This window comes from Mus caroli, chromosome 5 (genome assembly GCF_900094665.2).
Source record: "Mus caroli chromosome 5, CAROLI_EIJ_v1.1, whole genome shotgun sequence".
Classification (NCBI taxonomy): Eukaryota; Metazoa; Chordata; class Mammalia; order Rodentia; family Muridae; genus Mus; species Mus caroli.
In genome coordinates, this window is record NC_034574.1 from 49910066 (window position 1) to 49982154 (window position 72089).

Below are 72089 nucleotides of genomic sequence, written 5' to 3' on the forward strand. Positions count from 1 at the left end.
AAGTTGTTGTTTTATTTTCATTCAGTAGTTAGCATTTCATAAACTGGATATCAAGAATAATGAGAACAGTTTATGTTCTTGAATAAATCGATTATCCTTTCTAAAAGTAAAGAAATTGCTACATTTTAGATGCTTAACCTGAAATGAAAACAAAATATGTAAAAATGACATTTTTCAGTTGAATTTTACAGTATTTACATTTTATCAATTAAATTGCTAGTGTTCTAAATATGCCTGATATCATATTCTGTTTAGTAAATTATATTGTAATGAGGACTGTTAACAGAAATAATAGAAACACTGGGATTTTAGTTTGTTTTTTCTCTATGTGAAATAAGTCTTTCAAGATATCTTATGTGTCTATTGAAATTTGATTGTAGTTGGGACACTGTACAAGATAATACAGATGCTTTTCTGTTTAGACAGCAGATCCGTATAGTAGCATTAGTGAGAAAAAAAAAAAAAAAACCAACAACCCATTATCCTTAAAGAGTGAGATATGATGGACATACCCCCCTCACACAGCTCTCAGTATGAGAAGGTATGTTTCTCAGATTGTTCCAATTTAAGACAAATGCTTTTTTATAGCTTGGTGTCAAAGTGAGTGATGTATCCAATCAGTCTTCTTGGTTTTTAACACTCTGAAAAATATTTTTGCCCAGTATTTTTTTCTTTTTAACATTAAAAATTTCAGTCTATACGAGAGAATGGGATCTCCTTTCTGACCTTGGAAACACTTTGTAATCCTCCCTATAAGGCTCAGATTTAGTAACAAAGGCTATTAAGTCTCCTTTTAAAAACTTACTTAAAAGGGCAATGTGAAATTACCTCTGATGTTAAATCTCTTCAAATGTTTCCCTTCATAGCCAAGATAAAATCCACTCTAATCCTAGCCTTGAAAATTTTATCTGACCTAGCTGTTACCTAACACTTCCACTTTACCTCATTATACCCCAAGAGCCCCTCCAATGACAAGGAGCTGTCCTTCCTGTTCATGGGGCATCTAAGAGCAAACTTTAATACAACCTGCTTGAGGTGCTCCTCCAATGTGTTTTTCCTATTTGTGATAGACTTCACATATGTCCTCATTCATCATGAGATTATAACCACACACCAATTACTGAGTTGCTGCTTCTGTTAACCCAGGAAAATTGCCATTATCAAAGGGAATCATCTTGCTTCGTTATTTTTCTGGAAGGCAATTATTCCTGCTAACCAGCAGTGTTTGAATCTATACCCACTGACTGAGTGATACAGCCAATAGAGTAAGTTAAAAAAAAATGGTTTGCTAAATTCTCTCAGTCATAACTCTGGTACTATTTATGCTCTCAAATTTCCTGTAGAAACAGTCATTTTCTTCTCCCTTACACTCATGTATTTTTAAAGATATATTTTCTAGAAAACATCATCTGTGTAATCCTACTCATATACAATAGTGCACAAAGCACTGGAACATAACACTGTTGATAGAAAATATTGTCCAAGAATTGAATCTTAAGAAGTCCATAAGACCTTTACCAGGAGTCAATAAAAAAGTAATTGAAGCACCCTGAAGGAACACTTGGGGGTCTAGGAAGTAAAAGATCCTGGAAAGTAAGATGGGCAGGAAAACAGGCTTTGAAGAAATTGATGTAGTTTTCTTTCAAACATTTAGTATGACTGACTTCTTGTTTCTCTCTCACAAACACAGAGATTATCTGGTTTGGAAGTAAGTTTCATGGAAACTTCAGGTCTTCTAATGGGGATGCAGGTGAACCTGTTTGAAAGCAATCAACCACCTTTTTGTCCTGTGTAGTAGTATGTCATCTTGACATAATAATCTAGAAACATTTAGAAAGAAGAAACCTCAACTGAGGATTTGCCCTGATAGTTTGACTTGTGGAAAAGCTTGTGGAGTGTTTTCTTGATTGTTGATTAATGTGGAATGGTCCAGTTCACAGTGGTTAGTGACATCTTGTTCTATGGGTTCAAAGTGTTCTCAGAAAGCAGATGTGCAAGCCATTAATGTAATCCAGTAAGCAGCACCCCTTCTTGGTCTTGCATCAGTTACAAATTGCTTTGGGTAGTATTTTTCCACAATAATAGAAACCCTAACTGAGACACTTTTCTTTATCTCGATTATCTAAGCTCTTGTGATATCTCAAATCAGTCAATTCTAAGGTGAACTCATTCCATATAAACACAGAAATTTTTATTTTCTGGACTACAGCTTTGATTTCTGGACCCTTTCCTTACTTTGGAGGAGTCTGTCTCTTTGGGTGCTGTGTTTTCAATAAACCTTGGCTGAGTAGTAAGACCTTACTTTTCCTGACCTCTCATTCTTTGAACAGGCAGATAAGAGGAATCTTTTCTTGCAACCCTTGATGATCTCACTCTGACGATGTCATATTGGCTATGCCAGCCACTCTCCAATACTGTGATTGCAGAAATTACTCCTTTTTATACACTGGGGAGAAATACAGATAAGAGAGACTCATTTCTTTTCTGTGGTTCTTCAATTGCAAATCTGTGTTTCTGATGTTTGAAAACTCTGACAGAAAGTAACGGTCAGGCTTATGGAGTAAAGATACAATGACAGTGGTAAACTGATAGTTTTATCTTACTCACAAGGTTTGTTTGCTTGTTGAAGTTCAGACAGTCTTTATGGAACATTTAATATGACTAATGCTAAAGCTGCAAGGATGTACTTCTATTTAAAATTTAGTTTCCTTATCCAGATTGATGATGCTCACAAACACTGAGAAAATATAAAAGACACATTATTCACATAGTAATGCCTGGGAGAAAAAGCACATCTCCACAGAGAGTTTTTAGAACATGTCTTGAAATGACAGGAAAAGAAGATGACCTGTGCAGGTACTGTGAAGATGAGGTTGCGAGGACATGGAGTAAGACTTTGTCTGCTCTAGTTATGAATCTCCCACTTCAGAGAAAAGAATCATTCAAACTATCTTACTAGAATTTTCAGAAGCACAATAAAAGCAAAAATTCTGGGGAGATTAGACTTAACAGGTGGATAAAAACTTGAAAATATGTATTCACATTGTCTTACAGTAGGTCAAGATAAAAAAAAATGTCCTACATTATAAATGTGACAAAATCTCAGAAAAAGTTGAAGTCATTAGACTACTCAATTCTTCCACATCGTATTCAGGGTCCTGAAAGGGGAATGGAAGCTTGAGATTGATTTGTCTGAAGAGATTCACCTGAGAGATGTCAAAGTTTTCCCTGAAGCTTCTGGATTTGTAGAAGTGGTCATCTGCCTTGTTAGAATGCCCTCAAATGTGTTATTTGAAAACTGTGGGAAAAGATAAATGAGTATACACTATGATATTTGACTTTTCAAGGATCCAATTCCACCTCTTATACAAGTAATGGCAGGAATGAAATAGTAGCATTCTTTAATTAGAAAAGTGCTAGAACTGGAAAGAGAAGAAAGAGATGAAAAAGAAGGTGACAGGCATAGCTAGTAAGTATTGGCTGGGTGTTTATGAATGGATGAGAAACAGTAATGTTCTGAATTAAAGAACGCACAGCGAAAGGTTAGATAAAAGAGTGAATGTATATGATATACAAGTAACTGCCTCAGGAAGATATCTTGGTGAGAGTCCATGGACCTGGTAAAAATATACTACTAATAAAACATTTCTTGGAAAACTTATGGGCTCTCTTAAATGTGAAAAGAGTTAGCATAATAGTCATGTTAAGACTGGTAATGAAAACTGACAAACATTTTAGGCATGTGAATATTCTTTACTGTGGAAATAGATAATCTCTACATTTCTAGCTATTTTAAATGTTACCAATAGCATCTCCCTAGTTGTAACAACAAAACTTTACATAAATACTGCCAACCATGTGTTGAACAGGGTGAGGGCCATTAAGAATAGCATTATTTTGGAAGACTCCACATAAAACTGGTGCTGTGCATGGTCATGAAAGAAGATCTGACCGTGATAAGAACAGCAATTATTCTCAAGGGAAATCAGAGGTTGACCATAAGAGACACTGCTCTAAACCTGTAACCTGTATATGAGATACAATCTAGAAATGAAAAATGGGAAATGTCAGAAAGAAGGCTTATTTCTTTCCATAGTGTAAAAGAAGACTGGAGTGATACTTTTTTACATACCACACAGATTCAAAGAATAAGATAGATAAACAGTAAAAATGGAAATTCTTAATGCCTATACAAAGTTTATTAAGACATAATCAGATAAATGTTGAAGTCAGATATTTCAATGAGAATTTAATTTCATTCTTTAAAAATATTTTCTTCTGTGATATTTCTAAATTGAAAAAAAACTGCCTAAAGGCATTGAATATAACATAAAAGATATTCAAAACCCAGTTGTTTCATAAAAGAGTAAAGTTATTCCCTTCCCTAAAGAATATACGCTTTTTTATTTGAAAAGTTATTTGCTAAATAATAAGAAAGTGCCAGATTTCAATGTATACACACACACACACACACATGCACACACATACACATGTGTGCGTGTGTTTTTGTGTTTATTAGGCATTTAATTATTCATTATATCTGCCTTGACATGGCATGTGTACAAAAAAGTTACCTGGCCAACATTTGATTCCAAGAAAATATACTAGGTCCATAAAACAATGTAGTGATAAGTTTTATATTTCATAGATATATAATTAGAATATACAGGCTTAGTATTTGACTTCAAATTAGCCAGAAAAAGGTAAGATCTAATGTTTTTTATACATTTAGGTGGAAACCTCTGAGACTATTTTCTTCCTGTAAAATAACAAAGTGTGAACAATGCCACAAAATGGGAAAATATAGTTACCAACAGAAAGATTCATCATTTAATTCTTCCTACTAAGATCAAAACCCACATCTGAATCAGAGTTTATAAAACAACTGTGTTGAAGCTTCAGGTGTGCCTGAGAGAATGTTTATGGGAACAAAGTAATAGTCTCTTGTACATACCATGCTGATTTTGATGCAACAGATGTCTGCTTTTTATACACATTGAAAGGAAGAATAATAAATATTTTGTATCCTCAGTATATGCATAGTAGTAAACCTTGAGTGCCTTTCACTAACATAAAAGTGTTCTATATGACAATTAGTTCTTCCATTCCTTCAATGAGACAAAAATTTCAAATAATCTACAACAATCTGTTAAAATGGTTAGAGATAATACAAAGAAATGGATGCTGGCCATGTTACTAAACATAGGTATACAGAGCAACCTAAGCTATTGAAGAAGCTTCATAGGGTAGAAGGCAGAAATAGAACTCAGTAAAATATTTCCTGACATATTTATTTGTCAAAGTGAATGTCTGCCAAGTTTGATGGGAACAAGGCAAGAAGGAAGTCTGAAACTTTGCCAGACTATTGTTTAAACCACGAAATTGCTGCAATTCACACAATTAATGGTTTTAAACAGAGGAACAGATTAAATATTAGACAAGGTAATATAAAAATCATCAACTTAGAGATCATGTATGGCTAACAATATTTGCAATTCTAAAGTGATAATTCTAAGATGGAGCCCAAGGTAGTTTAATGAAGGACAATAAGCCCCAGAACCGATAGTGTAAATTCTCTATCTTCAAGAACTACTGACTAACACTTTTCCTTCAACTCATAATTTTGCCCTCAATAGAGGTATCATTTTTTCCAGCTGCTAGAAGAAAGGCAAAACAATAACAGCTTCATGAATAGAATATTTAATTCTGTCCATAGGAGGCTTATTTGTATAATTATAGACTGTTGCGTCATTGTATCTCACATCAAGAATTAGATATATAACAGTAAATCTTTTAGACACTGTGGAAAAACTAAAATTACATATTTACATGATTCAGGTGAGATTATCAGAAATAATTATCCTAGGCAGTGATAAATCTCTTAGTTATTTGAACAGAGGACTTGTATTGTAATTACACACTTAAAGTTAATGGCCATCAATCCTAAAGACCTTCTGCCTCAGCTGAAGGTACTTATGCTCATATGTCAGGAGATTTGAGCATTGGACTTATGGTACATGTTTGTTTTTTATTTATGTACTTATGTATTTATTTATTTATTTATTTATTTATTTATTTATTTATTTATTTATGTTTTTTTGAGACAGGGTTTCTCTGTATAGCTCTGGCTGTCCTGGAACTCACTTTGTAGACCAGGCTGGCCTCGAACTCAGAAATCTGCCTGCCTCCCGAGTGCTGGGATTAAAGGCGTGCTGCACCACGCCCGGCTGCTTATGGTACATGTTTTTATAACTTCTTCCTTATCATTCTTTGAGTATTTTATACTATATTTCCTTGAAGATGTTGGGATTATTAATGAATCTCATTAATACAGCACTGACTTGAGAGAAATAGATTTTGCCCTGTTCATAAATGTCTAATGGCGTCTTAACTATCAAACAATTCCCTATGCAGTCTAAGTCACAGGCCCACTAATTAAGAGTATAATAACTGACAAAATCTCTCTCTATATATATAGGCCTGAGTGTTTTGAGGTAACAAACCATTTTGTGATTTTATTTGTGATTCTATAGAAGTCGATTTCATGCCTGAAGTTATAACGCTGTCCAAAATCCCTCACTGGGGAGATTATAGGACCTAGAATAGAGCATACTGTTATTTTGATAAATGGACATGCTGTTAATTTGTAATCTAAATATATATGTACATGTACCTAATCTTCTCTTACATGCTTAGTTTTGGAAGTGACAGCTATCAGGTGAGAAGTACTGAGAGTCAAAACACTGAGAATAAGGACTGAGTTTTCATCTCTAAAAAGGACAACTGTGTTAGTGCACCCTACACTGTACTCAGGATCAGGGACTGCTATAGAAGGGAAGGCCAAAATATTGTAAGAGCATAAAAGGGGGAATACTGATATAAAATGCTGTCGTGAAAATAAAATTAGCCTGACAGTATCATTTAACCTACAGCATTTTTGATAATATGCACAAGATCTGTGTACAATCCACTTAGCCAAAACTCTGGCTGAGGTGGAACACATGATCACCGGACTCATCCCATATTTGGGAGGTATTTGCAGTGGATAATTTCTTTTGAGTGGAGAATGGTTCCGTTTCAAGCATGTCGCCACTGATAGAATTTTTCCAGCTGCCTCACAGCCTTGAACTCATTTACATATGGTCAGCACCAACTAGACTAAGTACTTTAATTTAAAAAAATAGCATAAGGTTCAAATAAGTTGCTAGGGAAGTATGTGGAGAGGTTTAGAGAAAGAAAGCTCACTTTCATTCTATGTATTTATGATGCAGAATTAATATATACTTTTGGGAATTCTAATTTTTTATTTCTCATATAGAAGTATGCAGTACATATTTTGTCATACTTGAGATTGGGAGGAACTCCTAGTATCTACATAGTCATCCAGATAACCTGCCAGTCCTATAAGCTGCAAGTTAAGTCTACCATTCAAAGTTTTATAATATAAGAATATTAGTTGCATTTTTTTTTGTGATGAAGTCTCATATACCCTAAATTTTTATTAACCTTGCCAGATAGTTAAGGAGCATTACTCAGGATTTCTAATCTTGCTTTCACCTTCTGACTGCTAAAATTACAGGCCCATGGCAACACACCAGAATTATTTGATGCTAGGCATCACAACTAGTAATTTGTGCATGCTAAGCAAGCACACTACAAACTGAGCTATATCCCCAGGCTCCAACAATGTTTGTCTCTGTTATGAGCATTTTTGATTAAATTATCTCATTCCCTGACAAATACTTAAAATCAATACCTCCATAATCAGAAAATTAAATTTATCCACTTTTAGGCACCGTGATAATTTCCACAAAATATGTTATGGTTTCAAAAGGAATCTGAAAACAGTTTCCAGTATAAAGGTCACAGAATTATTACTATGAAAATATAACACTTTCCAATGGTCCTTCAATCTTTTAAACAAATTGTAGTTGCTTACGTAAATCATTGCTGCATTATGATATAAAAAAAATTGAAAAGAAGAAAAGCACAGTCAGTTCTGCAAGACCAAATAAACATTGTGGTTTCCTTTTCTAAGCATCCATTGCAATCACTTTTCTAGCTCAACCTGTGCTTCTTGTGCTCTTGTTTACAGTTGGTACAGAATAGCAAGCACCACCTACAGTTTGCCTTTAGTTGCAGGATGGAAGCTCCCCTTGACCTTGGCACTTATGAGAACCTCACTTAGCCTGGAGTGCTTCTCATGGATGGAAGTCAGAGAAACAATCTTCAAAGAGTCAAAGTGGCCATGAGTCTCCAGCCCAGGAGAGGAATTGGTAAGGGGATTAAGTGGAGGGAAGAGAGACTCGGAGCACCAGCATTGCAGGATCCCTTCCTTATACACGCGTTAAACAGTGAGAGCATGACGGTCTTCTGAAGTTCCTAAACCACAGTCTTAACTGTGAAGTCTGATATCTCAGTTACTCCTTGGGCAAAATAATACTAGTTTTAAAAATGTCAGTCAATACAAGTTGCTTTTAAAGTACCATCCGTGACTGACACTTGATTTTTTTTTTCCCTCATTGCAGGAGAAAAATGCCATTCTTGTCTTCCATTTTGACTAAAATCTCATCCAGTATAAAAATGTCCCAAGAGAGAGAGGATAATAAAGAGCCTAGTGGTGCTGTCATTCTTTGCTATCTTTTAAACAGAAGCAGGAAAAAAGCTCAAATGTTCCTACTTCTTAGATGCCTTCTAGGGAGAACAGCTGTTAAGATAATCCCAAAGTAAGCTCGACATCATTTGTATACTTCTTCTTTCTTTATCCTGTTACCCCTCTTTGCTTGTCTTCTCTCCTTCCCTCCTTTCTTTCTTGCTTTCCTTCCTTCCTTCATTATTTTTCTGTAGCTCAGAAATGCCACCAGAAGCCTAAAGAGTTCCTTCTCTACTCAAGTATACCCAATTCTTTATTTCATTTTAGAAAAGGGTTCCAAGATGAGTGTGAATGAATCAAGGTAGGAGTTCATTAAAAATAAACTGTTAACATGAATACAAACATAAGAGTTGACTTAATTATGGTGTATATTGCTGTAATATAACATGAAAACAAAAACATTATGGGAAGAAAAGGGTTAATTGGCCTCTTCTATATTTTGACTGTGTTATGTATATAACAATAATTAGTGATTCTTTATGAATTTGAGAGAGAATGGGGGGGTAGCGGAAGGCTTTGTTTTGTGTTGGTGTTTTTATCTTTCTTTCCTTTTAGAAGGTCAGGACACTGGACATTAGAATCCTGATCAAGAGAAAGAAGAGGGTTCTCCACATAATTTAGTAATATCTTTTCATCATGTAAATTACTTAGTGTATTAATGTCATTTTCTTGTTCAAATAGTGGATACAGTGAAAACTGCATAACATTTGATCTTGGAAACAAGCTTTGAATATAAATACTAGGTAGCTGACACTTTAGAGACTGCTAACCACATGGAAAGTAGGTTTGTGGATTGACACAACTGGGCAGAGGATCTAAATGAAGCCCATGACTATAGTTCAGTCTCCTTCAAAGAGATAATTTGTTCTGCTTCTGAGTAAAAGTAAAGTCCTTCCAAACCTTTTATTCTTATTGAACTTAGCAAAATACCAAGCCCACATGAAAAAGATGTGAAAAATATCCAACATTATTCATCTCAAGCAAAGTGCCACGGGTAGTCAAGAATGAGGTAAGGGATTGTTAAGTCCAGGAAGAAAAAGGTAGAAGGAGACCTATGGATTATTTGGGGTAAGTGTTCTATCTTAAAATTTTATGTGATGATATTTGTTTTAAAAAGAATTTATTGTGCAAATGAATTGTTAATTGTGTTTGTGAATTATTTATAAATAGATTGTTAAATACTCTTCTAATACTTATGGTCTGGGTCATAAACATTAAAATGAACATTGCAGGATGCTTTTCAACTGACTTTGATTTTGAAGATTTTGATTGATTTAAAAGAATAAGTTATGTCTGCTCTCAGAATTAAAACTAAAAATTTGTCATAAAGATCTGGAAAAAGCACAAGAAAGAAAGAAATGAGACAGGATGGAGTAACTTAAGGGAAGAGAAAGGAGGTTCTCCCTATGTGTAAATATAGCTTTCATTTATCTGAAGTAGTTATCTTCTTGGAGTGAGCTAATTGCTAAATAAAGCTCACCTTTTCACACACACACACTTCATGTTTTTCCTTTGGGAAATATTCTCTCTGCCAGGGTTAATGACACCATGATAATTAGAAGTAGCTCAAGTCCAGGAGGCAAGGGTGTGTCTATGCCTTTAACAAACCTGGTAAAAGCTTTGATTTTCAGAATAGCCCTTAAGGCTGTGGAAAAGAATTCTGAAAACCCGAGTTTAAAATGACATAAACAGGATTTCTGAACTATGCAAAATATAAGGATGCAATATGAATCATATGAGGGGTTTCATGGGACCTAAAAGAGCAGAGGCAGTTGCATTATGAGACAACTTGTCAGAAAAATATAAAGGTAGACATATTCAAAAGCATGCAGTTTCCTGAATTCACAGTCAGTCTGGAACAGAACTAATTTAGGCCCAGGTGTGGTGGGATCAGTAATTTCAGACAATCTCTATATTCATCTGCAATGTAAAGAAAAATGTGCTTGCTACTTTTTTTTTTCCTGGAGTCAAGGGGCTAAGAACAAAAAATGTTGATTGGTGGGATAATTAAGGGGTAACCAGGGGTGGATGATTGAATTTTTATGTAATTAAAAGACTGGGTTTTGGTTTGCAAGGGTTGAGCTGTCTGGTAATCTTCAGAAAGCTGTCTCTACAGGCTGTCAGATTGTACCCATGATTTGACCTTGAGTCTTTCTTTTTGCTATTACTGAACAACCCTTCCTCAGAAGCCCTCTCAAACCTGAGGCTGGTCCTTGGCACTACAGGCAAGTCTATTTTTTTTTTTTTTTTTTTTTTTTTTTTTTTTTTTTTTTTTTGCTGGATCACACGACCTAGAATGTGTTTGGATGTGATTCAGTGCCAGACCAGTTATGTTGCTGGATTCAAAGTCCTCTTATAAAGTCCCTTGCCAGATGAAACCTAAGAATTTTAGGAAAATAAACAGAATTTTATGCAAGAATTCTCTAAATGGACATGACATTTTGCTTATGTGGAAGTATTTTAAATAAGAATGTAAACATAGTGACTAATCACATTCAAAGCCTTAACATATGTGGCCTTTCAATGTTGTCTTCTGTAAACTTCATTTATTATAGTTTTTCAGAAACCTCAATTTTAGTACAAAATGTGCTCTACCATCTTCAACATTCTTGCTGCTCATGGGTTTATTTGTATATTCCCTTCCAAGATATCTCAAATGGCAATGGATATTCTTGATTATGAAAAAGGGGAAAAGAGATAGAAAGTTGAGTTTCTTATAAACCCTTAGGGCAATGTACTCCTAGACCTTCAAAACACTATATATGATTAGCACTAAGATACTTGAGCTAGTGAAGCCCATGTCCATACTCTTGACCTTATTCTTTCCTTTAGCAACTCTTTTTGTTACTAATATGTTTGCTAATCCTATGTTAACTTGAGAAAAGTTAGTGTGAGAAGACCCAGCTCATAGTAGGCAGTGAGTGTTGTTCTCAGAACAGTGGTCCTGTGCAAGCGGAACAAGCTACAGTAAATGGCACTCTTCTGTGGACTCTTTATGAGCTCTTGACCACTGTTCATGGCCCAGTTACTAGCCACTGTTTCCTGCTAATGCTGATACGGAAGGTTTTCAAAAGGCATCAAATCTATATATATTCTGAACTCTCTATATTTAAATGATTTACTTAATCTTATTTTATGTGCATTTCTGAACTCTCTATTCAAATGATTTACTTAATCTTATTTTATGTGCATTGGTGTTTTGCATGAATGTATATGTGTGAGAGGGTGGCTGATGTCCCTCAACTGGATTTACAGTTATGAGCTTCCATGTGGGTACAGGTCCCTTGGAGAAAAGCCATCTCTCCAGCCCCATAGTCTAAACTCTTAAACAAGACATTTTTAAGTAATTAATTTATAGCCTTGTGTTACATTTTGACAAATAATCAGTATATTATTGTACTTCTTTGCTGTGGTATAATCAGTCAGTAAGTGTCTCCTGGAGCAAATTTTCTACATAATTGAAAATGAAGCCTTTACTTTGAATCATTTCACATCTTCAATGCTCTCCTATGAATTATTTGTATTATACTTCAGAGTTGTTTTAATTTGGTGCAAAATAGTCATGAAAATGAATATTGCAAGGAAGGAAATTGTTATTAATTTTAAAACTCCTGAGGACAAGATGGCAAAGCCCACTACTACAGAATACATGGCAGGGGGCCGGGGGTAGGAAGTACATAGAAGAAGTGTGTCAAGTGGGTCAGGAGCCCTGGAAGGAGGATGGTATGTGGGGTAGATAAATTGAATCACTTTGGTAGACACTAAGACTCAGCAGTGGTACCAAACAGTGAGGTCCATGAGATTGCTTGGGATTGGTTTGTTTGCATTAGAAAAGAAGTTCAATCTCCTCAACTAAGTTCTGCACTGACTGTTAGAATACACTGTGTAAAGGTGCAACCTTGCATCAGTTTCTGCTAGGACAGGATGTTACAGGTACTATAATATCGCATAGAAAATAGATAAATTGCAAAGTAGTATTGCAAAATTAGAAAAGGGAGATTTATTCTTAATACTTCATTTTGGCAATTATATTTAACAGGTATTTTAAACCTTGCATCAGTTTCTGCTAGGGCAAGAAGTTACAGGTACCATAATATCACATAGAAAATAGATAAATTGCAAAGTAGTATTGCAAAATTAGAAAAGGGAAATTTATTCCTTAATTCTTCATTTTAGCAATTATATTTAACAGGTATTTTAAATCAAAAAATATTTTTGTTTAAAACTACCATTTTATATTTTTTGTGAGCTCATACATGCGATTCTAATTTGTGTATGTCTATGTATGTGTGTATATATACACACACACACACACAAACACCCATTTTTTACCCTCATTTGATGAGAGTTTTACCTTGCAATGTACTCATTGAATTAAGGAAATATAAAGTACCCAAATATATTCTTACTTCAATAATCCATAACAGTTGCCTGGTCCTGTAGAACATTAACTTATTCATGACACTGGGCTTTTAAAATACCCTTAATTTAATTCTTTATTGGTTTGAAACAGTAAAAGACAGTTAGGAGCATGACTGTATTTATATGCTTAAATTTATGAGATGAAAAAGACTAAAGAAAGAAGTCTATGATCACATGTAGAAAAGACCAGGGACTTAGAACCAGTACTTATCAGTTTACATAGTTCTTTGGGATATCTGTTACAACACAAAGGGTGTTCTGTTCTTATTTAGGTGGCCGTGTTGAGGTTACTCAAATTTCACTAGTTAATTTTTTCATATTTCTAGAACAACCAATCTCAATATAATTCCTGCCTCTCTGACTAAAACAATCTTTGAACATTTTCTTCAATAGCCCTGAAATTAAATGCACACAATTAGCATTATAAGGACTGATCAAGTTGTAATTATATATTTAGGTATTAGTTCACACACACACACATATATCTATCTCTTTCTATCTCTCTCTCTCTCTCTCTCTATATATATATATATATATATATATATATATATATATATACTGAAATAAAACTGAGATATAAAGTTAGATGTAATGATGAATACCTCACAATGTTATTTTTTCTTCAAGCAATACTAACTAATTTTTAAAAATTAATTTATTTATTTACACTCTATATTTTATTCCTGCCCCTATCCACCCTACAATGACTGTTCCACCTCCCTGTCTCCATGTGGATATACCTCCTCCCCACCCCCTGTCTGCATGTGGATGTCCACATCTCATCTGACCTCTAAACCTCCTGGGGCTTCCAGTCTCTTGAATGTTAGGTGCACCATCTCGGAATGTACACAGACTAGACAGTCCTCTACTGTATGTGTGTTGGGGGCCTCATATCAGCTGATTATGTTGCCTGTTTGGTGGTCCAGTGTTTGAAAGATCTCAAGGGTACAGATTAATTGAGACTGCTGGTTCTCCTATAGGGTCACCCTTCTCCTCAGCTTCTTTCAGCTTTCCCTAATCCAACAACAAGGGTCAGCTGCTTCTGTCCATTGGTTTGGGTGCAAATATCTGCATTTGACACTTGTAGCTGCTCGTTGGGTCTTCTGGAGTACGACCATGCTAGGTCCCTTTTTGTGAGCATTCCATAGCCTCAGTAATAGTGTCAGACCTTGGCCTTCCCTTAAGCTGGTTCCCACTATGGGCCTGTTGCTGGACCTTCTTTTCCTCAGGCTCCTCTCCATTTTCATCCCTGTAATTCTCTCAGACAGGAGCAATTATGGGTCAGAGGTGTGACTGTGGGATCCCCCTCCCCATTTGATATTCTGTCTTTCTGCTGGAGGTGGGCTTTATAAGTTCCCTCTCCCTTCTGTCAGGCATTTCATCTAAGGTCCTTCCCTTTGAGTCTTAAAAGTCTCTTACCTTCCAGATCTCTGGTGCACTCTAGAGGGTTCCCCCAACCTCCTCTCCTATCCCAGGAAGTTGCCTGTTTCCAAAGTTCCCTGTTTCCATATCTTCTGCTGGCCCTCAAATCTTCAGTTGCTTTCCCTCATCCAATACCAAGTCAGGTCCCCCCTCCTCCCCCCACCCCAAGCCCCATCCACTTTCCCTCCCAGGTCCCTTCCTCCCTCCTCACTTGTGATTGCTTTCTTCTCCCTCCCAAGTAGGAGTGAGGCATTGTCTCAGACCAGCCTCAGTCAGCCTCCCTCAATCAGCTGGAGAAATCAGGGTTCCAGTTACAGGTGGACAGGAGTTGGTGATAAGGGGGACAAACAGACACTCCTTATTCTTAGAAGTCAGGGGCAAGGGCTTCATGCCCTTGCCATAGATTCTAGTCTATTGTATAGTCCACCTTCCCCCTAGACCATTGTAAATTCCTGTGTGTGTGGGAGTGACTCTGCTATTGTTCTAAGTATACTACGTAGACTAGCCCTGAGATTACTACCTCTGTTCTAATGAATTGTATGCCTGATTACTTTCACTGTCTGTTACAATACTAGGGGTAAATCTGAATGTTACTGAATAGGTAACATTCTTACTGAATTCCAAGCCCAGGGTCAGCTTAAGGAGTGCCTAGGACATTGGAACACTGGTGGAGGATAATCTAATTTAGCTATATGTCAAAATCAATCCTTAGGGGCATTTATAATAAGACAATATTGAGGGAAAGCACAGAGATCCATTCACAGACTAAAACAAGGACAAATTTGGAGCATTCGTTATACAGGATGTCATGGTTCCAGGAGAACAATTTTCCGTGAACTTTTCACCTCGGAACTGTGCCCAGGCTTTGGGGCCTGTCACACCGGTCACTGCTGGAGTGAGTGTGGCAAGGCATCCTCACTTGACCACTTCAGCTTGTTGATCGATTTTGAGTTCTAGAATTTTAATTTTAACTATGTGTGGATGTTTGTATCCATATGTGGTTACATACACGTGACTGTGCTAATGGAAGCCAGAAGAGAGCATTAGATCTTCTAGATCTGAGATTATACATCAGTGTGAGTTCCCAGATACATGTTTTTGATAGAAAGTGGGTCCTCCATAGGAGCAGGACATGCTACAAAGAAGTACACTGTCTCTTCACCTCCAATGTTAAATGATTTCTCCACAATTGGAAACATCAAATTTCATTCTGTTACATTGTTACACAAAATCTTTTAGTTGGTCATGGTTTTAATTATGAATAGTTCCAAAATAAACATCTTTCATAGAGACTGCTCAAGCTCTTTGCCATGGTTCACACTAGAGTGCTAGCTGCTCACAAGGAAATGCCCTGCTTAATGGCATAAAAGATCAATGTATATCATCCTTAAGAATTGTTAAATTTTATAATGAATGTTCTGTTGCAGAGATATGCAGTTCTGACATCTCGTTACCATGCATGCATGGAAGGGCTCTCCGAGAATAGCATGTGGTTTGGTTGCTGCCCATGGGGACTGAGTCTGTTTTATTTAGAGATTACCTTAGATAGGATAGAAAATGAGTTTTTTCAGAAGTGGTTCTCAAAGCAGAGGCTTTATTTGTTTACTTATTTGCCTTATTCTTCAAAAACTTTTGGTTAGCTCCTACAGTGCTAATGACATATCTGATGAATACAAAGCTAATGAAACAACACTGACGACTTACTTTCCACATGTTTATGCAAGACTGTGAAAAGACATCACATGTGTAAGGGATCAATTACATTTATACAGGTAATTATGGGAAATGCTGAAGAATTTTTTTCCTTTCATCTCTCTCTCTGTCTCTCTCTGTCTCCCTCTCTCTCTTTCTGTCTCTCTCTCTCTCTCTTTATCTCTCTCTATCTCTCTCTGTGTATTTACCAATAAAAGGCTATATAAAAGAAAGATGATAAAATATGCTTCCACCACATATGATGCCTTCCTCAATGTGAGCAGGAAGGTGAGCTCTTCTTTTGGAATACATTTTCCAACATGGTAAATACATCCTCCATAGGATACTTAGCTTCCATATTATGTATCAATTAGTCAAATAAATATAAAATAGATTAATACAAAATAACTTACAAAAGAATCATGCAATAGACTAGGATGAATCATATTTTGAGTTATGTAGTCCTCCTAAGAAAGTAAATCGATATTTAAAGAATAATTTGAATTTCTTAAACAGTAGAATAAGTCTAAGTTCCACCATTCCTTGGCACAGGTTTGTTTGTTAAGGATAAAAAAAGATGACCAGATATGCTACCACTACATATGAGAACCTTTCTCAATGTGAGCAGGAAGGTGAGCTCTTCTTCTGAGATGCCTTTTCCTACATGTCACATACTGAAATTTTGGAGACATTTACTAACTTTTTTCAAGCAGTTCTTAAAAACCTCATTTTGACACATGGTCTTTCTGTCCCTAAAGGAGCTAGAATTTCATTCTCTAAGGATAAATATCCAGGTCTTGCTAACATTCCACATTTCTTATCAGGAGGTATACCTATTTCATTCAATTGCATTTCCTCAGCAATGACCACTATTGCTTGGAACTAAGTATAAAAACACATAGATTTCTCCATGTTTTTGAGATTTCATTTATGTAACAACCATCTCAAGAAGTGGCATTAAGTACATTTCATTATTTTTCATTGTCATTATCTTTAATGACAGAGTCTTCAGCCTTAACTTCCAGACAAGAAAGAAATGTTTGCCTTTTTTGCTGTCCATGATTTTCCCTAAAGCATTTCTATAATTCTTTTTTTTTTTTTTTGGTTTTTCGAGACAGGGTTTCTCTTTATAGCTCTGGTTGTCCTGGAGCTCACNTTGTAGACCAGGCTGGCCTCGAACTCAGAAATCCGCCTGCCTCTGCCTCCNGAGTGCTGGGATTAAAGGCGTGCGCCACCACGCCCGGCTCTATAATTCTTATTATCTCCATTTTATATCTCAATTTTATATTCTTTTAAGACTTGACATGTATTTCTTTGGTATGCATAAAATAAAGAAGTTTTCCATAGAGTCAATTGATCTACTGGAAAACTCCTATCACCACATCTATTTTTTTTTTTCCTCTTAAGCTTACAAACAATTACACACAGCAAGCAAATACTCAAAACCAGTTCAGGTTTAATGTAGGATTTTGTAGTTCTACAATATGGTGTTTGAGGAAACCTTTAATATACCAGAATTCTATGTTAGGCCCAGGCTTCTCACTCCACAAATAAGCAAAGATGGTAGATAAACAAGAAGAAACGATGGCATTGAGCAAATATGTTTTCCTTTGCAGGCTTGTGCTTAGAATTCCAAAGACTTTCTAGTAATCTGGCATGAGCCACATTCTACACTAAGCATATTTATACTTCAGAGTAATTTAATATGGTGTTGACAGTCTGTTTTCTCACAGGCAATTCTGTAAACAAAATGTACATTTCAATAAGAAACTGTTAGGGCACTCTGGAAAATCAAACAGGTCTGAGTGGGTAAAAGCTTTTCCCAGTCTCTAGAGCAGGCTTTAGACTTTTGCTATTGACTTACCTGTATGTGAGTTATCCCTCTTAAAATCTTCAATAAGACGTATTAGTTGCCTTTGAAATATAAGTGCAATTAAATAGCTTCACCACCTAAGATGAGTGACTTACTAGGTTGATTGGTGGATTGGTGGTCTGCTATGAGAGACAATTTTACTTAGGCTCTGTACTCTGTCTTTCCTCACCTGGAGTAACTTTCTAACTATGCCAGATTGAAGGCCATCATCAGGCTGAAAGTCCCAATTCTAGTCAGATCACTAACCTGAAATAAAACTCTTATCTTTCTAATTCTTAATCTATGCCCCAACAAAGAAAGATTACAAAGAGGGAAAAAATGGAGAAGTACTGAGAACTCCTCAGCACATTATCTCATGGATGTTCCCTGAAGAACAGCTTTAGTAAAGACAGATATAATCATCATGATTTAATATTGTGTAAAATATTATCAAGGAGCATATATATAATATCTTTCTTCTAAGAGGGAATCACATGAGAAGGCAGAAAATAAGTCTTGAATTCATTTTTTAGCATCTATGTATACCAGTACCTCTTTATTTCCAATGATATCAACACACATCAGAAAAATGTACAGAAATAAGAATTCAACCTATTATTTTTATTTCAATTTGCATTTTAGCTTGCTTTTTTTCTGCCTTTATTTCTTCAGGTTTTTTTTTTTTTGTGTTCTCTTTGTTCATTTTTTTGGTATAGTCTCTCAAACTATTCATGTAATAAATATAATTTAAGACTTCTCTTGAAAACCGTGACCATGTTAAGCATGCTATGACTGCTGCACAAAAGGAATAATATGAGCTAGTTCACTCAGTTTATATTCCTCAAGGAAAAGACAAATAGTGCAACACAGAATCATAAAGAAGTTCCATATACCCTGCATTGAAAAATGATACAGATTTTGAAAATGGGTAAAGTGAAAGAATAAAATTCAAAAATTAGGGATTCTGGACAGAAATATTTTAGAGGAATGCATAAATTAGACTTATTAAGAAGCTGATAACTGAGGTGAGATATGAAGAAATTACAATAAACTGCATTTTCCAATTGCAAATTTAGAAGACAATGCTCCAGGCAAAAGTTCAATGAAAACAAATGCCCTGAGGGCTGAATGCTCTTGTCTTGTCCAAGGACAGGAGAGACCAATGTGAAGGAGCATCAGAAATAGGAGGACTGGACAGGTAATGCACAGCTATCTAGAGAGAACCTACAACTGGAATCTAATCAAATTGTGCTAGGGAGATTTTAGTCAAAAAAATGAAAAGAGAGCTTCTGATTTTAATCAAATAGGACACTAGTTGATTTCTGAACAAATCAAAAAAACAATGCAACAAATCCATACATACAGATATGTGTATATACATACATCCACATATATATATTATTATGTGTGCATGTATATGTATGAATATATATGTATTTATGTACACATCTCTCTCTATATATGTGCATATATTTAGGAACATTTTTTCTGGCAATAATTTATCCATTAAATTAATCATAAAAGTGCTATAATAATCTTTAAAAGAATATTAAATTTTAGTGTCTTTTAGAAAAGCCTTATCAACTCCTCTCAAACTTTGAATAGCAATTATGAATTGAAAAAAAAGGCATGCCAACTCTTCATCCTATCTTGAGTTTTAATGTCAGGTGATAATGGGGTTTTCTTATCAGTAACTACTTTCAGTTGAGGTTTTTCTTTTTAATCCTATTTCTGACTTTCTCTTGTCTGATGAGAGAGATGACTTTGATGCACCCTTTGGGATTTTGATCATTCATGTGACAGCCATCACCTCCAAGACAACACAGCTAATAATGGGGAACACTGAAACACAATTTTAAACCCAGACTTCAACAACATTTCCAGAAGGAGGCATTGTGACATTCAGTAGGATGAGCAAGGCTGCCATCACTAAATGTAGTTTTGGAAACTGTAGGATCATTCCGAGCGTCAATGATCCATTTTTAAGCCAGAGCTGATTGGAAAGTAGTGCAACCAGATGAGAACTCTAATCCCAGAGCAGCACTAGATCCTGTAGAAAGAACATTCACTGAGGGCTATTTGATTAAAGTCAGAGCAAAAATAAACTGCCCCAAGAGACTACGGGAGTAGTCCCAGTAAGAACATAACTGCAGTATATTGAGGTAACAGAAAATAAAATAAGAATTTATTAATTTAGATATATTTGGATAGCATTAGATTTAATTCTTTCAGTAAATTAAAGGAACATAAAGACTGATATGAGAATTGTCAAAGTTGTTCATCTGTGTATCCGGGTCTGCATACGTTCTGGATAAATTTCAAGGTTTTTGATTTTTTTCTTTATTTCTGATATATGCTAAAACTATTTTCCACATCAATTTTTTAAAAATATTGCTTATATTTATTTTTGATATATAGTATTTATATTAATTCTTTTATTATTATTCATGCAAAGGTATTTATTATGCCTATACTCTAGGTCAGGTACAACTGCTAAAATAAATAATGTGTTTCGCTTCACAACATTTGTATTTTATTTGCTAGTATTATTAAATACATCAATAAATCAGGTGCATAAATACATATGAGTCTATATAAACTGAGTTTAGACTGTGATCTAATGACAAGACCTTTTTCAAAGTGTTCTATTAATAAGGTACTTCTGTGGAAAAAAAGCAGAATAAGATGAGTCTTTAATGATTTTTTAAAGAAATACTTCTGTTAAAACAAAACAAAATAAACCTAAAACTTGAGTGAAACCTTGTATAAAACAAAGTTTTTATGAGACTTATAGAAGACTGTGACAGAACGAAGTAGAATATACCTAAATGAGGCATTTTGTCTTATATGTATTTTTACCATTGTAATATGAACTCAGAGAGGAAAATGTAGTGATTGGCAAGAAGCCGAAAAAGCAGTAGTGATCTTCCAATATTGAGACAAAATAAATAAATAAATAAATAAATAAATAAATAAATAATTGAGGTTCTTTCTCTTCTAACTGTTGAAGGAAGCCACTGAGAATTGGTTTGGAAGAATGCCCTGGGTGGATCCACAATTGAAGAGAATCATTGTAAAAGCTAAAATGAAGTATGCACAGAGGAAGCTCCAGAAATGAGAGAACAATTGAATAACTTCACTTGCTATATTTCTATGAGATATTGGCTTTGAGAAATTGGTATATCTGGAAAACAGTTATATATCAGACCTGCCTTGAGGGTGGAGAAACTTCAAGGTTATCTCCAAGATGATTTGCACAGACACTTGAAGATTGCTAAGATCAGAAATGTTTTGTGGGAAATTGTTTTGAGTTGGTATGAAAAATCAAGGTAATATTCCACAGTACTTGTTCCCAATTACTGCAAGAAATAATAACAGAAGGAACAATACCCAATTTGTTTGGTAAAGCAACAATTATGCTTTTACCTAAATCACACAAAAACTCAATAAAGAAAGACAACTTCAGATCAATTTCCATTATGAATATGGATGCAAAAATGCTCATTAAAATTATCACAAACTGAATCCAAGAACACATCAAAACAGTCATCCATGATGAACAAGTAGGTTTCATCCCAGGAATGCAGGGATGGTTCAGTATATGGAAATCCATCAATGAAGTCCACTATATAAAAAAACTAAAAGAAAAAAAAAAAAACATGATCATCTCTTTAGATGCTGAGAAAGCATTTGACAAAATTCAACACTCCTTAGTGATAAAAGTTTGGAAAGGTCAGGAATTCAAGGACCACACCTAAACATAGTAAAAGCAATATACAACAAATCAATAGCCAACATCAAATTAAACATAGAGAAATTTGAAGCAATCCCACGAAAATCAGGGACTAGACATGGATGCCTACTCCGTAACTAACCAATATAGTACTCACAGTCCTAGCCAGAGAAATTAGACAGCTAAAGGAGGTAAAAGGGATAAAAACTGGAAAGGAAGAAGTCAAAATATCACTATTTGTCGATGGTATGATAGTATACTTATGTGACTCCAAAATTCCACCATAGAACCCCTAAAGATGATAAACAACTTCAGCAAAGTGGCTGGATATAACATTAACTCAAACAGTAGCCTTCTTTACTCAAAGGATAAATGGGTTGAGAAAGAAATTAGGGAAATAATAGTCACAAATAATATGAAATTCCTTGGTGTGACTCTACCCAAGCAAGAGAAACATCTATATGACAAGAACTTCAAGATTCTGAAGAAAGTAATCGTAGACAATTTTAGAAGATGGAAAGATCTGTGTGCTAATGCATTGGCAGGATTAATATAGTAAAAATGGCTACCTTGCTGAAAGCAATCTACAGATTTCAATGCAATCCCCATCAAAATTGCAACTCAATTCTTCATAGAGGTAGAAAGCACAATTAACAAATTCATTTGGAATAACAAAAAACCTAGGAGAGCAAAAACTATCCTCAACAATAAAAGAACTAAGGGAATCAAAAAATACATCCCTGGCCTCAAGCTATATTACAGAGCCTGAGTGATTAAAAAAACAAACAAAACAAAACAACACAAAACAAAACAAAACAACAACAACAAACTGCATGGAATTGGTATGGAGACAGGGAGGAAGATCAATGGAATAGAATTGAAGATCCAGAAATGAACCCACATGCTGATTGTCACTTGATCTTTGCCAAAGGAGCTAAAACCATCCAGTGGAAAAAAAGACAGCATTTTCAACAAATGATTCTGGTTCAATTGAAGGTCATCATGTAGAAGAATGCAAATGGACCCACCCTTATCCTCCAGTATAAAGCTCAAGTCCAAGTGGATCAAGGAACTCCACATAAAATCAGATTATACTGAATCTAATAAAAGAGAGAGTGTGGGGATGAACCATGAACACATGGGCACAGGGGAAATTTTTCTGAACAGAACACCAATGGCTTATACTCTAAGATCAATCAAGAAATGGGACCTCAAAAAATTGCAAAGCTTCTTGAAAGGCAAAGGATACTGTCAATAGGACAAAATGGCAACCAACAGGTTGGGAAAAAATCTTTACTGATCCTACATCAGATAGAGGTCTAATATCCAATATATATGTATATATATAAACTCAAGAAATTAGATTCCAGACAATGGAATAACCCTATTAAAATAGGCTACAGATCTCAACAAAGAATTCTCAACCTAGGAAACTTGAATGGTAGAGAAGCACCTTAAGAAATGGTTGGGGAGAAAGGGGAGAAGGGAGGGGATAGGGGATTTTCAGAGGGAAAACAAGGAAATGGGATAACATTTCAAATGTAAATAAAGAAAATATCTAATAAAAAAAAAAGAAATGTTCAACATCCTTAGTCATCAGGAAAATGCAAATCAAAACAACCCTGAAATTCTACCTCACTCCAGTCAGGTGACAACAGATGCTGGTGAGGATGTGGAGAAAGAGGAACACTTCTCCACTGTTGGTGGGATTGCAAGCTGTTAAGACAACTCTGGAAATCAGTCTGGCAGTACCTCAGAAAATTGGACATAGTATTATCTGAGCATCCAACTTTACTACTCCTGGGCATAGAACCAAAAGATGCTCCAACAAAGAACAAGGACACATGCTCCACTATGTTCAAGCAGCTTTATTTATAATAGCCAGAAGCTGGAAAGAACCCAGATATTCTTCAACAGAGGAATGCATACAGGAAATGTGCTACATTTACATAATGGAGTACTACTCAGCTATTAAAAATATTGACTTCAGAAAACTCTTAGGCAAATGGATGGAACTAGAAAATACCATCCTGAGTGAGGTAAGCCAATCACAAAAGAACACATATGGTATGCGCACTCATTGATAAGTGGATATTAGCCCCAAAGCTCTGAATATCCAGATCACATGAAGTCAAGAAGAAGGAATACCAGAGTATGGGTGCTTCCATCCTTCTTTGAATGGAGGACAAAATACTCACAGGAGCAAATATGGAGAAAATTTGTGGAGCAGAGACTGAAAGAGAGGCCGTCCAGAGAGTGCCCCACCTGAGGATCCATCCCATATACAGTCACTAAACACAGACACCATTTTGAATGCCAAGAAGGACTTTCTGACAGGAGCCTGATATATCTGTCTCCTGAGAGGCTCTGCCAGAGCCTGACAAATACAGAGGAGGATGCTCACAACCAACCATTGGACTGATCATGGGATCCCAAGTGGAAGAGTTAGAGAAAGGATTGAAAGAGCTAAAGGGGTTTGTAACCCAATAGGAAGAACAATATCAATCAACTAGACCCCCAGACTTTCCAGGGACTAAACCACTATCCAAGGAGTACATATTGAGAGACCCATTGCTCCAGCTTCATATGTAGAAGAGGATGGCTTTGTCAGACATCAATGGGACAAGAGGTCCTTGGTACTGTGAAGGCTAGATGCCTTTGTGTAGAGGATTGGGAGGGTGGTGATTAAGGAGTTGGTGGATGCGTGGGGGAACACCCTCGTATAAGCAGTGGGAGGGGGAATGGGATAGGGGTTTTGGAAGTAAACTGGGAAAAGGGTTAACGTTTGAAATGTAAATAAAGAAAAAATACAATAAAAAAGAAAATAAATAGTAAGTGTGTGAATATTTATGCATGGTTTAAGTGAATTTATAACAGAATAGGTGGACTTAAAATGAGGTATATACATACGAGTTTTGCAGTTTAACACGTGTACAAATTTTGAGTGGCTTCTAAAGAAAAATAATTTAAGATCTGATTCATTAGAGTTTGAATAGTCTCCAGTGAGGCCAAATTGATTGTCTTAGAGAGAGAGAGAGAGAGAGAGAGAGAGAGAGAGAGAGAGAGAGAGAGAGAGAGAGAGAATAATTCTTTAACATAAGTGTAGAAATTCACATTTTCTTCTAAATATGCGGAGCTTTAATTACATTCTTCTTTGCATAAGAATTAAAGATACATGATTTTTAAAGTTTGATAGTAGTTTGAAGATGAAAAATTACAACATTCTTTCCAGGGTTACCTTTGAAATTCTGTCAAATAGAAAGGCCACTGGAAGCTTATATATCATTAGAATTCTTTTTTTTTTCTTTTTTTATTAGATATTTTCTTTATTTACATTTCAAATGCTATCCTGAACGTTCCTTGTACCCTCCCACTACCCTGCTCCCTACCCACCCACTCCCACTTCTTGGCCCTGGTGTTCTGTTGTAAGTTTTTTTTCATGACAGTTACTGAACTAAAGGTATGTATACTATGTAATAGGCTTCTGAGATTTAAAATTCACTGTAGAAGATGGTCTTCTATAATAAAAGTGTAATATTTGTCTCCACACATTGATTAACCATATGTGGGGAGCAGACTCACAGGTGTCTGTTTTGAAAATACTCAAGTACCTCCATGGTAGTAAGGAATGGGTGTCTTTGTATCTTCTACCCTGAAAGCAGGTATGGCTTTAGTGAATATTCTCATTGAGAGTTAGTGTCACAACCCCATAGTCTTTATATAAAAGGTCATCTATTACACTGGTAAAGAAACCCACTTTAACAAAACTAAAACAACCATATTCCATCAACATTGAATTACAGACATTAAATATTGTATGGGAATTATGCTTTGATAAATGGCAACATTCTGGTCCCAGATTGAGGCCAGATGGTTACGGTGTCTTTAATACATGTAAGCATTTGGTGTGAGCACAGTTGTGTGTCTTAGTGTCCTCATTTCTGTTTAATGATGGATATGTTCCAAATAATACAAGATGGTCTCCCAACATGCTAAATTTCCTATAAGGGAGCAGACCATGAGCTGTTTCCACTTTACCTTACTCACACTAGATTCATTGGAAAATGATCTGAGATTCAGACTCATTAACTCCTAGTTTTCTTTCCCCAGGCATAAAGAACAGGCAGCACATTCTTCCACCCAAAGAACTAAATGTTGTTAATCTAAACTAATGTTTTCAGTATGTGATAATAATTTCACTATCAGCCTTTTCTGGGCACTGGCTTTTTTGCAAATATGTCTGTACCTATATTAGCATAGTAGAGAAACATTGCCTACATTACAATTAGATACAATTTTCTGTGGAATACCTGAAACATAAAGGCATCATTAGATTATTAGTAACTAACGAGAGCATTTCAAATTTGTTTTTCATGAATGGGAATTTAAACTTGACAATCTATCTTAAATTTGAAATCTATCCACCAGTTCCAAAATAAAAATTCAAATTATATGGCACATGATATAGTTTTAAAATGTACCCATATACTTTATCCTCTGTAGACTTGTAAGAATATATATATATATATATATATATATATATATATATATATATATAATTACCTGGCATTTATTTAAATGAACCAATCTGAGAAGACATATGCTCTTATGGATGATTATGTCTGGTAACACATGGGATGAAGTACAAATTTAACTCATTATTCTGTATTTATTTAGTTATATGCTACAACTAGATGTTATTCTGATATGAGGAATGACATTTTATCACTAAAGCAGAGTACATTTTTACCTCACAGATTTTGAGTAGATTTTGCACCTGGATTTTTTCAGATCCACCAAACCCAGGTCCATCGTGGGTAAATATCAATGTGTTTTTCTGAGTGATAAAAATGGAATTTCAATATAAAGCTCTCTATCTTAGGTAACAAAAGATTGCTCTAAAGCAAGCTGTATTGTACATTTGTTTATTATCCCTACCTAAGTAAATGTTGTCTGAATGGTAGCAATTGTTCACGAGGTTGTCCCATTTTTTGTGAACCTAGCATAAAATACGGATAAATTTATCCACAGATTATTTCTGTGTATCTTATTATTTAATGAGACCCAATTGAGAAAAGTTTCCCTGATTTCAAGAATTTAATTTAGAGAAATTTTAACTTTTCCTATTATAATTCTTATATAATTCTTATAATTTACACTTAAAGGGATAGTTTACCATTAGTGAGATTCCTTTGAAAATGCCCTGCACCTCACAGAAATATTTATGTAACTAGAAGTTTTAAAGCTGACCTGTGGCTAGTGTATACTTGAAGAAAATGATTAATTAATATAGTTAAGATAATTAACATAATTAATATACTTTTGATTAAATTAATAGTTTTAACTAGCAAATTATTTTTAAAATTTTGTACCCTGATGGGACCAGTAGTTTGGAGATTCTCCCCATACTTTGCATCTTGGAAGTATTCAATCTCAGTACAAGGTTATTCATAGAAGCTTGGACCTAAAGTCTGGAAAACTCATATTTGGAGATCTTTTCTCATCATAGCCAAAATTATTAGGCTATCATGTGAGTGTCTTGCTACACAGTTCTGGCAGTCCTGAAATCTCTCATGGAGATATGCCTGGTGCTTATTTGCATCAATCCTCTGTCTCTGGATCCAGAGTACTGGGATTTTTAAGCTTGGATGAAATATGTCCCTTTTCTTGAAAACAATAATATATTTTTCCATGTGAGATTAAGAAAAAGTAAGTATGCTTGTTGTCTCTTGAAAGCCTAAAGGTGTATAGGTCAGATGGTCAACAACTCATCATAGGCCCAAGAGTGGAACTTACTACTATTGTTCATTTGAATTAACATAGTGTCAAATAGCCTTCATTATTTCTAGGTTTATACGCATAGACAAAAGTTAGTCTCAGCTAAATCATAGAGGACTCTCTCTTCCTGGGGAGGACTGTGTGTGCAAAGATTCATAGCTGTCCTGGTAGTGAAGAATCAGAGACAGTTAAAGGACAAGTCTTAAATGCAACATCTTTATCACAATAAGCCTCTGAGAAGAGTGCAAAAGCGATGCCGTAAAAAATGTATGAACTAAGAAATATGAAGAAGAACTGTGAAATGCCATTGTCTAGGTAGGATGGCATTTCCAAGGCATGTTTCAATGCAATGTTTAGCTCACAGACGCTGTGCTTCCTTGTTCCACTGAGACTGAACAAGGCTGGCCTGATCAATAATCTGTCATGAGTAGTGGACGGGTCTATGGAGCTCTATCCTTTACATCTGAACTATTGACTATTGATTAACTCTGGGAAATGGCAGAGATGATGGCGTTAAGTCTTGATCTTCAGTTGTGCATCCACTACCGAGCCCTCCAGTTTTCAACACAGACCTCAAATCTTGTGCTCACATGGATGGCTCTAGCAAAACAAAAATACAGGCATGTGAATACAGAATGTGTGTGTGTGTGTGTGTGTGTGTGTGTGTATGTGTGTGTATGTATGTGCTTGTGTGCATGTATGTGTGTGTGCATGTGTGTGTGTGCATGTGAAGAAGGATTATGTGGATGGAAACAGTATTTGGGGTAAATATTGAGAGTAATTAATATAAATTACATAACTGTGTTGAAAAACAAATATAATTTTAAAATTCATTTTAAAAATTTTATGCGGCAGAACTAATTCTGACTACTGTATCTTCCTTTTATCTTTAAGTCTCCTTCCCCATTTTGTTCTTCATTAAGTACATACTTAAGCTTTTGATACAATTAAAAATGAATTTGAAAACGTCCCACTCTATCTTGTCTTTATCATTCAATTTACCTTTTGCTTTATTTCAGTTATTTTCGGGATGAGTTACTGTTATTTATTTCAGGACTTCTTTCTCTTTGCTTGCCTTTCTTTATCTGTCTGCCATTATTTCATGTTCAGAGCTGTCTGTACGGCTTTTCCCCTGCTTTTATTTTTCCTTTGTTGATACTGTGCTGCTCTTACTTTGCTGCCAGAGTCTAAACGAGATGTGAAACTCCTATCTCTTGTGGATTTACTCTGTGCTGCACAACATTTTTCTTTTATGTTTTTGTTTGTTACAAATTATCATGGTTTTAAGCCCTTCCAGGCTTTTCAAAGGGTTTTATATTACTAAACATGAAAAATAAAAGGATGTAGCAATTTCAAAGGGACAAATTCCCTTTCAGGAGTCACTGAGGATGCAAAGTGAAGCAATAGAATGGCTATTGGATGTATTCTCTAGCAACATGAGGTGATACAGTAGCTCTTGGAATGTCACGGAAGTTAATGAGGCAATTTCCTACAGAGAGATGGGACAGTGCAGAGAAAACCTTGTGGTGCCTTCTGCACTAAAAACAAAAGGCACTTTCCTCACTGCAAATTATAGTTTCAAAATAATTCAGAAAATAGTGTCTACTTATGAAAAATTGAGTCACTCAGCCAAGTGTATTCAGTGTCTCAGACATCAGGGAGGAAAGTATATTTTTGTGCATTTTTAGCTGGATGTAGTTTTTCCTAAGTAAATTCTCATGCCAAATTTGAAAGAAAGACCAAAGTGGTTCTTACCTGTCTTAAGATTTTGTTCCACAGGAAATATGAACTATGAAAAACTAGGAAAGATAGAAATCACCTCTGGGTTATTAAGAAATTATTCAGAAAATATAAGTCTTTTCACAGGCAAATTTCAGATTCATAAATTTGTGTTAAAAGGTAATAGTAATGGGAGTAAAATAGTGCATGAAGCTCCAAGAAAACATGGGTTTAACATCACTTTCCCTTTATGCAGACAGGGAGTTCCAGGTACTATATTTTAAGTGGGTCAGCCTAGACTCTGAGCTTTTCACCTTTGTATCAGATGGAGGTAGAAACAAGAGTGTTCCATGAGAAGGTTTGGCACATGAGATTCTCAGGGTGAAGCGTTTCCCAAGTAAAAGCTAAGATAAGTGTCAGCCAAGAGAATGGCTCCAGTCCTTTCTGTTTTCTGTTTTCTGTGTGTATCCTGAAGCACTATAATTTTGTTTCCTTGTTTTTGTATTCATAAAGTGGACTTAAAATATGTGCCTGTAGAAACTCCTTTCTTACTCAACACTATGCTTGTGGGATGAACAATATGACTTTCAAAGCTAGATTAATTTCCAAATATTAGCATTTTCCATCCCGTGGTCATATCACAAACTATGTCTTCTTTTTATGACAGTGTAACTATTTATCTACTTAAGATGCTTCCAGAGTGTAATAACTATAGGAAATGATTTTCATTTTTTCAAATGTCTCACCTTATCCCGGAATATGCAATTCATATGTGAACTTTTGGGTTTTTAGAGTATAGGCTTACTTTTCTTTTAAGTAAGTGCTAACAGCTTTCCAAAATGTGTAACCAATATGAATTTAGTTTGTAAGAAGTCCCAAAATAATCTTGCTAAAGATTTGTCATCAATCTTACTTGTTTATTACACTGATCATATAAATGGGAATCTGTAGAATCTCTTTGCTTTACATTGTTGCTGCATAGTACTGAGTCTGGCCTATGTGAGCAATATCTCACTCTTGCAGGAATCCATTGGTGTCAGAGTTGATGATAGAGGGTTTTGAGTGACTAATTGCAGCATATAATTCTCTTACATTATACTCACTGATACCCTACTGGTGAAAGAAAGACATAGACTAACCCCCTAAAACAGAACTAGTCAACTGAATTTATATCTTCATGAGACATGTCACCTGATTATATGGAAGTAGTGTATGTTTTCTAATATTGGAGGTAGGTTGGAAGAGAGTGATCCATGCTCTTATCCACTAGAGAACTTTCTAAACTACAATATCACGTTCCAAGGGAGGACACACCCACTGATGATGTTGATAGATAGCCAACTGGCTTCTGCTTGTTTTGAGTCCAAATATGTGGGAGGTGATTCATTCATCATACTGTAAACCTCATCAAAATCCTATGACTAGGAAACAAATAATACTGTGTAGTAAATGGATGTGCCATTAAACTCCCTTGTAAATATCTGTAATTATACCCAAAGTTCAGTACTCCTCTCATCCATGGTTTGATATCTTCTGTTTGTGGTGGATGGTGGTTAATGTGGAGACTCATAGCTTTTTCAAAAAGGCTGAGAATAAGGGAAGCCATATAGGACATCTAACTAACATTTCCAAGTTTTAGAAAAGTTTATGGGAGAGAGGACAGCAAAAATGGGTAGACTGAAATGCATTCTTCTGAATATGAAATTCTGGCTGCACTATTGAACTCACAGCAAGGGTGGTTATCTGCTCAAGCATTTCTTTATGGTTAGCTGGGATGCTCTTGTTGCCCATGGTAAAGCTATTGGAAATGAAAATTTCTGTAGGAGAGGAAGGCATATTCTTCAGTAGTTGTAGCTACTCTTAAGTTATATACACTCAAGAAAATAACCCCTTACCACTCAAACAGACAATGCCTGTGAGCAATTCCTAAATCTAAGAAATATAGAGGAGTGGAATCGCATTTAGAGCCAGAGATCCAGGACTTCTGCTGTGAGATACTGTTTTCTAGACACAACAGGGAGAACATACCCATAATACTTCAGCAATAGGTTGCCTGTATAAGAACAGCACGATGACAACACCAGTTGACATACCAGTATGGACAGGGAGGATGTTCACCAGGTATTATTCCTAGATGAAATGACACAGGTGAGCAATATCTGTTCACAGGAAAATCAGATTACTTTAGGGAGGCATTTTCTCATAGATTGTCTAATCCTAAAGTTGTGAGCCCTTAACACATGCACATATGATCAAAGCTAAGTGGCCTCAGCAGGTAATGTATACATATACATACACATACACATACACATACACATACACATACACATACACATACACATACACATATACATATACATATACATATACATGTATGTGATGTGTATGATATATGTATATATGTGTATATATACATATGTGTGTACATGTATACATATGTATGCATCATATACACTATTTAATATATGCATATAGGTATATATGAGTATACTATATACATATATACATATACACATATACATACACATGTATGCATATGTGTGTATATATGTATCTACATTTACTAATAATGATCAAAGAAGATATTCTGACCATTAGAGATGGATAAACAAGAGTGATGCAAATATAGTACTTATGTATAAAGTTCTCAGCAAATATAATAAAATTATTTTAAAAGAACCTTTTTCCCTCATGCAAAAATACCTAATTAAAATCTGCAAATCACAAAAATAAAGACAATTAAAAGAGCACCACTTATAAAAAGTGGTGTTTTCTAGTAGTAGGAGAGAAATGAAAGGATAAAAGGAAGTGATGGTGAGTAAATTGCAATATATACATGTGTTAAATTATGAGAAAATAAGGTGTTTTAAGAAAAGGAAGTAGAAACATTGAATCAATATGCTGTCATAGATATATACTCTCAAAAATTCTTAAAGTGTTTTTGAATGATATTTTATTGGGGCTGTAACATGCTTTTTATTCTACTATTTACGAGGCAAAATGTGTTCCATATTTGTATTTGAATGTGCATATGTATTTGCATGTATACATGTACTTGTTCATGTATATAAACACATGCATGTGCATGTGGGGGTGACTAGATGACTTCTGCTAATGTTTGTCTCTTTAGTCCCATGAGAATGTCATTTCCCATTAATATGTATTTGTATTTGGTAGCATTCCATTTTATTTTATATGTTATTCTGGTATTACTTTTGTTCATTCCTGAATATTTGATGCTTTTGTAATGACATCATCTAGAGATAGGGTCTCCTGCTAAACCATAAGCTTACCACTTCAGCTAGGATAGCTGTCAGGATTTTTGGTTCTTTTAATTCCCATATCTACCTACTTATCACTGTAGCTACAAGCATACATAGGATTGCCTACAGTTTTGTGTGCAGATTAAGAAATAGAGTTCAGGTTTCTATGCTCACATAGCACAGATTCATCATATCTAGTTAGCCATGTTTACTTTTTCCTTTAGTGAAGTGCTATGTGATAATTTTCACCCTTTTTATTTTCTTAAGCCTTGTTGATTCAGTTCTGTATTGGAAGTCATTGTATATATTTGCAAATTTCCCACCAACATGTATTTGTATTGAGTACCATTCCATATTATTTTATTACATGTGTTATTCAGATATTACTTTTGATAATTCCTGAATATTTTATGCTTCTGTAATGACATCTAAAATTTTTTCAGAATGAAGACCTAGTTTGCGGTAGAATGTCTGTTTGCCTAACATGTATAAAATCCTGGATTATTTTCCAAACAATACATCAGCATATGTGATGCTTTCAAATGCGTGAGTGTGTGGGTGCGCACACACACACACAGACACACACACACACACTTTTTAAAACAATTTTTTGCTTAAATGTCAAATTGGTATAGAAGTCTTTGTTTTCTAACCTAGAGATCTCATGTATATATATATATATATGAAAGAGTTTCTTGATTCATGTTTCGGGATTTCTATATATAAAAACATAATCTATAGTTTCTTAGGATCTTATTTTTTACTTTCAAAGTTTTGTTATATTTTCTTTACTTGCTATACTGAACTAACTAGTCATTAAAGTAAAATATGGTAGTGAAGTGGATCTAGCAGGACATTTTACTTTTAAAAGCACTTGAAAGGGAAGATTTCCTACATTTCATCATAAGTTTTCTCTGAGATTTAGAGAAACATTCTTTCACATTTTGAAAGTTCCCTCAGGTTCCTACCTTTTAAAAATACATGAATGACTGTTTCATTTTATAAATGCTTTTATTGTATCTATTCCAAAAGACGATTTTAGACTTTATTCTTGTTCTTTCATCTGGCTACATTTGATTAATTTTTTTCAATGTCAAATTAACTTCCCATAGCACAAACAGTATAAAACTTAAACATAACTATTATAATATACATTGAAGGATTCATTTTAAGAAACTATTAAGAATTGTATGCCTTTGTGATAAAGATACAGCTCAAAAATCTGTGTTTAATTTTCTAATCTCTTATATTTTTCATTTTTTAATGAAAAATCAAGTTCTCTCCTAAAATAGAATGAAATATGTTTAATCACACTTTATTTTTAATTTTAGAGTGTGTGTGGACAACATGGCAGTATAATCTTCTGTTAGAAGGCACACCGCAGAAAGAATTAGAAATAATTATTTAGTTTTGATAAATGTAATATTCAAATACTTTTGTCTTGATTTGTTTTTTATTTCCTATATTTTATTTACATGATAAATAGCTTTCATAAATAATTCAAATGCTTTTGTAATGACATCATCATTAATTATTTCAAAATAATTCAGCAATTGAAGAATTTTTTCTTTACTTTCATCCTTTTACTGTGTTATGTGCCATTTCATTTATCCATTCTAAGGCAACATCTCTTATAGTCAGTTACAGCTTCAGAACAGCTAGACTTGAACCCTTGATCTACTTTCTTCTAAATTCCAGTTGCTCTTATGACAAATATGTACCTCCATACAAAATTATTCCTTTATTCTAAAAAAATTAATAGTAATTTCCAAGACCTTGAATAAATAACTAGTTAATTTCCTTTTATGATAATTACTTTAGGATTATTGATTGTTGTTAATATAGTCTATCTTATCATAGATCTGATGTTTTTATGATATTTGTATATTGTAAAATTATGATATTTTTTTGTTTTGGTATTTACTTAAAATGAGTTACTAATATTAACTGTAATTTTCTTCAAGCTGATAACTTACTTAGAAAAGATTTTGCTAATCTATAAGAATTTATGAATTTTACTCCTTACTTTTTGCTTTTTTTCTGTGTCATGGCTTGTGGCCATGGTTTTAAGCACAGTAATTTACTGATATTTTGAGACAAATATTCCAATATACTTAATGTGAGATTATAAACTTTTTCAAATACACTTAAGAGCATGAAAAATGGTTACACTTAGATAAGGATCATCTGTGTAAAGCCACACTGTAGTCTCCCAAATTGTATGATAAAGCTATGACTATCCTTTTTCACTGTCCTTTGTAGTTGAGAGAAACGGGCTCCCAAAACTTGTAAACTACAGACAAAAGGGAAGAAAAAGAAGGGATGAAACAATTGTCAAATTTATAGTTCTAAATTATGTTTAATATTCTTTATGTACTTGTTCAGTACAAGTTTGAAACACTTTTGTAATCATGAAAATATTCCTACACTGTGTCTAATGTAATGTAACATATAGCCACTCAAACAGATAGACACATATAAACAATGATTTTGAAGTTTTGTGTCTAGAGTTTCTACTGAAACTTTTGTAAAAAGTATATTTCCTTTGACTAATGTTTTAATCATTTTTTACATGTGCAAAAAAAAAAAAAAAAACCAGCAGTGACTGCTGGAACCTCAGTTTAATTAACTGTTGATTTTGTCAAAAAATAAACAGTAGTCTTACCTACTGATCCATCCTTTCACCAATTTAAAACTACCTTTATTATCCTGTTAACTACTTAACACAACACAATTACAATATATATTACTGTATATTTTAAATACATACTAATTCAATTATTTTTTCAAAAATATTCATAAAACATTTTAGGAATGGTATGGTACTTACCATATAAAACGGTCATATATCACTGAACAGTGTCAAACAAACTATTTAAGTTATGTCTACCTTACTACCTAAAACTATTTCTAGTAAAACTGTAGAGAAGACAACCTAAATCATATTTGTGTCAGGAAAGCGATTGTTCTATACAACTGAAAATAGACCTAATAGACTGAAATCTATTATGAAAAACAATATTAGATTATTTTTTGAAATATTGTAGAATATATTTGCAAAATATTAAAAAACCTACAAAATATCAGTTAAGAGTATATATTAAAGTATATATCAAGTCAAATATTATATTCCCAACAAATGTTTCTTTCAAATATATCATTTTTATATATTTCTTTCTTTGTAGTGCTTTGAATAAAATAGTATTTTCCATGATAGTGATATCTTAAACCCGTTATAAAAAGTTCGTGTTAATTTTCAATACAGCTTAGATACAACATGTCATGTAGAAAATTCTGGGGAATAAAGGTATGGAAGCTTAGACAATTATGTCTGTTTGTCAAAGGTGAGACTTATTATGTCAAATGATAAAAATTTAATCCTCAAATGAAGAGAGGGAAAAATGGAGGGAGGAAATTCCTGGAATGGAGGAAGTGAGTTTTCTAGTGCACATGTTTTTCTTTCTCACTTCTGTTTAGAGCAAACCAAACAAATCTCCAGTAAAAGTCAGGAGACACTTATATCCTTAGGTGAAAACAATTTGTTACTAGATGCATAGGGTAGGGATGAGGTGGAGTATTGGTGGTGAAATTTCTCTCTCATAGCATGCATTATATAAACACGTCTCATGGTTGCATATTTTTTGAAGCCTTCTTATAAAAGTCAGGCAGTTTCTTAGCAAATAGTAGCAGTGTTATAGTCGCTAAGTCACTTCTAACTGAGAAGCCAATTTAGAGGGGAAATGGACACGCAAGCTGCTAACAGTAGGGCAGAAGCTTCAGAGGTGTGGAAAGAGAGAGGAAGAGAGGAACAGCGGGTTTCACATTAATTTGGTCGATAACCTTGACACTAAAGTGATGATGGAAAACTCATAAGGTGTGAATGAAGGTCTCCAGCCAGCAGGTGAGGAAGTTGCATAATACATCACTTATAATGACTCCTTTGACTGTGTGTAGAGTGAGTGTCTCATTCTTAATAACAGTCAGTCTACTGGTATTGTGGAGTGAATGGATGGATTTGAAGTCAGATGAGGTAAAGTTAACTGAGTATACGGGATGAACCATTTAACCTTTCTTGCCAACTGGGATTTCCTCTGTAAAAATAGAGATATTATATTGGATCATGTGAAATTTTCATTGAGCTCCTAAAGGTCTGTTCCTATACATACCTTTAATGACAGATTCCCAATTGAGACAGCTATTACATAAAGGGAACCAAATCATTTTATGTCAAGGTAAAAGATACACAGAATGGAGCATTAGCAATTCTCAGGTTTTTTCACTACTACTGCCTTGGGAATCTTGAGTAAGTAACTCACAGGTTAGGATAGCACATACTTCTTCATGAAGAGGTATTTACTAAATAAAAAGAGGAATATGTTAAGATACAGCAAATTAGTTAGACACTTGACAAGTTACCAAAAAAGAAAAAAAGAACCCAAACAAAAAATAAACAAACAAAAGCATGTATATGTCCATTAAAATCAGGAATTCAACTTTTTATTTCATTGATATTCATTTTCTTGATCCTAAAAGCTGACATGACTTCTTGCTGTCTCCTTATTGTCATATATTTTTAATTTTTATTTGTCTGATTCAAATTTTTTTACTTGGAAAACGTATGGATCCATTGGTATCATCCACTCATGACTGGCTGAGCATGCTCCCTACTAACATGAGCTAGGCAATTCTTTCATAGATTAATTTTCCATAGTATGACAGAAAGAATTAAGGGTTAATGTAATTTTATCATATACAGAATTTCATAGGAATATAGTCATTATGCCTAGGGAAAAAATACTAGTACCAATGATTGAAATATCACAATACTGAAATTAGATGACCAGACAGTGATGATAACCATCCTTAAGTCTCAAGGATCAAAAGATGTAAGTAGCTTAGACTCTAAGAGTGTTTGGCAAGGAGCTAAAATGGCAAGCCTTAAAGTCTTCATTTGTCTTCAGAGGAAGTATATTTCATAAAGAAACCTGAATTCAGAAATAGTTGTGACTGTAGGGGGCACTTTGTCACTAGATATTGTCTATATTTGAAACAATTCACTCTTAAGAAGAGTATGGGTCTTTATTAACTTTTTCAATATTCTGATTTTGTCAGAATCATCTAGGAACCAGTGGCAAAATTCCCTTTATCTCATCGTATCTTGTATTTCTACGAACTGATCCTATTGATACTTTTTCAAGAGGCTACAGTGTTCTCACTCATTAACAAACTAGTTCCCATGTCATTCAACTTAAACTCCTTTCCCTATTTCCCCTTATGCTTTTTTTAACTTAATTTTTATTTAGATTTATTTTCAGGAAAGTCTTTTCCCCAAAGCTGAACATTTGATTTTGTGACTTTTGGTCTTTTCTCATCTATCACACTTTCCTAATATTTAAAATTACTTTTATTTTAACTTTACTTTATTTTTTCTTTTTTTTTTTACTTTAACTGCTATTAGAATTTCATGTAATCAAAAAGAATTTCCAGCTTTTTAGAATAAAGCCAACAAATACTAGTATTTTTTTTGAAAATTAACATTGAAACATAAAACTTCATTAACTCACACCTATATTTCCTTCAGTAGATTAAATTTATATACCCCACTGAAATGACATGCATTTTGCAATGTAGTTCTTTAATGCACTTAAACTGAGGAAACCTATCTTCAAGTTGAACACATAAGATAATATAGACATACAACATTTATGCTTTTCAATCATTTCCTTGGAACTTACATGAAGTTTGAGATTCATAGGATCACAGACACAGCCTTAGTGATATTATGTAGATTAAAAATGATTTTTCCAGACATTCATACAACTCTGAAGTTTTGAGAGTCTAACCAGCAGGAAGCCATGAAGAAGAGTGCAGTGGGTGAGATGAAAGAGAATATCAAATGAATGTTGATCTCCCAAGAATAAAGGTTACTTTTTTATATGTGGCATTCATATACCAAAGTCAGACTTTTACTGACAATGTATTGTAAACTATTAAAATATTCCAAACTGGGCTAAGAATCACACATACTTAATGAGTGCACACCACTCTTAACAAATATATAGGTCTTGACAACATATATTCACAAGACTGTATTTAATCATCAACTTCTCTACAGTTAATATTAGAAACTGTACCACAAGTAAGAAAGTGTAACTAAACTTGAGACTGGAGGTTATATAAGCATGAGAAGTTTCTCTCAACAAGTTTTGATTCTGGGTATATTTTCAAGGGGAAACTGTAACTTTTGTGGCAAAATATATCGTTTTTCTTTTAGGCGGAAGAGCTATACAGATTAATTGGGTCCTCAGAAAAGTTGTACAGCAGAGAGTTTTTCATGTGTTGAACAGTTTCTCTGGGACCATGTAATTTGCATATGTCTTTGTAGCTATAGAGTTATGTGCTGCATCATTTCATTGTGTAATTATCATTTGAAGCCATAGTAGTTCGACCACCAAAATAAAACAGATCTAGAAGATGACACACACTAGAATTATGGCTTGAGATTCAAAAATGTAATTTAAGTTAAAATGGAAATACATAAAAAAGTAATAGTGTCTAGAATTTGTAGCTCAACATATATGCAGTATCAAACTCCATAGAACTCAAGAGACAGTAATGGGTGCAATCAGTAATGGCTCAGTTCTGTATGGGTAGATTCTAGGAGATATACATATTGTAGATACTGATAATTGCTATAGAATTTCAAAGGTGAAGTATTTGTAGGTTTGGAGCTCAGACAATAGTAAATCTCTTATTTGAGAAAATGAAAACAAATCTGGAAATACAAAATCAGTTCCATTTCAGTTAAAGTAACTAATGTATGCTTACTATCTAGAAGCTTAAGATTCATAAGGTTTATGGTAAAATTCACTGTAGAATTCATAATATAGATATAAACTATTTCCATAAATAAAATAGTATGGTTTTAACTTATCTATAGCAGTCCACAATGAATATCCATTTCTGAAAGCATTGAAGATGGAAGATTCTTACATTGAAATTGTGTGAAATTTATTTTATGCAGTTAGTTCCTTACTAACTCTTCATTGCTTTTGAATTTGGTTCAAATCCTTTTAAAGTCATATTGTAAACACACATTACTTACATTTTCTGTTTTAAAAATATCTTTACAGAAGGTCTGATTTACTTTAAAAATGATAGAGAAACAAATATTGTTTGATAATAAATGTGACGCAACAGGGGATGGTGTTTTTACTTGACTGTGTTCAAATCACAGCCTTTATCACATGTTCTGATGCCTGGAATTGATGAAAGCAGTATTTACTTGTAATTAGATTCCTGCTTTTCTATAAATTTTTGCCCCTTATATTGTACGCTTTGTGTGTGAATCAAGAGAGAAGAAAATGCTTTTCAATACCAATTTTTATTTTCCTCTTGATGAAAATCTTACTCAATTTTTAAACCTCATTATTTCTCTAAATTTATATTTTCTATACAACCATGAATTCATTCCTATTTAAGACTATAGCTGAGAATTCCTCAAAAGTTTAATGATCATTAGGAAAAGAATTGGCTAGGAAATCATTCACTTGTAGACTTAGGGGAAAATTAAGGGGACCAAAATTGATCTTTGACCCCTTGGCAGCACAGTTCACAGAGATGGTCATTATGCACCAGGTTGGGATTTTCTTTAGTTACTCCTTGCAAGGGATATAAAAATCTCTCAGAAGTTTGAGTGCCCTTCCTGATTCTTGGGTTTTCTTGTAATTATATTTATACTTGAACTGAATGTAAGTCAATAAAACCAGGATTCTTAGATTAACGCTTAATGATTTGAGTCAAACTTTGTTGACTAAAATACTACTCCAAAATATTCAACTAAAGTCTCTCCCTATGATGCTGGAAGATAAATTTTTGAGTTGCAGCAAAAAGTAGCAACAAATCATGTTATCTGGAGCTACTATGGCTCTAGATAATGGGAAATTGTCAAATAAGATTCAGAAACAACCAGTGAAGCCATGAGTCAAAAATGTGTGTGTATGTGTGTGTGTGTGTGTGTGTATTTGTAATCTAGATTTAACGTTCTTTCCAAACATAAGTTATTGATATGATTTCTAGTTGTAAATGTGCTATTGGAAGTTTAACCTAGCAAAAGTAGAAGGCATTTTCTAGACATCATCATCTAGTACCAGGTCAAGATTCCAAAGGAGGGTAGGAAATTTGTCTTTCTGTGAATCCTCAAAATGAAAGTGGATCAACGTGTTAGCTTTTATCATTGTCTGTGCTAGGTATTCCAGTCAGCTTCTGCTATACAGAAAACCAGGGAAATATTTAAGGAGAGTTCCATAGTTGAAACACATTAGAGATTCCTTTAACAGGGCTACCGAAATGTGTTGCTGGCCCACTAAAGAAAAAAAAAAAAAAAGAATAAAAAGGAGGCTTCTTCATGTCCCGGCCACCATCGGAGAGCAGCAGCTATGGCCCTGTATTACCCCACGGTCTCAACAGTGGCCACAAGGTGACGAAGACCACCAGCAAGTCAAGACACAGGCTGATCCACAGGCACCTCATCAAGCACTCCAAGTTCTTACGGGGCATGCATGATCCTGGCATTGTGCAGCGCTGTGCTCTATAAGCAGCACACTATGGAGATGCTAAAAGTATCCAAGGACAAGCATACACTCAAGTTCATCAGAAGAGGGTGGGCACACACATCCTTGCAAAGAGAAAGCCGGAGGCAACATGCTGGCAGCCAAGAAGAAGGCAGCAGCCAAGAAGGATTGATGCACCCTCCCCCAATAAACGATCGTTCTGGACAAAAGAGAGAAAAAAATAGAAAAGCATAAAAAGGAGAATTTTATAAGGGATTAAGTCATTAACTCCAGTGTTCTCATCAGATCCTAACAATACTAAAAATATATCAAACATACATTCATAAAAAAATAGCTATATTCTGCTATTATATATATAATAGCAGAATATATTTTTCTTTCTTTTTTATTAGATATTTACTTTATTTACATTTCAAATCTTGTCCCCTTTCCGAACTTCCCCATAGAAGGAACATCAATATGAACTAACCAGTACCTTCAGAGCTCCTTGGAACTATACCACCAATCAAAGAAAACACATGGTGGAACTTGTGGAAATAGCTATATTTGTAGCAGAGGATGGCCTCATCAGTCATCAATGGGAGGAGAGGCCCTTGGTCCTGTGAAGGCTCTATGTTCCAATATAGGGCAATGCCAGAACCAGGAATGGGAGTGGGTGGGTTGGGGAGTAGGTGGAGGAGGGAGGAGATAGGGGATTTCTGGAGGGGAAACTAGGAGGAAAAGGGATAATATTTGAAATGTAAATAAAGAAAATATCTAGTAGAAAAAAATGTAAAGAAAATATCCAAGAAAAATGCCAAAAATGCAAATTTACATATAAAAATAAGGTATATTCTTTTGTGTGTGTGTCAAATATTCTATAGATGTCAATTAGGGCCATTTGAAGCACAATAATTATTAGTTTCATTGTTTCTCTGTTTAGTTTTTGTCTAGATGTCCTGTCATTTCAGAGTGAGAGTTGGGTATTGCCATTTCCTTCTATGATTATGTGGGGTTTGTTGTGTGATTTAAGCTTCAGTCATGTTTCTTTTAGAAACATGTTAGTCCCCTTGGGTTTAAATGTTGAGAATTGAGACATCATCTTGTTAGAGTTTTCCTTTGATGAATAGAAGTGTCTGACCCTGTCTCTTTTGATTAATTTTGGTTGAACATCTATTTTATTAGACATTAGGATGGTTAGTCAGCTTGCTTCTTGGGTCTATTTTCTTTGAAAACTTTTTTCTAGCCCTTTCTTTTAAGTTAATGTCTATCTTATGCCTGAGCTGTTTCTTATAAGCAGCAAATTGATGGATCCTGTTCTTGCATCTATTCTGTAAGCTTGTATTTTTTTTTATTGGTTAACTGAGTCCAGTGATGTTGAGATATATTAATGAACAAATGATTGGACCTGGACATATGTCCTGCAACCTTTCAAAAAACACAGGTGCCATTCAATATTACTACACCCAACAAAACTCTTAATCACCATAGTTGGAGAGAACAGGATATTTCAAGACAAAAGCAAATTCAAATGATAGATGATAGATAGATAGATAGATAGATGATAGATATATAGATAGATATATAGATAGATAGATAGATAGATAGATAGATAGATAGATAGATAGATAGATATTCATAACTCCAGCCCTCCAGAAAATACTAGAAGAAAAACTCCAAATGATGAAGATAACTACATCCAAGAAAACATAGGAAATAAGTAATTCCACACCAGCAAAACAAGGAAAGCAGACACTCACACGCATATGCACACACACAAACATAAATACTACAAGCATCAAAAAAACCAGAAAATATCATTGTAAGATATCTATAAACAATTGTCTTTAGATATCTGGGGCTTGCTGTAGTTGGATAGCTAGGCTCTGGAGGTGTGACATGGCCCTGGTTATTGTTGATTGAGTTTTTTCAAGGTCCTTTCGCCATTTGGATGGTTTTGGTCCCTGGATGTTTTTGTTGTAGTAGGTATTGGGAGGAGAGTGAATTTCAATGTTCCTGATGAGGCAGCCAGAGGATGTATGCTTCAGGACCTGCAGTTCTGTATGCTTCAAGAGCCTCAGGTCTGATGAAGGCAGGCAGATAGGTGGCAGGAGAATAGATGTTCCCCTGGAACTGAAGGATGCTCAGGGCAGATGGCTTGGCCCAGAATATTCAATGAGTAGGAATGTTGGATAGGGGAAAAAAAGCTTACTTGAATGTTTCAGGAGTCTGCTGGAGACGCAGAAAAGATGGGTGTCAAGTGGAGGACTACCTGCAATAGAAGGCTGCTCAGGGCATCTTGCCTTGGCCTAGAGGGCTCAGAGGGCAAAGAAGTTGAGTGGGGAAAGGGAAATTTACCTGTATGGTTCAGGAGTCTGATGGAGGTGCTATTATTTCTTTTATTTTTGAGATTATAATATAATGACATCATTCCAGTCCTTTTACTTTACTTCTAAGCACTTCCATATATCCCTCCTTGCTCTCTTTCTTATTCATGGATTCTTTGTTCATTAGCTTTTCTTATATTCATATATGTACATGCATGTATATATATATATATACATATATATATATATATGCCTAAATATTACCTGTCAGAATCCATAATAGGACAAGCTAATAACTAGCAGGTGATCTTCCTGAGATGGTCTGCTTTGGATTATAATTTGCAGATTATAATCTACAGATTTGTTCTGTAGACAAGGCCTAAGAGAATTCATTTTAGGAAAGATTCCTGCTATTAATATGCTTTTCCTTTTATTATTAAACATAGATAACAACCACTAGGTATTAGCCCATCCCTTTAAAGAGCTATGAAGATGCACTGTCTCGCAGTGATATTATATAGACAAATAGATGACTTCTTAATTCTTAGTGATGATCCTATAAGAATTCCTAAAATTATATCAGTGATTATTAAGCCCTTTTTAATGGGACTGTTATTAAATTCTTTTTTATAGTCAAAACTGCAATGAGAACTCTGTGAGTCTCCCATGTGTCACTAGCTAATTGCCTCTTAGATAGTAACCAGACTTTCTCCTACTCAGAGCACATTCCAAGAAGTTGTAAAACAATTAGCAAAAGGTCATAGAAAGGGAACTAATGATTTTTATAGGTGATAGGACAAAAAATAAAATACTGGGTTTGTCTATACAAAACTTCACTAATAACTTAGTTATGGCTTTTAACTTTCTCTCAAAGTGTCCCTTTTCATGCTGTGACTTCCGACTAGCAGGTTGAAAGTTAGAGCTGAGCAGTTCCTGCTGAGATAGTACAAAGGCTATTTACTTAATATTTTGCTGTTTTAGGAAGAGATGTTTAGTGCCAGAAACAGTTTCTGGTCTCAGAGGATCACAGAAGGCAGGTCAGCTACAGTAGTTATACAGTAACCCTAATCATCTCATAAGACCAAGTCTTACACTCTGCAGACACTCTTCAAACTCCGCTGCCTCAAGAAGAAACACTGCTGGGACTGGGCTCTGGCAATTAACTTCTCATTCTCTATAAAGTTTCTTATATGTAAATTTTCAAGGCTCAACTTTTAGTATTAAATAGCAATCGATGAGCTCTTAATCAGAGAACATCATACTATTACCCCTTCGCTCAACGTTCCTTAGTAACCTGTAGTTTTTTTGCATAGGGTTAAGGATTCATGGTTTAGTTAAGTGGTGGTTGTAGGTTCTCCATGATCCATGATTTCAGTCTCCCTGGTAATAGGCTAGGTTTCCTGAACTAGTCATGATTTTCCACTTATTGAGTGGGTTTAAGTCAAAGGTATGTATGCTTGTACTTTACCCTTAGGGTTATCATGTACTGCTGTTAATTATTGTGGTTCATACTTGTCATAGATTTGTAGTAGTTCTAGTTTCCTGCATCCTTTACAATTCTGAATATAACTTTAGATCCTCATCCTCCTAATTCAGATTCCCAATATGGGGCTTGGGAGAGGTTTGTGGGTGAGAATAGAAATCATTGGGCCACCATCTCTGGAACTTGCAGGAGACCTGGCAATGGGAGGTTCACAGGAGTCTATGGGAGTACCCTAGCTGATACATCCAGAAGCTGGTTATATGGAGAAGACCCAGCCAAATTCTTTAGCAAGGAGAGAATTTTAGTAGAGGGAGGGACACATTAACTCACCCACAAAACCTTGAGCCCAAATTTGTCTTCACTGCAAGGTGCATAGGGCTCAAGAGGTAGCATAAATTGAGGGACCAGCCAACTAATGACTGGCCCAATTTGAATGCCATTCCCTGAGATCAAGCCATCCCCTGAAATAATTAATGATACTCTGGTATGCTTGTACACAGGAACCTAATTGTCTCTTGAGAGGCTTCATACAGCAGTTGATGGAAGTATGCAGAGACCCACACCCAAACAGGAGAAGGGACATGGAGATTTTTTTTGGTAGAGTGCAATTGAATGAGCTGGAGGTGTCAAGAACACTAGAGAAAGACCTACAGACTCAACCAACCTATGTCCTTGAGGGCTCATAGAACCTGACTCCCAACCATTGAACATGGATGGGGCTGGGCCTCATACACATTTGGAGCAGTTATACTTTGGTCTTCATGTAAATCTCTAAAAATTGGAGCTGGAGTTGTCTCTGAGTCTGGTGCCTCCTCTTCCCCTAGCTGGACTGCCTGATTCTGCCTCAGTGAGAGAGGTTATGCTTATTCTGCTGTTTATCTTCTACACTGAAAAGTATCCCAGCATACACAATTATCTTCAGGCACAACTGCATAACCATACCAGACACAACAATCTCACTGATTGATGTCAAATGCTTCCAAAAGTTTTAGGAAAGTCCTTTTTTTTTTTGGAAATCTTTTCTGGCATTATTCTGCTACATATGCAGCTGGAGCCATGGGTCCCTCCATGTGTACTCTTTGGTTGATGGTTTAGTCCCTGGGAGTTCTGGGAGCTCTGGTTAGTTAATATTGTTGTTCTTCTAATGCTGTTGAAAACTTCTTCAGCTCCTTCAGTCCTTCCCCTAACTCCTCCATTGGGGTCCCCATGGCTGGCTGCAAAGCATCTGCATCTGTATTGGTCAGTTTCTGTCTCAGTCTTTCAGGGGACAGATATACCAGGCTCTTGTCAGCAAGAGCTTGTTGGCATCAACAATAGTGTCTGGGTTTGTTATCTGCAGATGGGATGCATGCCTAGGTGGAGCCATTTCAGGATGGACTTTTCTTCAGTTTCAGCTTCACTTTTTGTCCCTGCATTTCCTTTAGACAGGAGCAATTTTGCGTTAATATTCTTGGGTGGGTGGCCGAGATGGGTGGGTGGACCCATTCCTCAACAAGAGAATCTGCCTAACCTCTAGATATGGTCTATTTCCCCTTTGTTAGGTATTTGTGCTAATGCTATCCTTATTGGGTGAATACTTTTTTAATTAAAATCCATTTTAGGCATTACAGTTTGTTTTATTTCCTCATCATGCCAACAAAATAAACTGTGCATTTGGAGTATTGTATAACTGAGTTTGGTTTACAAACCAAAGACCTTTTGCCAGCTGAGTTTTTCCTGTGGCACTACATAAGTAAAAAGACAGGAGTTATTCTGTGATTTAAAGAAATATATAATGTAAATTCCAAAAGAATCTGTCTGTGTCTTCTAATATAAACTGCCCAGACTCACATTTCAAGTAAATAAATTTATAAATGATGGAAACTTGTAAGCATTAAAAATTAATTATTTTGTTTTATGAGTTTTATGTATATATAAAATTGGATATTACCACCACTAGAAATTTGTATTTCATAGTTGTGCTCGTATGTCTCCAAGGCAACCCATACACATAGTGAGTACCCAACATGAGTCAGCTAATAATTTACATTATTATATAAATCCAACTGTAAAGATATACACTCATTTCCATATGTATTTATTAAAATTTTATATAATGCTATGCATAAAACAAATAGATAAGATAAAAATTCCAAATTATTACTCTTATACCTCCTTTTCATACATATTTATTAATCTTCATTGATACGTATTGATACCTTGTCTATTTTCTTTTATTGACAATTGATTTTTTTCATATAATATATTCTTATTACAGTTTTCCATCTTTCTATTCTTCCCAGTTTCTCCTCCTCCATCTCTCCCATCCAGATCACCCCTTTCTGTGTCTCATCTGAAAACAAACAGTCTTCTATGGAATGATAATAAAATTAAATTAAACTAAACTAAATATAATATGATACAATACAAGTAAACACATCAGACTAATACAAAATAAACAAATGTAAGAAAAATAGCTCAGAAAAGGCACAAGAAACAGATGTAGAAATAAAAAAAAACCTTGTTTAAATATTCAGGGATCCTATAAAAACAAAAAAGACCAGAAGCCTATTTTTCTTTATAGGAGATATCTATCTATCTATCTATCTATCTATCTATCTATCTATCTATCTATCTATCTATCTATCTCAATATAGATAGATAGAAAGATAGATATAGATAGATATCTCCTATAAAGAAAAATAAATATAAATAAATTTAAAAGGGTGAAATAAAAAGCAGTTGTTTTCAATGTGGAACTCTTTTAAGTATAGCAGCACTAAAGATTGTTAGCAAGTGTATCTGTAGTAGAATGTAAAGACCTTTGTGTATAAATGAAAAAAATAAAATAAAAATAAAAATCATACAATAACCAAAATAGCAGGAATCAACATTAATTGATGGCTCTCAATACTAAGGGTCTCAATTCCCTAATAAAAAGACACAGACTTTCAGAATTTATGGGAAAAGGATGCCCATCCTTCTGCCACATCCCCTAAACACACCTTAACATCAAGGATAGGAATGTCTTTAGGTTTAAAGGAAAAAAATATATATTCCAAGAAAATAGACCTGAAAAGAAGGGAGGTGTAACTCTTTAATATGTGGCAAAATAGATTTCAACACAAAACTTATTAGAAACAAAGAAGGATGCTATATGCTCATCAAAATAAAAATCTGCACAGAAAACTTAGGAATTTTTAACATCCATGCACAATAAGAGTCACCAATTTCATAAACAGAACACTACTACAGCTTTAATCACATCATCTATGCACCTGTCTCAGAGAAATGACCTTAAAAATACTACAAGGAAACTCTTACAGCTGACAAGCTCTTTCAGAAAGTAGCACTGTAAAAAATTAAGTCAGCAAACCCAAACCCAGTCGCTTTGTATAAACAAGTGACAAATGTACTCAGAAATAAACAGGGAAGCAACACCTATCACACAGAGATTTTTCCTTAGCTTTGAGAGTAGCAGGAGCCCATTTCCTTTTTTATTTTTTTTTCTCAAAAGTGATCAAAATGCTCAGTTTGTGATGGAGCAAATGGTTTCTTGGGTTTCTTTATACATTCAGTGCCCCAGATTGTTTATCAAAGCTGCATCATTTGGCATCTAATCCATCTTTGCTGTAAAATGATGAACTCATCAGCCTTGTGAAAAAGAAAAAGAAATCAAACCAACTCTTCATCCCCCTGAAAACTCTGAAGCTCACAATCGATGAGATGGGAACAAACTGTTAATTTTCTCTCTAGTCACACATTTGGGTACAAGCATTGGAGGATATAATTTGGGGTAATGAAACCCCTAAGGGTAGTAACCTAAAGCTATGGAAAATATTCCTTCAGCTTTCAGATTTTCTTCAAATGGAAGCATATACTATCTAACTTCCACAGACTTTAATATTATTGGGTGTCAGTCATTAGATTTTAGAAAAATAATATGCAAAATATCTTCCAAAAATCAATTATACAGCAGAAAAAAAGACTGATATTGAAATATTAATAAAGGTCCTGGGAGACTGTTCAGTTATTTTTGCTCCAAATATAGTAAATTTTCCCTCATGTATTATACATTGTTTAAATTTGTGTAACATAAATAATACATAACCAGATAATTTATTTTTTAGAAATACACATTTTATTCTCCATTTCTAGGTTCACAGTACATTGTTATGCACATCCCTCAGTTGAACTAATCACCGGTCCCTGTTGAGTATTAGTTAATGTGCATAAAATGTGGAAGTTTTTAGCAACTCAATACATACTAAGAAGTATGAACACATTTCAGAAAGAAAATTAAATATATGGGGAATGATATGTTCCAGTATCATTGCCTAAATACTTTCCATCTTTCAGTCAGATATCTATCTATCTATCTATCTATCTATCTATCTATCTATCTATCTATCATCTCTCTACTCATCTATGTATCTGGCTATCTTCTATATATATATCTATCCTATCCTATATCTAACTACATCCCTAAATACCTATCTAGTGCAAATACAATATAGACAAAAATCCAAAATGTAAGTGGACACAAGTTTTGAGATCTTCAGAGAATAAAGATATCTTTGCTAAAATCTTACTGTGAAATGACCTCTGAGCAATGGACTATAGTGTTTTAACACTTATGCTTTTTCAAAAATGGATCCGATTAATCTCAGTGGATTGTTCTAATAATGATTCCATAGGTCATCCTGTGTGTCAGTGTGAGCAGTCTCTGAAATTCTTCAGTGTGTGAACTAATCTGAAAAATCTTTATAATTTTCATTGCCTTAAAATTTTCCCTTTTACTTCTTTTCTGAGCTTTGAGAATTAAAAATAAAAGCAAATTTGTCTGTCTTATTGTTTTATGTCTGAATGAAATCAAATTACATACTTGATTTAGATGCAATTTTATTTAAAAAAAAAGATGTCAAGAATGATACCTGAAATAAATTGTCACTTGTCTTATAATTGTATTCCAAGTTCTGAACAAGACATCCTTGGGGATATTTCTTTCAATAGATATATAGAAAGGTCTGTAAGTACTATGTATTATTCCTAAAACTCACTTCAAACCAGATACAAGTGGATGTGCATACCCATCTGGAGTGCACACACACACACACACACACACACACACACAGACCGACTTGGTCATGCATGTTCTGGGCAGGCTTTAAATCAAGAACAAGCACAGCAATGTTTATGTCTCATTTCTTTTCTTGGTTTCTCTTTATTTCGGTTTTCATGTCAGGAATTTATCTATCCCAAATGTCAATGAGGTTCCTCTATTCACAACCACATACAGTTACAACAATGTAGTGGTAGTGCTACTAGTGAGAGTTTGCACGAGTTGGGTAGTTCTAAAATAAATTCAGATGCTTTGTTTAATGTAGAGGCTGAACTTTGTAGAATGTTTTTATTAATCATTACGTCATTTTTAAATTAATTAATTATTGTATTTATTTACATCTCAAATGTTGTACTCCAAGTCTTCCACAGTGTCTCTCCCCGTATCTCTTCCCACTCACCTCTGAGAAGGCATCTTCCCTGAGCTCCAGTCCAACCTGGGGCACCAAGTCTTTACAAGATTAGGCACGCCCTCTCCCAGTGAGGTCAGAGAAGGCTGCTGACACCACTGGGTCTCCTGTGGGCTGTCATCCCTCTCAGTTTCTTCAATGCTTCCCCTATCTCTTCCACAAGGGTCTCTCAGCTCCTGCAAGTTGCAGGGCATCATCCTGAGTGAGGTCACCCAATCACAGAGGAACTCACAATATGTACTCACTGATAAGTGGATATTAGCCCAGAAACTTAGGATACCCAAGATATAAGATGCAAGTTGCAAAACTAATGCTTGACTGTGAGTATCTGCTATTTTTTTTTTCCTAATGAGAACCTATTTGAGCACTTCCGTTGTAAAACAAGAGAGAAATCTGGAAAGGTTCCACGACCCACCATGATGAAAAAAAAATTGATGACAAATCCAATACTTACAATTTAAAATCACAGAAATGAAAGAAAAAAATTATAGGAGAATGTTTCCAATATTCCACGCTATTAATCATGGATTTCACTGTTAGGACAAACACTAAGCAATGGCCTGACCTTACTCAAATTCATCCTCTCTAGTCCAGAGTATCGTAAACAGCTCTTGTTGCAAGACTAGGGGCAAGTATCATATTCTCAGGTGGTTAAGCACTTTCAGCTACTGGTTTTGCAGGATGCAGTTTGAATAATTCCAATTGGTTGATTGTTGATGAAGGGAGTCATTGCCTCCAAGTTATAATATGCTTTATCATTTGAAGTATTGGCATTCACTACCAGCCATTTGCCCATGACTGACAATTCTTCAGGGATATGAAAGTCTCACTTTTGTCTGTTTACTAATCCCAAATGGGATGGGAGGGCTTCCATGGGATTAGTCAATCCAAAAGTTTCTAGCTTCGAGTTGCAGGGAATCTCTAGTAGGATCCTCTATAAAGACATATGGAAACATCCTGAATTCAATGCTGACTGAAAGGGGTTGCAGACTAACTTGCATTTTTTCCAGGGATCTTGGAGAAAGCTTATATTGTGCAACTTTTGTGACGGACATTTTTTGAAACTACAGCATGTCAATATAAAAAACATTACTTCTGTTTTGCTTAGGAAAGTTAAAACTTCATGAAATAATATAAGCATGATCATCATTTGCCACTAGAAACTAGCAAAATTCTTTTTATGCCTTTTACTTCACAATTCTCATTATAGATTTCCTATGATTTCATATCTACCTTATTATTTAATCCTTTAATTCTTCCTACTTGTCTTTTTCATCTTCCCTTTCCATCTCTTCATGCTTAGATCTAAATACATATATAGAAAAGAATATAGATAAATACATGAAAATATATATTCATATATATATATATATGAGTCTACAATGTTTTATTCTGTAATTCAGATTATTCAATGCAAACTAACTATTCATATAACAGCAAAATAGAGGTTTTATACATAAAAAGAATAAAGATCATAAGTTTAATTTCTCTTATTATATTCATTAACATGCCATGGTATAAAACTTCAATAAGTTAATTTATAAATTGAAAATATTAACAGGAAAAAGCTTGTTTAATTGGAAAGTGTCAAGTTATTTGATATTTAACCTACCAAGAATGGATGCCTTGCCCAAAAATATTTATTGGTAAATATTGAAACGGAAAACTTCTGGAGGAATATATATATATATATATATATATATATATATATATATATACAGCATGTGGATACAGGTATGCATTAGTGCCTCAGAATTGAGGCCTAGTGATACTCAGAGACTTCCAGAAATGAATAAAGAAAAATAAAGTTGTTCTGACACAGGAGTGATCATCTCATTGTTGAATTATGAAATCACTCTCTGAGGAGAGTGATAGGGAGACACTGTGGTGTATTCCAGCATCCCGTGAAATTTTTATTGTAAATTTAATCAGAAAAGTTTGTAAATAGTGTTTTACAGTGCTCTTCTTATTATGTTCTCCAGGATTCCAACAGTCTTCAATGTGATACCTAGTCAAATGAAATTCTTCAGAACTTTTAATTGATGTCACAGAGAAATATTCATTTAAAGTGACACATACAGACTCAAACATGGGTACACACATATAAACACATGTACACACACATGCAGAATGCACTGTTGCATTTATGTGTAAAACATAACTTCAGTTCTTACCAGCATACACTTAAGGATAAAGGTTGAACTTTATACAATATATGTAGTCTGACTATAATATAAGTATAATCTGAGAGTGAATATTCTAGAAGTGACTTATCTATTTTATACTTTAGAATATAAAAATAATGTTCTCATAGTTTTAGACATATTCAATTGTTTTTTGTCTATCAATGTCCTGGTCATATCTTTATTCTGGAGAAATAGTGGTCATTGTAAGACAAGGATAATACAAGATGTTATATGTAATAAAAATACAGGTGGTGTACTAATAGAAATTTTATATAATAAGTGTGAGAGGCCAAACTGTGGGAAACTAAGTCCCACATTTACTCTCACCCTAAAGATCCCGCTGACCCTTTGAAGGGAATTATGTCACCCCCTCCATCATTGCCTCCACCTGGCGCCTGAGACTGCCAGCTTCACTCCCTCCTTCACTTGGCGCCTAGAACTGCTTAGATTAAGGCAGCTTCACCTCCTCCTCCATGTCTCCTTTTGGTGCCTGGGACTGTTTCAGAGCCGACATTCCAAGATAAGCTACAAGAAGCCTGTAATCAGCATCTGCCCCAGATGTCCATCCCTTTCTCTGTATTTTATTATGCCCCCTCGACCCCTCCCTATTTTCTCTCACTGTGTGCTTATAATCAGGCTCCTAGCCTTCATAAAACAGACCTTGACAACTCTTTGCTTGGTCTCACTTCCCTTTCTCCGCTCATTTCTCTTTTAGGCCCTGGTCCTCCTTGACCCACTGAATAACTAAGTCCTGCTGGACGGGACAGATAAGAAGATAAAAAACATGAAAAACATTTGTATAATGTGTTAGTGAGTGTGTGTATTTATTTGTTTGTGTGTTTGTGTGTGTGTGTGTGTGTGTGCGTTTGTGTGTGCTTTTTTCTTTTAATTTTTTATTAGATATTTTCTTCATTTACATTTCAAATGCTATTCTGAAAGTCCCTTATACTCTCTCCCTGCCCTGCTCCCCTATCCACCCACTCGCACTTCTTGGCCCTGGCGTTCCCCTGTACTGGGGCATAAACCATTTGCAAGACCAAGGGGCCTCTTCTCCCAATGATGGCCAACTAGTCATCTTCTGCTACATATGCAGCTAGAGACATGAGCTCTGGGGTACTAGTTAGTTCATATTGTTGTTCCACCTATAGGGTTGCAGATACCTACAGCTCCTTGGATGCTTTCTCTAGCTCCTCCATTGGGGGCTCTGTGTTCCAATCTATAGATGACTGTGAGCATCCACTTCTATATTTGCCAGGTACTGGTATAGCCTCACAAGAGACAGCTATATCAGGGTCCTTTCAGCATAATCTTGGTGGTGTATGCAATAGTGTCTACGTTTGGTGGCTGATTATAGGATGGATTCCTGGGTGGGGCAGTCTCTGGATGGTTCTTCCTTTCGTCTTAGCTTCAAACTTTGCCTCTCTAACTCCTTCCATGGGTATTTTGTTCCTTATTCTAAGGAGGAATGAAGTAATCACCCGTTGGTCTTCCTTCTTCTTGATTTTCTTGTGTTTTACAAATTGTATCTTGGGTATTCCAACTTTCTGGGCTAACCCACTTATCAGTGAGTGCATATCAAGTGACTTCTTTTGTGATTGGGTTACCTCACTCAGAATGATATCCTCCAGATATATCCATTTGTCCAAGAATTTCATAAATTCATTATTTTTAATAGTTGAGTAGCACTCCATTGTGTAAATGTACCACATTTTCTGTATCCATTCCTCTGTTGAGGAACATCTGGGTTCTTTCCAGCTGTGTGTGCTTTAAAGTCAACAGTTGTTTGCAATCTTCAGTTTTATCCAAATTTAATCTCAAACCTTTAACATTCCCTTTGATAAATCTACATTGATACTTAAAGGGAAATGCAGAAATCCACATAACTGTATTTGATTAGAATACAGCATTTCTGGAAGGTTGTTTACTAATAGCCTTCATGTTTATTTAGTAAGTGCCTATATAGATACTGAAGGAGTATTTAAAAATTTTTGGATGTTTTTGCTGAGTTAGTAGAAAATTAAGGGTTTATTTTCCATTCTTTCAATTTGCAATCTATGTGAATACATTCATGTGTATGCAGTGAGTATGTGTATGTCAGAAGAGAGAATCATCTCTCAGACCTATGAGTAATAAAGACTTTGCTGGATTGCTATATGGATGTGAACTCTGGTAGTGGTGATTGAGTTATAAGTGCTCTTAATTGCTGAGATATCTCTCTAGCCATAATTTGTCATTCTTTTGCTCAACTTATTGATCTTTCCCAGATTTAGTTCCATACTAACTTTTATGTCATGAAATGACCATAACAGTGAAATAAACTTGGTGAAGCATTCCCAAAACATCTGCTGACTCAGTTATTGGTCCTGCATCATGTTGTCTCTGTTAGTGTCAGTGGCAGTGTTTTCTGCATAGATATCTCCTCTACATCATCACACTATCCACATATCATACCTTTAATGAAGATGTTACCTACCATATTATTCATGACTATAAAGATTAGAAATTGACATCTTTCAAACACTCATGTTTTGAATGTTCATAATAATATTAGTAGCAATCTTTGGAGAGGAGGCAGTTATAGAATATTTGAATGAGCCTGTCTTGAAGATGTAAAATGGCAGGATTTTGAATGTTATATAAAACATTAGTTCTATATCTATGATTGCATACTGATCTGCAGGCTTGAAAATAGCCAATTAATATGCTTTTGCCACAACCTTTCTACTATGCTGTCATCACTGTATTAGACTGAGACTCTCTAAAACCAGAGTCAAAAGTGATTTTTCATATTTTGTATACAAACGTATTACAGAAGGCTGATTATGTACAATTTAAAGTTTTGACAGCAAGAAACTGCCTTGTCTAAACTAGATCCCTCAAAACCATTGCCTGGATAGCTGAGATTATGGGAAATGCTGTTGCCATAGATAAACTAAGATTATGAGACATACTGCTGTCATAGATAAACTGAGATTATGGGACATGCTGGTATTATAAATATTAAATATAAAAATGTGCATGGTACAATTTTCAGAGCATTGTAAAGGAGAATACATGTGTCTTTATGATGCCATCTTACAAAGGAATACTGTCCATATTCTAAGGACTTGATATAGGATGTAAAATAACTGAAACCAACTAATATTTGCTTATGAAATATTTGTGTTTTATTGCTTAGTTAGAGAAGATGGAAAATATTTTGAAGGCAATCAAATTTGTGCTTCTTATATTTTAGTCTTTTTTATTTCTTTTAAAATGTGCTTTATTTATTTAAATCCCAAATGTTATCACATCTTCTGGTACCATCTCTCAGAGTTCATCACTCTACCGCCAATCCCCTTTGCCTCTGAGACATTGCTCTTCCCAGTATCTCCCATACCTGAGGCATCAATTGTCTGCATGATTGGGTATATCCTCTTTCACTGATGCCAAATAAGGCAGTCTTCTGATTAATGTGTGTGTGTGTGTGTGTGTGTGTGTGTGTGTGTGTGTGTGTGTTGGGTACCTAGGACCAGTCTATGTATGCTCTTTGGTTGGTGGCTTTGTCTCTGTGAACTCCCAGGAGTCCAGGTTAGTTGACATTATGGGGCTTTCTATGGCACTACCATATGCTTCAGTTCCTTCAGTCCTTCCAGTAATTCTTCAATAGGAGTCTTGGACCTTCGTCCAATGGTTGGCTGTAAGTGTCTGTATATGTCTTAGTCAGCTGCTGGTAGATACTCTCAGAGGACAGTTATGCTGGGTTACTGTCTGAAAGCACAACATAGCATTAGTCAACATGTTAGGGTTTGATGCCCATCCATGGGATGAATCCTAAGTTAGGTTGGTAACTAGTCAGCTATTTCTTCAGTGTTTGCTCCACTTTGTCCCTGCATTTCTTTTTGACAGGGACAATTCTGGGTCAAAAATTTGAAGGTAATTTTGGGATCCCCATTCCTCTACTGGAGGCACTCTCTTCCTACTGGAGGTGATCTCTTCAGGTTCCATCTCCCCACTGTTAGGTATTTCAGCTAAGGTAACCTACATTGAGTACTGTAAGCCTCTCACAACCCAGGAATATGGGACTTTCTAGAGGTTCCTCCACCCCACCCCCCCATTGTATATCCCTAGAATGAAAATTTCTATTCATTCTTCTGGTCTTCTCTCTTGTCTCCCCCAATACCAGTTTCTGCCCTCCTTTCCTCTCCCCATCCCTCTGCTACCCAGATAACACCCTCCCTCTGCCTTGCATGATTATTTTGTTCCCCATTCTAAGTGGGATAGAAACATCCTAATTTGGGCCTTCCTTGTTGTTTAACTTCCTTGGGTTGGTGGGGTGTATTGTGGATATTCTGTACTTTTTGGTTATTATTCATTTATCAGTGAGTATATACCATGCATGTCCTTTTGATTCTGGGTTACCTCATTCAGGATAATATTTTCTAGTCCTATCCTTTTACCTGCAAAATTCATGGTGTACTACTTTTTTAATAGCTTTAGTTATTTTTCTTTGTTGGGTCTTTGTGTGATTTAGTTATCAGAGCAGCTTGGTCTTCATAGAATGAAATAGGTAGTGTTCCTTCTGTTTTTACTTTGTGGAACAGTTGAGGAGTATTGGTATTGTATTATTCTTTTTTGAAGATCTGGTAGAATTCTGCACTAAAACCATCTGGCCCTGGCTTTTTTTGTTTGTTTGTTTTGGTGTTTGTTTGTTTTTGGGCAGGAGGTTTTAAATGACTGCTTCTATTTGCATAGGCTTTATGATAATGTTTAGATAGTTTGGCAGATATTGATTTAAATTTGGTATGTGGTATCTGTCCAGAAAATCATCCAATTCATCTAGATTTTCCAGTTTTGTAGTAAGATATGGTTTTTTTTTTCAGTTTATGTTGTTATGTTTCCTTTTTAATTTTTGATTTTTTTAATTTGGATATTGTCTCTGAGTCTTTTACTTAGTTTGCATAAGGATTTATCTGCATTGTTTTTCTCAAAGAACCATATATTTGTTTTGTTGATTAATTAAATTATTCTCTTTCTCTTTCTCTCTCTCTCTCTCTCTCTCTCTCTCTCTCTCTCTCTCTCTCTCTCTCATTTTATTTAAGACAGAGTTTCTCTGTGTAGCCCTGGCTGTCTTGGAACTCACTCTGTAGACAAGGCTGGCCTCAAACTCAGGTATCCTCCTGCCTCTGCCTCCCAAGTGCTGTGATTAAAGGCATGTACCACCACTGCCCAGCAAATTGTTCTCTTTGACTCTAATTGGTTGACTTCAGGCCTGAGTTTGACTATTTCCTGCAGTCTACACCTCTTGGGTGTGCTTGCTTCGTTTTGTTTTGGAGCTTTCAGCTTTCAGGTTTTGTTTTAGTTTGTTCAATTATTTTCCCCCTGAAGTTCCCAAGAATATGGGTACACTTAAAGATTCCCATGAGCTTTGGAAGTTTAAAATTATTTCAAATTTGAACCTATTAGAACAATAATTATACCCATAACACCATATTCATATTTAACTTTTACTTCACTCACTCTATTCTTTTATCTTTGTTCCTCTAAAGAATTCAAGATTCCTTCTTTTATCTCCCTCCTTCTGCCAGTCTCATAGGAACATCAGACTTACCAGTTAATTTCTTTTGATTTGAAGCTGAAGAGTTCTAAGTAAAAGGCCAGTGGCCACTTGATTAAGAGAGAATGCAAATGGCCTGACGGATGCTGAAAATCAGAAGGTTTTAACAAGTTATCCCACATGTTTCAGTGGTACAGGTCATACATCTGAGAAGTAGCACTAATTAACAGTCATTTAGAAAATATCTTTTAGAATTTGTTCCTGAGCCTATGGTCCTTAGCTTTAGCTACCAAAGGTCCCTGACAAATATCCAAAAGAACCTTACAGAACAATTAAGTGTAGAGCAGAGGCAACTATAAGGTAATTTTAATAAAGTAGAAGTACAAAGCAATACCTTTGAGAGTGAGGTGGGTACATGTAAAAGAAAATAGGTCTGATGCTTCAAGTCCCCATCACTTGACATTTTTATTGAGATAGATATGAAAACCATATTCTTAACATATGCTGTGGCCATTGGGTTTAAAAACCATTATCACCCTCTCAAAACAACTGAGAAAACTGTAAACATATTCAGTAACAGTTGGTTTTGTCTTGGATGTCATTGACAGGGTATTCGTGCTAGCCCCAATCAAGGTAAAGTTTGGATATATTAAACTGATAACCAAAAATGATACTAAATTTTTAGCATCCTTTAGAGAAATGTTGAAAATGTTACAGGATTAAAAAACTGAAACTACTCAAATTCAACATTTTATTAACACTTACTTTATAAGATAATACAGTTTAATTAGCTTAAAGATGGATAATATGAAACTTCAACATGACAGAAGTTGCAAAAGTACATAAGCAGTCTTTGAAGGACAGAAGCAAAATATTATAAATTAATAACTTATTCAAAGTAAGTGATAATTTTCTTCACTGTTCTTGAGGTTCCAGCCTAAGAACCAGATGTCCTATTCCTCTGATTTTCTGGCAAGTGGACAGTGTGACCATGAAGAGGGTGCGTGTAAAAGGAAATTGTTCTCATCATAAACCAGGGGGCAATCAAAGAGAGTGTAACACACAACCATTGTAGACACATGGTCGCATGGTGTAAGCATCTCATATTATGTAGCACATTTTAAAGATCTCTATCAAGTTACATTGTGTAACTCATATTTAGGACTTTGGAGAGAATATCTGTGATTGTTAGTTTAATTGTCAAATTGAAACAATTTAGAATTACCTGGGAAGGGGGTCTCAGTGAGAGACTGCCTGTAAGATTGATTTGGGGAAATGGCTGTGGAGGATTGTTTTGAATAGTTGGAAGATCTTTATCATTCATATATGATTCATATGGGTATATTATTTACATTTATATTTATATAATATAACAATATCTTTAATTTTACATAAATTCAGAATACATATTTGAGGTTCAAGACATTTAATGTGATCACATTTTCTGAGCTTTATGTACTTTTGTTCCAACAAATGCACTAAATGGGTATATTGATTATTTAATATTCTCCCTGTCTTGTAGCCATAAAGTCATTACAATTGCTCTGTTCTTTGTAATACGCATTCAAAGCAATTTGGAAGTATCTTCCTATTTAGAATTTATTCATGCTTGACTCATAATAAAGTATTTTTTTATATTTTTAAGCAAAGTATTCACTTGATATAAAGAATCATCACTATCTAGAAGGTAAGTACAGTATCTGATTCTCCATAACCATCTGATTTTCGTTCTCTGACAGCTATGGAATTATTCAAACTGGAAATTCAATTCTCCATGGGGATCATTACATATTAGATACTACAAAACATACCTCCCCCAGGACCAGTTGTTCACTATATCAAAATACAAAATCCTATGTGCCTTTTTGGTGCCCCGCATCCTCTGCTCCTATGCTAGAATTTTATGTCTAATAAAGTTCTCTGAATCTAGTTGTATAGTGTCACATGTTATATGTTTTACAATCCCCACTACCCCAGGTCGGGATTCTCCTGTTAGGGAATGAAGTTATCTAGGAAAAAAAACAATGGGCACATGTGGCTAATAGACGTTCTGGTCCTGTGTTGTCTTAAATGAATGTTTATTATTAATAATAAACTAAAAGATTAAATATAAAATTTACTATTTTCTCAACTTCTACTACTTACAGACTAGAAAAGTTTTCAAAAGGAAAATTAAACAACACGACTTTCCCAAACCATTAACACTCTATGCAATTAAAAAGAAGGGTTTTCACATCATTTAAGATGTACAAATGAGTTCCATTTGTTTCTACAGGGGTGATTTTTCTGAACAGTCTTTCTTTGGGGTTCGTGGAAAGTTGGTCTTGGAAAGAGTTCCTTCAAGAAGGAATTTCTTAGTGCTTTTCTTTTATTGTTATCCTGAATCTATGTTGTATTAAAAGGAAACAATACTATGTAGGTTTGTTGTAACTTTCACAAATCTTTGCCTAGCTAGTCGTATAAGATTATGGATATATGATCTCTTTGAGTTCTTCATTGATTTTTCTTCTTCCCAAATTACCATGTGTATGTTATAAAGTAATGGAATTGCCTCAAGGACAAGATCTTTTCTTGTATAATCCTTATATTTCTTTATAATTGGGAAATACTTAACATTCAATTTTCCAGAAATTAATATGTTCTCTAACTTTGTGTGTGTGACCAATAGCTCTTTGAGATAGAGATTCTAATACTGATAAGTATTGATAATATTGTTCATTCAAAGATGTGTTATACTTTGATACAGCATTTGTAAATGATAAGCATAAATAATAAACACAAAAGCTGTGTGGCTCTTACCATGAAATAATATTCTCATGTTTGATCTAGAGACATCTAATTGGTAATGTGACCAACTTTTCCATATACATTATAAGAAAGGGATTGATATAAATTCTTAAGGATTTAGGCCCCAGGAAGTTTAGAGGTCAGGTAGGGTGGAAGGGTGGGAGCATCCACATGGAGTCGGGGTGGGGTGGGGAGGAGGTGTAGGATGTGGAGGAGTTGGAGGGTAGATGGGGATCAGAGATTGGAATATGGAGTGTAAAAAATAAATTAAAAATAAAATTAAATAATGAAAAAAAGATTTTATCATTCATCTATTCCAAAATATCATAATTTGAAGACATCTAAACTTCAGTTTGAGTCTATTAATTTTTGTTACTACTATATTCTGAACAAGGTGATGGGATCTCTCTACTCATAAAATGTAGATAATTCCAGAGTATAATCTTTGACTAAGTTGGCCAAAACTGTGTACTTCTCCTATTATGTCTCCCAAATCCAAGGAATATAAACTAAATTGTCTTTAAATTTTCTTACAGTTTGGTCTCATGGTTCACTAATACATATACATATACATATGCATATACATCATATACATATACATATACATATACATATACATATACATATACATATACATATACATATACANTACATATACATATACATATACATATACATATACATATACATATACATATACATATACATATACATATACATATACATATACATATACATATACATATACTACAATATATAGTCTACTTTTTGGTATCCAATTAGTTTTACACCAAGTCTTCTAACCTGTGCTAGTCATATTTAATTTATAGAACATACATGTTATTTTATATTTAGAGAAACTGACAAGTTTACCAATATTATTATCCTGGGCAGTATCATTAGCATATAGAAATATGATAGCTGTTTTCTAAGGACATTTACTCTAAATTTTATAAAATGAAAGAAAGAATGATTAAAATTATTATTATTACTTAAAACAGACAGATGCTGGCATTTGTTGAGGAACTTAGCCAAGTTTACAAATTTATAAAATCCTGGTAAAGTTAAGGCGATTTCTTTCCAACTTAGACTTGATGACTACAAATGTGCTACTTAACAGAATGTAGAAAATGATAGCATACATTGTCTTTTGTATTGAATTTATATATAAAGATGATCATGTTGCTTCCACTAGCAGATTTAAAAGGTGAGGAAGTCAGCTGACTCTTTATGTTATGCTCATTTATTAAAGCAAATTGCTTTCTTCCGTTATTCACCCTCAGCTGCTTCTAGTCTCCATTCTGCTAGCTACATGTACTCTGAATAGCACTTACGTGGCTTGCAAGAGGAAGATTATTCCACGCAAGTGGCATCTTCTAAGTTAATTATCCACTAATGTCTGAATAAACTTCTTCGTTTGTGAAATTATATTTAAAAATTGTCGAGGGTATCTAGCATTTGTATTCTCACTGGAACTTTCTTTCCATCCATGTAATACCTTTTCTTTCAAGTAAAGCCTGATAGATTAAAGTTAAATGTCTTTAAAGACAATTTCACTCACCACCCATATGTCAGCGGAGAACATGCAGCCACTAAGGGATAAGGGAAAATGATCAGATTCATTGGTCTACCACAAAAATGCAGCAAAGTTTTCTTTAACAGTTACCAAACTTTTTTTTTTAAGGGGAAAAAGGAATTATGGAACAACAGGAGTCCTTTTCATCTCCAGACCTTTCTCATGAGAAATCTCCAGAGGGCTTTCAGAACTGCTGTTCCTGCATTCATCTGAAGGGGAGAAAAGGGACAAACAATTGAAGGTGATTTTAGCAAGATTCAGGCAGCAACGCTATAATTTAATGCTGAAAGCAGAAGGGCTATAATGTCAGATAACTTGCAAAGAAAGGTGAATTTATCTATATCTTCATTAAACTTTGAGCTTGAGGCTTTTAAAGGTTGAATAAAATATTTCATTGTTGTATCTATCAGAAATATTTCATTAAACAGAGGGAAGGCTTGATTCTATTCTTTTCTTTTAAAAGATTTGATTTTTAAAAGTCTACTAATCATATATATTTCTAAATGACAGGGCCATATCCTATGAATCATGCTAAGAATAATAAGAAGCAACCATCAAATAAATATAGATACATATATATATATGTGTGTATATATATATATATATATATATATATATATATATATATATATANNNNATATATATATATATATATATATATATATATATATATATATATAGTGTTACCAAATGTTATAATAGGAAATTAAGGGAAAGCCATGCCAAAATAAAATCCACAGAAGACCTATGCTTGAGAAGCCATTTTGTGTGTTTCTATCTTCTATATTTCACTGGGTGGAAAGTTGTGTCTTCATTCATATACTCACTAGATTATGGGAAACCTATGACTGAACTGAAAACAAACTAGTAAATTACCCAGAGATTCACTGAGAAATAATTTACATGCCTTTTGTTTCATCTATACAGTCATATGACACAATGGCTTCTAGTACATTGACAAAGATGTGTTAGTAAGCCACAATATATATTGTACCATTGCTTAACTCCCTCAAAATTCTGGAAATCAATCCCCTCTCAGAAGAAAGGGGATACCTCTAGCCCTTAGCAAAAATGCATATATCTTTTTGTTGTGTCCGGCCAGCAGATCACAGCCTGGGTTCTAGCCTGGAAAGGCATTTTGGAAACCTGGAAGAGAAGAGGGGCTAGGTGGTGAGAGAAAGAAATGTAGCTAAGACAGCATTCTGATCAAAGCTCAATTTTACTTTTTTAGACACTCAGTTATAAAGGAAGGGGGAGGGAACCCGATTTCCCGCCAAGTAACCCGGGGTCCAGTAGCAGGAATGAACATGTGTGTGTCTCCAAGCAGCAAAGAGACAGGGTCCAGCAGTGGGCGTGGCAGAACAAATGAGCAGGAAACTCCACCCTTGAGCAAGCAGGTTCCAGGGTGGGGGAAGGGAAACCACATCTTTTTACTTTGGACAGTAATGAAAAAGGATGTAAAGAACATTTCGTGTTAATTTGTTTGACGGTTTACATTTTCTTCGGACTATAACTGAGGAAATTTACTTTTCTTTCTTCAAAAGCTACCCAAGTTGTTGTCTAAACTAGTTTCAGAATTTTATTTTATCACAAGATTTGTGATATCACCGAATTCTCTTGACTCTTTGACTTTTTCTCTTTATGACAATAGATATCCCAAATTTTCATTTGTTGGTTATCTTACTATTGTTTTCCATTTTAATATATGAACATATCAAATTATTATTTTTATATATTTAGCTCATACGGCAGCAAGAGTGAGTACCTGATGTTTCCTTAGTTTTTCTGCTCCATAAGCAACATCTTTTCTTTGAAAGACAGGGATCTTCAATCCATTTGGGAACAGTACATTGTGCTTTAATTGAAATAAACTCTTGAGCATTATATGCTTTAAAATACTGTAGACTACATTTCAATGGAACCTAATTTTTACATTGTTTTAAAACCTTACTGAGACAGTATCAATATAAAAGCTTTATATCCAGTGTTTGAATTTTGATGAATTTCAGCTTATATACATACCATTACACACATATCAAAAATAAGAGAGCTAAGTATACCCATAACCTTACAGGTCTTTTTGTGTTGCTTTGTACAAGTGGTGTGTGTGTGTGTGTGTGTGTGTGTGTGTGTGTGTGTTAAGAACATTCATCATAAAATATCTTTTAAAAATTATACAAATTCTGTCCTGTTAGCTATAGTACATTTAGGTATAAGGTATAGAAGACCTCTAGAACATATTCATATTTAATAGCAGAGACTTTATTAGGCATGTCCCTCTATCACCTTGCTTTAAACCCTCAGTATCCACTAAACATGAATATAATTGTCTTAGATAGCTCATAGATTCTCTCGTGGTTGCCATTCTGTCTCTGATATATTGTTCTTAGTATAAATTACTCATTTTGTGTGTTATTATAAATATTGGTACTGTTTCAGTGTTTAATGATTTGTTTCTATGTACAAGCTTCTTTTTGTAATTTTCTTTATCCCTTTAACATTCAATGGAGCTTTGGGTTGCTTTCACATTTGACAATTGTGTTTAATTCTACAATAAAGAAAAAGATGCAGATATCCATTTGAGATTCTGACTTTAATATCTATAGATATATACTTAAAAGTAGAATTCTAGAGCCACAGGAATATTCAGTTATTAGATTTTTGACAAATTATCTTCCTATTTTCAGTATTGACTTTGCAAACTTTGCATTCCCACTAGCAATGTGAAAGGTCTCTAATACCTCCTCACCATCTTCAGCACTTGGTGAATTTTGTTATTTTGATGGAAGATGATGCAACCTCTCATTCTTCTTCATTATGTGAAATGTATAACTTAATATGATGATATTCTTTTTTATCTTACCAAACGCTAGTATGTGTTCAAGGTATATTTTACATTTACATGTATTGCTCCTACACACAGAAACCTCAAACTTATGAAGGAATTGTTGTAGGACCATGGAAATATAAAAGAAAAATAATGACTTGAAATGATGATACTTATACAGCCATAAATAATATGACTATATTTGCATATTTTTCTAAATATGCTTAAAAACCAATGATGCTGAAAAGGAGTTCAGTCTCATCTTAGTGTAGTAAATTTAGTTTCTTACATAAAAGGTCGGTAAGACAATTTTATTCATGTAATGCCTTGCCTGATAATTTATAAGATGATATGTAAGTTGTAATACATAATGAGTTAGAATACACAAACTCAGATATAAAACAATTGACAGTAGACTTGGTGACAAGATAAAGAGTTATACAGATTGCTTTTTAGAAAATAGATTCTGGATTTATATAGAAGAGAGTAATTTTTTTCCTTCATGAGAAATTTGTCATCCCCTAGCTTAACTTACTCTCCATATCAGTGATATAAATTACGCAAAAAGTCAAAACAAAACATGCCTGAGTATAGTTTGTACTTATAGTTATAAAGAGGCTTGAGTAGCTCATAAGAGGTTTATGTTGTTACAAGATACAGCTGGAGAACACTCAGTAACCTAGTCTACTAACAACAGTTAATATCCTCATACTAACATCAAACTGGAAAGTTAAGCAGCACCGTGATCTGAAAACTATATAAAGAATATAAGTACTGTCTTAGCTGAGAATGAGCAGCATATCTAGAATACTGCAATGGGTTTTAAATAAACAAACGGACTTTTGTAAAGCTGACAACTGGTTTTGGGAAATACTCTCATGGCCACATGGTTTATTTTACCAAATCTAAACTAAGATTTCTAAAGCATGCATGCTTTCCCCATGTTTGAGTAAGAAGTTAGACACTAACAACTTAAATAACACAATAAAAATGAGGTATATGCCTAAACAAAAAAATTCTTAGCAAAGAAGAAGTCTCAAAAAATGTTCAATGTCCTTAGTTATCAGGGAATTGCAAATCAAAACGACCTTGAGATTCCATCTTACACCTTTCAGAATGGCAAAAATCAAAGACTCAAGAGATAGCACATGCTCATAAGGATGTGGAGCAAGGGAAACACTCGTTCATTGCTGGTCATAGTGCAAACTTGTACCTTGAAAATCAACTTATCAGTTTCTCAGAAGACTGAGAATAGTTCTACCTCAAGATCCAGCTAAAATACTCCTGGGCATATACCCAAGATACCCCACTAAGCAACAGGGAAAATTATTCAACTACCTTCATAGCAACTTTAGTCATAAAAGCCAGAAACTGAAAACAACCTAGATGTCCCTCAACTGAAGAATAGATAAAGAGAATGTGGTACATCATCACAGTGGAATACTATTCTGCCATTAAAATCTGAGGTAGCACAGGCCCAAAAGGATATGAATGGTGTTCACTCACTTATAAGTATATATTAGCCATAAAGTGCAGGACACACACACGATACTCTATCAAAGAAACTAAACTAAAAGAAAGGCCCGAGTTAGTATGTTTAGATTAGGAGTTGAGATCAAGTTTGGCTAGAGATATGAGAGAGAACCAGAGGGCCAGGAGAATGAGTAGAAATTGCAGCAGTGGTGAGGGGACTTGTTGAGGACATGTAAGATACCTGGGAAGGGAGAGACTCCCAGAAATCAATGGAGTTTACCTTAGCTGAGATTTGCAACAGTGGGGATATGAAACCTGAAGAGGCCACCTCCTTTAGCCAGATAGGAACCCCAATAGAGCAATAAGATACCAACCTATTCACAACATTTTCAACTCAAAATAACCTTGTCTACAAGAAATGTAGGGATGGCAAACATCAGAAACAGAGGGAATGACCATCACATAATTTGCCTAACTTGAGACCCATCTCATGGGCAAGTACCAATCATTGACACTACAAATGATACTATCTTAAGCTTGCAGACAGGAGTCTAGCATAACTGTCCTCTGAGAGGCTCCACCAAGTAGCTGATTGAAACAAATACAGAGATCCACAGCCAAATCATTAGATGGATATCAGAGACTCTTATGAAAGAGACAGGGGAAGAAATAAGGGCAGTGGATGGGCTAGGAACTCTATAGGAAGATCAACAGTTTACTAACCTAGGCTCTCAAAGCCTAAACCACTAACCAAAGAGCACATACATAGTACATATGTGAAGCTCAGTCTTCATGTAGGCCCCAAAACAACTGTAGCTAACCTTAAAGCCAGATAGATCGAAGAAAGACAGGAAAACGTGACATTGCTTGTATGGTGATGGTTATTCATGTATGCAGAGTGAGAGTTATGGTATCATGAAATCTTGTACCTTCGCTTGAGGGGGAAAAGGGCATTGATGCTAAGCAGAGTATATCATAGCAGAAATGGCCTTCTGTGAGGTTCTCAAAAGCCACTGTTTGCTCTCAGCTAGTCAATATGCCTAGAAATGAATTCAAGCTAGACAACAGACAAATTTCTTGTGGTTAGATAAAAAACATTCCTGCACAACTTTTGAAATGGATTATCCATGTGCAATAGAATCTATATCCCTTTTCTCTGGCAGGAGGGTCATATGGTCCTCCACAGACATGCACCTCTGGTTGTATATCAAAGTCCATGCAGGCTTCAGGACTCCTCAGTCCCTACTCACAAGTACTTCATATGCATTTCATGTCTCTACACATCCACCCCATTCGCTAAGGCCTGTTTTTGTTTATGGACTTCCCTTCTAACTACTCATCCTCCTGATAACCCATGATTCCTTTCTTCACTTGCTATACTCAATATCTATTCCCTATCATTGTATTTTCAGTTTCTTCTATCTTCACTGTTTTCTCTTGACTCCCTAGTCCTGGGCATGTCCAGTGTACTACTTTTTCTCTCTGCCAGATGTGTAGAGGGAATCTTTTGTGGAATGTTTGAAAACTTCACCTGTCAATAAAATGCTCTTGATCTATGAGCTTAGGCAAGAATTAGGAAGGTGAAAGTTCTGGTAGAGAGAGATGATTTCTTGGAGAGTGTCAGGTAAAGGGAATTCACTCTGAATTATGTCAGAGATGGTCACATGAACCTGAGGAGGGGTAACACCATCATGGTAGAACTTAGAATAGATGGAACAACTGAATTATGAACTAGTTGGGGAACAAGCACAACTCTTCATCCTAAGAAATTATCCATAATCAGTCAGTCTCAGAGTCCTTATTTCATGCACTTGTACACAGGTGGAAAAGCTGTGATAACATTGATGCTTCTGGACATTTTCTCACTATTAAAAAATTCTCTTAATGGAGTGACCATTTTATTTTGGCAGTTTCATTATTGTGACCTTTTACAAACATATGGTAGCAAGAAACATGGAGAAAAACAAATAGATGCCCCTTTTCAAGGGGTCCAGACTCTTCTAAATAAACCAAGCTGTTGATTGGAACCTCCTTAGATGTGTATCATTTTTTATTTCTGGCTTCTGCCACCTATCATATTCAACTCCAAATTCTGAAAACCTAATTTTGGGCTATTTCTCCTCCATCTGTTCTAGCCATTTAACTCTCTTTGACTGCTCTAGTAAGTGCCATATTGGAAATGCCTGCTTAGACTTTCTCCCTTGGCTATTGGAGCCTACAACTATTATAAAAGTTTTGCCAGTGTGGCCATTAGGAGCCCATCACATTTCGATTCTGTACACCTCTCTCTGACAAGTCTTGTAGTAATGTTTTGCACTGAATTTCTTGTCACCATGGTATTTATATTTTCCCATCATTGCTCTCCTTTTATACCCACTTCCTGCTAAGTCCTGGGGTAGGCTCTTTTTCCACATGACACTGAGGGAATCCTCCTTCTGGAATAACTGTCTAAGTCTGTGCCAACTCATTCATGCTCAGCTTCTGGATCCCTCCTCACCTATGTCTCTGCTGGCTCTGTCTCTCTTGCTTGCTTGCTGGAACCCAAAGTCCATAAATATATACCAAACTTATATATTCTGCCTTATATAATCTTTCTGTCCTTGGAATAAGAAATCGAAGTAAAGCATCATGGTCTAATGTAAAAGCACATAATAATCAGCCCCAATGACCAAGAAATGATACAGTCAAATTCCAAATTTCTACAGATTTTTAAATAATTCTTCCAAAATAATGATCCCCAAACCTCTTATCTCTAAGCTTGTTCTGCTGTCTGCTGCGAAACAAAGACTTCCTTGCTACTTGCTCTTGGGTCTCCCCTACTCTCTGCTCTCTCTATTCTACCTCTCTGATCACTAAATTCTGTTTTACTGGATTCAGGAATGTAAATGAATTTTGGGTGTATATACATTTCACAATCTGCCTTTTACATAAATTTGAACAGCATGTAACAAAGATTTGTCATTTCCTCTCCAGATTAAAAACTTTTGTTTAAAAATGTTCTTCCAAGGTATCTGTCCTGGGTCAGGTAAGTCACCTGACTCTGTGACAAGGAGAAGGAGAGCATAATGGAACAGTCCAGGGAAAGCCACAATGTGCTTACAAAACAGCAAGAGAGTAAACTATGACAAAATGTGCTCACTGATGTTTGTCTGTAAATATCTCCTCTTAGATTTCTAATTTTTTTCTAAAGTATAAACTTTCTTTAATATCAGCACTTATAAGCTAATTGCTTATCTTAGGACCTGTAAATTAATTGGGAGAAGTGAAAGAATGTATAAGAAAAAAATTAACTTAAAACTTTTAACAAAGAGGGTTGACATTACAAAATCTATACATAGGTAATCTTACATTGCTACAATCCTTATATCTAACTTGTTTTTAATTTCTGTTAGAAAATTGGATCTTCTCAATTACTTATAAAAGAAAAAAAAAACAACTTACTAACAGCAAATGTATAGCTCGCTAAGTTTATATCTTTACTAACTGTGATCAACTGTATAGTGAATTGAATGAATGCCATTCTTAGAAATTCTATACATGCTAAAAGTTGTTAGGAATTTAGTTTAACTATTATTGCTGAAAAAGAAATAATTTTCTCATCTTGCTATGGAAGTAAATCTACCTTCTGTCACAGACAAAGCTGTTAGCATGTCTTTGGAGGCAACTTTTCTATATTTTCCATCCATACCTTTTCAGTCTTTTTGAAACAGGCACTTGGTAACTGCTATAAATTCTGGGTGGCCTAGTTTTCTCTATGAAATCCAGGGTATACCAGTCTTATGATAACCCTTTTTCTTGGATACTCAAAAACTGAAGAATATAGCAACATACTTCCATTACAATTAAGTATGGGTAAACCAGAGAAAATATTTCAAAAAAAATATTAAGGAAGAATTCAGAAATATCTTGGAGAACAGTCCCATGACATAATGTACTCAATTTCTAAATGATATTCAAGGTTCTTACAAGGGTAGATCCAAACAGTATCATTTGTAGACAATGTACCTGCCAACAATAGTTAATTATTTGTAATATCATGGCAATGGTCAATATTCCAGCTAAATAACTATATAAATATTGTTGTATTTTTTCTTTGATTTTCTTCAGTCCTGTGGTAGGCTGCTAAGATACTGTCTCACTTTGTAATTCATAGGGCAGAAAATGCTATGCCCTTCTTGTCATGTAGTGAAGAATGGATTCCATGGTCTCAATATCCATGTTTATAACAAAATCTGTGCGGCTTTCAGGAAGATTACATAAATGTGTTTGCTAAAAATTTTACTTGACAGAATGAGTATTCTACAATAAGCTAAATTACTTTCTTTCGCGTGTCTTTGGGTTCCACTTAGTGGAAACCTTAACTCTATAAACTCAAAGAATAAAATGATTTTAATTGCTTCAGATACATAGTCATTCAAGATAAAGAAGAAAGTATAGGACAATTTAAAAAAATTATACTCACAGGAGTGACTGTGTATTTTCATTGTCATCTGGGCAAAATTCCTGAGAAATTCAAGATTTTATATCAGTATTTAAACTACAATACTAGAAATTTATGGTAGTATGTCTCATAGACATATTTTTGTATCTCAGATAATTCTCTTCAGCAGAATACATATAACATTCCGAACATGAAAATGTATGGAAAAATCTAAATCAAAACTCTAAATTATTATTCTATCTAATATTTAATGATTAGCTTGAATACCTAGAAATAGCAGTGAGTGCAATAGAAGTTGTCCTAAGATCACAGACTTAGATTGAGATAAAAGAAGACTGTGGCAAGCAGAGAAATCTCTAAAATCATGGATATATTTATGAAAAGTGATCACATTTTGATAATAAACCACCTATGAAATAAATATAAGTATATATTGATAAAGGGATTAATCAATAAAATACAGTCAATTTAGAAAACAGATAACAATCATCAAAAATATGTATACATTCTTTCATTTCCTGTATTATTAATGATTTTAGTATATCTTATGTTAAATGAAATAAGTTAATAATGGAGTGTTAATGCTACCTGGTATCACAAAATACCTTGAAATACCAACTATAACAGAGATCAAGGGGATACACATTGGAAAAGAATAAATAAAGGTATCACTATTAGCAGATGACATGATAGTATACATAAGCGACCCCAAAAATTCTACCAGAGAACTTCTCCAGCTGATAAACAACTTCAGCAAACTGGGTGGATATAAAATTAACTCAAATAAATCAGTAGCATTCCTTAATTCAAAGGATAAACAGACTGAGAAAGAGATTAGGGAAACAATTCCCTTCACA